This window comes from Tachypleus tridentatus, chromosome 9 (genome assembly GCF_004210375.1).
Source record: "Tachypleus tridentatus isolate NWPU-2018 chromosome 9, ASM421037v1, whole genome shotgun sequence".
In the NCBI taxonomy this organism is placed as follows: Eukaryota; Metazoa; Arthropoda; class Merostomata; order Xiphosura; family Limulidae; genus Tachypleus; species Tachypleus tridentatus.
In genome coordinates this window covers 28,098,995-28,171,083 of record NC_134833.1, presented here as the reverse complement: position 1 = coordinate 28,171,083, position 72,089 = coordinate 28,098,995, and the positions used below count along the sequence as shown (strand labels likewise).

The window sequence follows — 72,089 nt, the reverse complement described above, 5'->3', positions numbered from 1 at the left end:
TTAAGGTCAATCCCACTATTCGTTGGTAAAAGAGTAGCCCAAGAGTTGGCAGTAGGTGGTGATGACTAGCTGCCTTCCCTCTAGTCTTACACTGCTAACTTAGGGACAGCTAGCACAAACAGCCCTCCAGTAGCTTTGTGCGAAATACAAAACAAACAAACAAACAAACAAACAAACAAACAAACAAACAAAACTTTAGTTATGATGTATTGCTATTTACTCACCACTAATAACCAAAAATACTTTAGGTATTTGATTAATATGGGACATACTGTCAAAATTAATTATCTAATGTTATTTATTGGTTTATTTCTTAATTTTACTTTTTTTTTTTACCCACCAAAATGTACATGTATACAAGTAAGACAAATTGCTTATATTTTACCACATATTTTACATTTTATATTTTACAGATAGCCTACTATTGTAGCTATGTACTTAACTTGAAATAATTAAAGCGCTCGGCTCGTAATCTGAGGGTCGCGGGTTCGAATTTTCGTTACACCACAAAAACATGCTCGTCCTTTCAACCATGGGGGCCTTCTAATGTGACGATCAATCCCACTATTTGTTGGTAAAAGAGTAGCCCAAGAGTTGGCGGTGGGTGGTGATGCCTAGCTGGTCTAACACTGCTAAGTCAGGAATAGCTAGAGCAGATAGCTCTCGTGTTGCTTTGCGCGAAATTCGAAAACAAGCAAACTTGAAACAAATAAATAAACCGTTTGCTGCTCTCTGAATTGAGCTCTGAATTCAATGAAACTATACTGTCATAATGGAAGTACCGTACTAAAGAATAAATTAGACCTCTATGTCATGTTTTCTTTATTGAAATTAATTTTGAAGTGAACAAAGAAATTAACAATTAAATGCTTATCTTTGCCATTCTGTGTATCATATTTATCATTCCTCATCTGTATTCTGTTCACTGCAATCTACTATTTCAAACATAGTTGACATAAAATAAAACTAGCTCATAAAGTAATAAATAGAGACAATAAAAACACGAATTCTAACTTAAGTATAAAGTATTAGTAAATGCCACCACTAAAATCATCAGCTTTCCTAATTATCTACGATGAAAATAGAAAAAAGTTAGATAAATACGACAAATAAACGCGTTAGTATAACGTGTTACTCAAAGGTAATACTAGATGGCGCTATATGGAATATCCAGTCAACAAATAAGTATCGCTTACTTGTTTAACACCCGGAATATTAGTGTAAAATTACTGCTGACCAGCCAGGAATTGTATAAGAAGCATGTACATTTATCTTGTGTTTATCAATGTGTAAATTACTTACATATTCCAATTATTTATGTGGTTCTTAATAAATGCCTCGAGTAATTTTACACTGTTTGTATATTAGCTTTTTGTTAACTTTATGCGCAAAGAACTATCTGTACTCTGCCCAACTTGGGAATTGAAACCCGGTCTCTAGCAGTGTAAGTCGCAGACTGCGCCACTGGTGCACTTTGTGTGTTAATATCCTTCACCCAAATTGTCTGTTTCGATTACTATAACTTCTTGTATGATAATTAGAAAATGTCAGACGGTGAACATGGACATTTTGCTTAGAAATTTTAGTCAAGAAGGGAAGGTAAATAAATCCCAGGAAATATGACACATTTCCCTTTAAGTAGATTTTTGGTTTTTAATTAAAAGGCACAAACCCTTAATCAGTTAAATGAGATTATTATTACGTTTCACAAAGCAGGGTGTACAATCGTCGTTTGTTTGTTTTTGAATTTCGCGCAAAGCTACACGAGACCTATCTGCGCTAGCCATCCCTAATTTAGCAGGTTAAGACTAGAGGGATGGCAGCTAGTCATCACCACCCACCGCCAACTCTTGGGCTACTCTTTTACCAACGAATAGTGGGATTCCCAAACCGTTTCGATAAAAATATTCAACCCTCTGCAAACTTGCTTAAAAGATTATTTTATTAAAAAATTAAAAACGAATTACCTCGATAAACATTTGAAAATGTTCTACATTATTTTCGTGTCCAAAAGAGTTTACTTTGCCTTTAATGTTTGTTTGTTATTAATTTCACGCAAAGCTACACGAGGGCTTTCTGCGCTAAGCGTCCCAAATTTAGCATTGAAAGACTAGAGGAAAGGCAGCTAGTCATTACCAACTCTTGGACTACTCTTTTACTAACGAATAGTGGAATAGACCTTCATAATATTACACCCTTCGGCTGAAAAGGCAAGTATATTCCCTGGGACGGGGATTTAAACCCATGACACACAGATTGCAAGTCGAGCGTCCTAATTACTTGGCTATGACTTTGCCATTAAAGATTGTATTTAAACTTAATGTACTTACACAATGAAATATAGGCTATTAACATTAATAACTAAAAAGAGGAATAAAATAATCCGAGAACTTTCGAAATGTAGACTTTCCTTCAGTATTATTTTTAAATTTCGCACAAAGCTACTTGAGGGCTATCTGTGCTAGCCGTCCCTAATTTAGCAGTGTAAGACTAGAGGGAAGGCAGCTAGTCATCACTACCCACCGCCAACTCTTGGGCTACTCTTTTACCAACGAATAATGGGATTGACCGTCACATTATAACGCTTCCATGGCTTTTCGAAAGGGCGAGTATGTTTGGTGCAACGGGGATTCGAAACCGCGACCCTCACATTACGAGCCTTAACCAACTGGTCGTGCCGGGCAAACCCTTTAACAGAAACAATAAATTTGTAGAGGGCATTGTTAGATATAGTTCCTCCCCTTTCTGACGGCTTCATTAGACGACGATTGTAATTGGCCAGGGGGGTTAAGGCGTTCGACTCCCAATCTGAGAATCGCAGGATTGAATCCACGTCAAACCCAATATGCTCTCCGTTTTGGTCATGGGGCGTTATAAGGTTACAGTCAATTACATTTCATTATTCTAAAAGAGTAGCCCAAAAAGTTGGAGGCAGATGGTGATGACTGTCTGCCTTCCCTCTAGTTTTACACTGCTAGCGCAGATAGCACAGATAGACAAATGCTTAACTGTTACCCTTAACTAATATAGTTAATCACCTAGGTTTTTCATACCATATTATCAGACTAACACATTTCTGAAGTTACATGTCTTTCATCGAGTCTACAGAATGCATTTCATTATTTACAAGCAAAAATATCCGAAAATCCTAAATTTTTCACCATAAACAACTGTATTAGAATGTAGTTTTTTTCACTTATAAAAAACCGAGGTAATTGGTTAAAAATCAATTTCAAATTAAGTGAATATCTTTCATGTGGAGTAGAAACGTAACTGGCGCATAGATACGTGATGAGGAAATACCATTGGTTTGTAAAACACGAAAGGTGAAGTGTAACTTGTTCGTAGTTATGTGAAGGTGGAACGCTATTGGTTCGTAGTTATGTGATGATGGAATGCTGTTGGGTCGTAGTTAAGGGAAGGTGGAACGCTACTGGCTTATAGTTATGTAAAGATGAAATGTTACTCGTTTGTAAATACTGTTTCAATAGTTACTGTGTTTTGGATGTTGGTAATATGTAGAGTGTCCCATAAAACAGATTGAATGTTGGTAATGTGATTAGAATGCCACATGAAGCAAAAATAGTGTGGAACTTATGCTCTACAAGCAGGACAACTTCATACTGTAACAGTGCCTGACTTAACTGTATATATATATATATAAATCTATGTATGTGATCGAAATAATAAACACAATGTGGCGCCATCTATTGAATGGCACCACAAACAAAAATTCATAAAAACGTTTGATACTTTGGGTATTCGAGGTTTTGAATGTTGAATTTCGCGCAAAGCTACACGAGGTTATATGTGCTATTCGTCCCTAATTTAGGAAAAGGCGTCCAGTCATCACCATCTACCGCCAACTCTTGGGCTACTCTTTTACTAACGAATAGTGGGATTGACCGTCTCATTATAACACCCACATGGTTGAAAGGGCAAGCATGTTTAGTGTAAGGAGGTCCGAACCTGCAACCATCAGATTATGAGTCGAGCACTCTAACCACCTGGCCATGCGAGGCACTCAGACAATTAGAAAAATAAGATGGCAAAAACTATTATATATATCACAGAAAACAGTTTTAAATAAAAGTTGTCTCCTCACAACAAGAACACAACTTTCACTAGGACTGGACGTAAGAGTTTGGTTTTATCTTTATTGATGTAATTTGTAAATTTAGTAATAAAAAGGGACTTCTTAAAAACTGTTTGTTTGTTTTTTTCAATACGGGGCACAATTTTTAATATATAAAAATATTACAGTTTACATCAGCACAATCCGAACACTTTTCTTGCGCTGTACTTTCCAGGAAAAATGTTTTTTTTAGAAAATATTTATTTTTTCTAAATGACGTGTGAGTGTTACTAATAGTATTTACTAGTGCAAACAGCCTTTCTTAGGGCGGCATTACTGCTAGTAATAATAATAATAATAGAACAGAATAGACACACCAATGTATGGTGTGGGAACAATGTAACGTATGGGAACTAAGCGAGAAAAATATATATGACTGAAGAAAATATCAAACATAAAACATTATTCAAACATTACCCTCGGAAACGCCAAGAATCTATCAACACTTTAACATATTCTCTACTTAAAGTGGTCGACAGATCCACTCGGTAGAGATTACTAATAATAATTTTGAGAGATCTTAATTATTAAGATATTGAGCTAAAAAAAAACAGTTACGTTGAACGCAGCAGATCGTCCAATTTGGCTTTTGTATAAAAAAACACACGCTCACACATGTTTATTTTTATTCAGATATATGAACGAATGAAATATTCCAACACCATTGCGAGAGTCCCCGAGCAGGTTTATTCTTGTTTTAATTGAGTATATCTTTGTTCTAACAAGTGTGCGAAATTCATAAACATATATCAAAAACAGATGATGTATTTCAATAAATATTAAACTTTAACAGTTCGCTGTTTACTAATTTGGAAGCTTTCAGATGTATATCTTTTAGTTAATGTTTTGCGGCTAAGTGTGTTTCTATCTCAAATACGTACAACTGAGAACTTTTAAATATTAGCTCTCCCACCATTCAAAGTTAAGCGTATCTGATGATTTAGGTGCAGTCGCCAGCGTCATTATGCTACCATATTATCTTACTACCTCAGTTAGAGTTATCACTTGTTTATACATACTGTGTAGGTATGTGTCCTAGTGGTTTCACGTGACGATACTGTGGAATGTGGGACTAGTGTTAAGGGTTACCTTGTGAAAGATTTGATTCTTGTATTCAATGCATCAGCAAGGCACGCCCTCTGGTGGCTCACCGGTAAGTCTGAAGACTTATAACGCTAAAAACTGTGTTTCAATACCTGTGGTAGGCATGGCGTAGATAGCCCATTGTGTAACTTTGCGTTTAACAACAATCGAACGAATCTGCAAGTCGAGTTCACGAATACGCACCTGCACGCCACCGCGGTTTCTAACAAAACAGTTTGTGTGTTTAGAGTTAAGCAAAAAGCTTCACAATGGGCTATTTGTGTGCTGCCCACCACGGGTATCAAAGCCAGGTTTTTAGCGATGTAAGTCCACAGACATACCGATGTGCCACTGGGAATTAACAACAAACAACTGTAGCACGTGTTGTAAAAGTTACACCATAATATTATGTTTAATATTATAAATTAGTACAGATATTTCATGCCAGTAATACTATGATTTGGCGCGAACTAGCTGAAATTTATTCCTGGCAAAATGTAAACCTAAATCTATGAATCTAAGGTTTAGAAAAACAGGTTACAATATTTTACAACTGTTTTTTGTTTTATTTATTTACACCAAAATAAGAATAGAGGTTAAATTAGAAGAAGCAACACCAGCATCGTGCTATCAATGTTTCTGTTTGCAGAAGAGAAATGGAGTGGAATTTTCAACTTGAATGGCACATATTGTGCACGTGAGCTAAACGACCAGGTCAGAGACTCCCAGTGTTCAGGTATATCTATCCTGAAATGAAAAGTATTTATTGAAAACTTTATTTGTTTTTTATACTGAAATACAAATACTTCATATCTAACCCCCCCAAAAAAAGCGTGTTAAAAATATATTTCAGGAATATTAACAGTAGCGACAAAAGAACCTATCATTGTGGTTGTAGTTAGTAGGTGGAGTCCTCAGGAGGCCAAAATTGTGTTTGGTAGTCGGTCCTCCAGGGCCTTAACTAGCCCCTGACTTGATTTACACGAATAACGGTTCAATCTAGAAAAAAAAAAAAAAAAAAACAGCAAGAGAAAACAATAAATTCAAATTTGTAGTTAGAACATTACAGTTTAGAGAGAAAAACGGTAGAGTGTTTCACTCTGGAAGCCAAGCATTAATTCACAAAATGAAACTTTTCATTCATTTTCTATGATCAGTTTAAAATATTCAAAGAAAATTGCTTGAATTTAGACTATTACATCATAAGAAACTTTAAGTATAAACTGATTTAGGAGGCTTATTATGAAATGTGTATGTATATATATATATACAAGTAAAGAAAAAGCTTTTTCAAAAAGGAAGTTAATGTATGGGTGACTTAACATGAATGTATAAATTAATGTGTGGGTGACATGAATCCTATATAAACGATGTAAACAAGATAGTAATGATGACATTTACGTCATAATATATAATAACACAGGACATTAACAGACAAAAATAAGCTAATTTTAATTCAGTTTCGGTTGAATGTATGTATTCATATTGCTATATGTTAATTCTTGTCTGTACATAATCTGACACGACCCTAGCATGTACTAGTGTAAATTGTATCCAAATGCAGTAAGTTAAAGATTAAGTTGGAAGGCGTGGATTCTATAAGCATCCCCTTAACGTCGGTCCGGTGCTCCGGGGTACTTGTACTCTAGTGGAAAAATTATTCCAGTTTCAAACCAGTGGTTCCCCTGTGGGATGCATACTTAGATAAATTAACAAAACTGATATGGTGTCAACATATAAAAATGTTTACTTACAGTACTTCAAGTAAATTGTTTATAAAACAGAGGAAACAAGTAATAAAATATTTACTCAAATTAATTATGACGTAGAGATGACAATGGTAAACAGTAAAGAAACAAAGTAGTGATGAAACTGTAAAAAAAAATCTTCACATAAGAAATCAAATATTTCAAAGAATAACTTTTACCCACAACTAAGAGTTGAATTCCTATTAGACGCAGGAATTCAGGTTTGAATAAAAATATTTAAACTGAATAGTGTTATACAGCGTTGCAGTGGCTAATGACCATAAGATTATTAAATTGACTCAGTAGTTGGTGACTACTTATACAAGAATTTATGTTCGGTTTTTATACATCCATTTCTGTCTTGTTTCTGTACGTTTTGGCATTTCCTATATCGTACTTAATTTTTGCATTTTATGTTACTTGTAGGAGTTAAAAGTAGATAAAATAATATAAGTGTTTTAATAAGCCTAACCCTATTTTCATACTTCTTTATGTTGTTTGATCTAAAGAAGACACTGATAGTATCATGAACTTGACGATGACCGAAGAAGGTCGAAACGTTGTTCGCTCTCCTATGTAAAATATTTTCTCAACCCAAACGAACCGTTTTTGCATATATATGATAGTATCATGTTATAGTTGGAACCGATTTCCTCTATAGAAAGGTATGATATTTACAAACATTTTTAGAACTTGTAACTCTGTCATTAGATAAATATTGCTATAAAAGGAAATACTGTTTGGTATTGTGAAATTTTGATGACCTATTGAGGAGATATTTAAAATACCATTTCGAGCCATCCGAGGCATCATAGGTAGCGCCACCGCCATTTTGATATATGAAAAACTTGAAAACAGTTTATATGTTTTTAACCACTCACCATTTAAAAAACGATAACCATTTCTTTCACGTGAATTGATTGATAATAAATTTTCCTAACTATAAATAAAAGTTTTTGATGCGGCAAAACGATAAAATTTAAAGTTATTTTGAAATATGTTCTACTTCTTATTGAAGACCGAAATTAAAGAGAGAAGATATGAAACAGTGTAAACAGAGGTGTAAAACAATGAGACCCCGATAATATAAGTAACGTAGGTTAGGCCTAGCGAAAAGATAAATTTATTTTCAACTTTTCGATAGTTCCATCTGCCGAACTGTTAACGTTCTCAAAGGAAATTGAGGTTCTCTTACTGCAATATCACAGAAAGTCGTTTGCCAAACTTGTTACAACACGATGCTGACCAACTCGTCCACAGCCACGAGGACACACCAAGTCCCACCCTTTTCTTGTCTCTCTCACGAGTTTGTGATGGTCTATAGTAAATCATTTCAAGAACATAGATGTTTGCTGTAGAAGTGACGGAGTGAATGATCTATAACAAGCCACGAAATTATTTCACTCTCATCCAGCTATCCTGATTAGTCCCCCAAGGATGAACGATCGAAACTAGGCCAAAAGTCACTGTAACAGTTATTTTAACCATTGTCTGTTCTCACTAAGAGCCGCTCGTCGAGAGACATTTGTTACCATCATTATTTCACGGAATCTTCCAAGGGTTTAGTTCGTTAGGGGTCACGTGACTTGATGATCATTCCACTATTTCTTTCATCCTTGACGTTTACTGAAATGTAATAAAAAACCGTAACTTTTAGCCTGCGTTAGACGAAAGTTCGACGTTTGTAAAAATTCAAATGTACTTGGAAAGTTTGGTTTATTTTGAATTTCACGCAAAGCTACACGAGAGCTATCTGCGCTAGCTGTCCCTAATTTAGCAACGTCAGGCTAGAGGGGAGCTATTTAGTCGTCACCACCCACCGCAAATTCTTGGGATATTTTTTATCAACAGATAGTGGGATTGACTGTTACATTATAACGCCCCCACGGCTGACAGGGTGAGCATGTTTGGTATGACGGGGATTTGAACCCGCCACTCTCAGATTACTAAAGGAGCGTCACCTATCCACCTGGCTATGCTTGTTGTGTACTTGAAAAGACTAAATAAAATGTAAAATCCACAACTTGGCAACTTCCAAACACAGATTTATAAATATTTATATTTATTTAGACACATGGCGAGTTGGGTTAAGGCGTTGGACTCGTAATCTGAGGGTCGCAGATTCTAATTTTCGTCGCGCCAAACATGCTCGCCCTTTCAGCCGTGGGAGCGTTATAATGTGACGGTTAATCCCACTATTCGTTGGTAAAAGAGTAGCCCAAGAGTTGGCGGTGGGTGGTGATGACTAGCTGCCTTTCCCCTAGTCTTACACTGCTAAATTAGGGACGGCTAGCGCAGATAGTCCTTGAGTAGCTTTGCGCGAAATTCAAAACAAACAAACAAACATTTAGGCAACTTAATTAAAATGCTCGCCATTAACAAGTTGTTGGTTTTATGTTATCAAAAATAAAAGTACTGAGTTCATTTCATGTGTATAAGGTATGTGAAATGAATTAACTTGTTTTCTTAGACTGCGTACATCTTCAAGTCGTGAAAGAGGAGAAACTGTACCTGATTATCTAAATCATCGCTAGAGAACTACTTTCTTGTCACGGTACACGTTCTTAGTCGCGAAACGTTGAAGACAAATAACAAACAAGTGAAAAAAAAACACTTTAATAAATAATAATAATAAGAGTGTTTTAAAATAGATAACACGTGTTTAACCTTTAAGGCAAACATTTAGAGGAAGTATTGAAAATTTGCTGTCATCATAACATTGAGGAAATTAACAGTTTTCTTGTTTCTCTGTGGGTTTGTTTTAGATAATGACTCTGACTATTGATAAATATGTGGAGGTGACTAGTATTGAACGTTTTCAGTAATGTATCGATTATGAGGTTGGAAAATTTGAGCATTTTCTGTAAACATGTCTAGACATTCAGCTTATATTAACTAACTTTTGGGACATCCTGCAAGCCCTGGTGAAAACTGTTTGGCTGAAACATTCATTAGATATCTGTATAACTTTTTCTTTAAAGTTTTTAGCCAATTATTAGCATATTTTTGACAGCGCTTTGAATTACCATCAAGAATAAAGGGTTAAAGGTAGCACAATAAAACTGGTTTAAGCTATTCAGTAAGTTAAAAGACTTGTTGATATGTCTTAATTAATTTAAACAATTTGTTTCTAATGTTTATTGATTTAATTGTTAATAATTTAATTCAATGTTTGAGAAATTATGTTGCTAGTGTTTCCCTCTATGAGACACCTTCTCAGAACAGTAGTTTTCAAACTTTTCTTTTGTTCGCGAACACTTTAAAGTGAGTTAATTTTGGCAATAAGTAGTTCTAGACATTATAGGTTTGTTGCTCTAAAACACAAAACAAACAGTGCATGTTAATGATTCAAAGTTGTATTTTCCAGGTGTGTTTTGAATTAATTTATGGCAATAAGTAGTTCCAGACACTTGCCATATAGGATTGTTGTTATTAACGTATAACAAAGTGTTCTGTTTTGAATTACGATCTGTATCGTTAGCTTACTTTTGATCAAAGATTCGTAATGATTACTTATTGTTCAAACTATGTGATTAATGTGATTACTTATTGTTCAAACTATGTGATTAATGTGATTACTTATTGTTCAAACTATGTGATTAATGTGATTACTTATTGTTCAAACTATGTGATCAATGGACAAATTAAGTTAAGAAACAAAAAGGATAAGCCTGTACGAAGCTCTAGATCTGTGTACAGATAGAAATGGTAATAATTCTAAATCGATGTTGCTTTTCTGTTGTTGCCCATTCTCAAATCAGAAGACCTATAACACTAAAATTCAGGTTTCAATACCAGCGATGGCCGTAACACAGATAGTCCATTTAGTAGCTTTTTGTTTGTTCACTTCCTTCAAAACCTGGTACAAACACCAGAAGGAAGATACAAATTACCAGCATTTTGACCATTCTTGTGTGATCAGAAAGTAGGATTTGACTGTCGTGTACTCGTGTCCCAACGTGCGGAGTGCGTTTTTACATAAACTCTAATTCCTCAGATTCACAGCACGGGCACACTAATACTAACCACGACCGACATCTGGATCGCTCCAGTGCAATCAAAAACTTGCGTATCATGGATACTAAAACTTTAATTAAAATAAAGTACACAACAACGTTTTGACCTTCTCAGGCCGTCTTTAGAGTAACCTGTGTAGATCTGTAACCATACTGGGAATAAATGTTCAGCATATTTACAGAACATGTATTGTAGACATAGTTCACGTAAAAAATATTTGATTTGTTATAAGATCTGTATTCACACTTGCAATTTGTTTTCACACTTTTCATTTCATACAACATATTAAAAGTTTACCAAAGTTTTTAAAAAAGGTCTAACGTTACGTAGGAGAATATTTTTGTTAACCTGAAGATAACTCACGAAAGGTGAAAACGTTGTTCTGTACTTAATTCTGTACTTCTGTATCAATATTAACCGTCTTATGAATACATTTTTACTTCAAGTGAGTTTCTCGTCATCATGAAGAGACAACGTTTTTTCATCATACTGTAGCATTCTTTCTTCTGGTGTACAATTATTATTTTTCTTCTAAAAATATAAAGCTATTTGCCATCACGTTTTATTTACTCGGGTGTGCATAACACATTGATTGACTGATTGGGGTTAAGCACAAAACTACACAATAGGCTATCTGTGCTCTGCTCACCACGGGTATCGAAACCCGGTTTTTAGCAGTGCATAACACATAAAAAATATTTATCTTAATCAAAAGAAATGTAATGACTGATAAACTTCAATATTTATACTCTGAATATAGTTTCCATAAAACGTAATCTTGTCGCCTAATGTTTCTAGATAACATTTTACGAATCACATTTTAGAAGTATTACCGATTAAAGGTAGAAGTGTTATTAATAGCTTTTATTTAAAATAATTCCCCGAAATATTTCACGAATTAAGTATGAAAGATGAGAAATAAGTGGTTATTAATCATACGCATTTTTAGTCCCCTCACGTGAGACTAAATCGCCAGGAGGATGAGCAGGGATAGAGATAAGTGTCCGGAATCACCGTTTTCTCTCCCGCTGGTTTGCTTGGTTTAAAGCAGGGCACGTTTCGAAACAGAATGTTTCCGTCACTCACTGGGAGAAGACGGAACAGTGGTAAAACAAGACCAGTAAAACTCCCCGTGGTCTCTGGAGGAATGCGTGTATAACACTCGTAAGAAATTCATGCCCGTGTCTTCCAACTGTACTGATGAAATGCAACCAGCTCTGGTAATCCCTGTAAAGAGATGACAGGAGGGATTAGGTGGCCTTAGCTAACACTTTTTCCTTTCTATCGGCTAATATAACATGACGTGTTGTGCAGTAGAGGAAAAACTGAGATGGACCGGTGAGGAAGGTCTAGTGAGTGTTGTGGTCAGTAGTAACTTAAGGAGAGGTACCTAATACCTTATTGATTTTGAACGTGGTATTTCAACGGCAGTTTGACACAAGAAGTGGAATTTTAACTTATTTTGAGGTTCAAAAGAATAACTGATTAAGGCAAGATTGGTTTAATTTATAACGTTATACCAATACGTAATCATGTCCAACACCCTTAACATAAATATTTTCATGACATCAGACGATTACGTAATCATGTTCAACATCCTAATTTGTTTATTTTTTTGAATTTCACGCAAAGCTTCACGAAGGCTATCTGTGCTAGTCGTCCCTAAATTAGCAGAGTAAGGTTAGAGGAAAGGCAGCTTCTCACCACCCCTAACTCTTGGGCTACTCTATTACCAATGAATAGTGGGATTGACCGTAACTGGTAACACCCCCACGGCTGAAAGGGCGAACATGTGTGGTGTGACAGGTGTTTATACGCGCGACCCTCAGATTCCAACACCCTAAAACTAAATAGTCTTATTGCTTCTCAGCAATACCTAATGACATTCAACATTCTGTAAGATAAATATTTTCATGACTTCATAGCATTACATAATCGTGTCTCCAACACTCCAAACATGCATATTCTCATTATTTTATGGCATTATGTAAAATATATTTAACATCTTAACTCTAAACCTTTTCTAATGGTAAATGTTTCATGACTTCACAGCAATAATTAATCATATCCAACACCCTAATGGTAAATGTTTTAATGACCTCACAGCAATATCTAATCATGTCCAACACCCTAATGGTAAATGTTTTCATGACTTCACAGCAATACCTAATCATATCTAACACCCTTATGGTAAATGTTTTCATGACCTCACAACAATAATTAATCATATCCAACACCCTAAACATAAATATTTTCAGAACTTTACGTTTCTTTTGTTCTTTTTCTTTCTGTGTTTAGTTGGTTCAGAAACTTACAATACATTCCGAAGTTAGTGTATCAACCTGTAATACAGTCCGAAATCACTATGTTCCCCAAAACCTCTCACTGTTCTTAAAGCTGTTAAAAAACACATTTTCCCTGCAAACGTGAATTAGAGATTTCTATACTTTGCAAACTTAGCATAGAAATTTCTCGTTTCCTATGTTTTTTAATATAAATAAGACATAATATTAAAACACAAGTATTACTGATGCAGACTATAGTTTACATTCAGATCCATCTTACCAAGTATGTAATGGAGTTTATGTCTGAGCATTATGTTATTGTTTCTGTGTTGTTTATATTGTTAGTTATTCGTTATCATCAACTGTGTTGTATATAACCTGGTTTGTTCTTTACTGTCGCATAATGTATATTTTTACCTCAACATGATGCTGTGGGAATTTCGGTCAACCTTCCAATTTTACGCACAAGTAAACTTAGTTATCTACTCTTTATTTCTAATAATGCTACGCATTAAACGTATACCCTGTATTCATAATTAATAGTACGTACACAAGTCTGTGTATTAAATATCTACTTTTTATTCCTAAGTAATGTTATGTACATAGTTTTGTGTACTAAAATTCTATTTCGAGAAAATCTACACGAGGGCTACCTACGCTAGCCGTCCCTAATTTAGTAGTACAAGACTAGAGTGAAGGCAGCTAGCTAGTCATCACCACCCACCGCCAACTCTTGGGCCACTCTTTTATCAACGAATAGTGGGATTGACCGTCACATTATTAACGTCCCTACGGCTGAAATGGCGAGCATGCTTGGTGTAACGGGGATTCGAACCCGCGACCCTCAGATTACGAGTCGAGCACCCTAACTATCTGGTCATGCCGGACATTTCTGAGTGATGTTACGTGCTTAGTTGTGTGTATTTGATATCTGTTTTTTATTCTTTAGTAATGTTACTTAAAATTTGAGTTTATACCTTTCCCCTATGTTTCTTAGAAATATTATGAAGAGCGTTGTGTGAATTTGTTGCATACTGGGCGTAATAGTGAGTAATCGTAAGCACAAATGTTGTACGTATTTAATATACACTCATTATTCTGGAGTATTTTTTCTGGTCCTTCATATCCTATGCACAATTAACTTACTTGACAAACACAAAGTTAAAGATATGGTAAGTGAACTTCGATAGGAAAGGTTGTCCTAGAGCGAGGGTTGCTATAATAACTCCACAATCAACAGCAGTCATTTTTTTAACACACTTATAAAGATATATATCGTCAGCGTGTGTTAAAGCTGATGGTTTTGAGGTGCACTCATTCTTATATTTCTCTCACGTGGCTTATTTCCTTTTAGGGTTAAACAGTTTTGAACAAAGTAGCGCAGATGACCTTTTTTTTTTTTGTTCCATCATGAACTTAGCGGTGACTATAGCTACACGAAAAAACAACAACTCTACAATCATGCTCCGGTAAGTACGATCGATGTTGCCAAATCCATTAGCCGGACACATTTTCAGCGTTTTCCTTCCATCGATTCCCACTGAACTAGAGTCTTATTTAGTGTTGGCATCTGTCCCGTGGAAGTCTTCTTTCCATTTCCCACCACTGATATATTCCAGAACCAAAATGTTTTGAATAACAGAGCATCCTTAAAATGCTATTTACCTCATATTTTTAAAGAGTTATATCTGATGGTTTTGCAAAACTGATTTATCTGTTATGAAGACGGCGTACGTTTAATGATATCGGTTCGTTATCAAGCTAGCCTGTTCAGAAGAATCGTGTAAAAACTTCCTCTGTTAACAAGGTTGTACATGTATGTTTTGTCAATTACTATCGCACGATCCACAGATCTGGATGCATGCTCACTGGATATGTTTTAAACACGTAAACAGCGCTAACAGCCATTATGTTTGTATTGAATATCACGATATTTCACAAAGAATTATTTATTTTTTCACCTCCGCCACACTTACATTGTCACTCGACGTGACCTTTTAACTTGGTAGAAATAGTTCTACATGTTATTTGGATAGAGAGCATGAACAGAAAAGGAAAGTCTGATGCTGATGTTACGTGCTTAAAATCAGACTGTTCATAAGTTCCTGAATCAGTTCCTTGAAGGGCCTGTTTCCAGGGCAACTTTAGTATTTGAGAGAAGGTGATGTATTTTTCTAAGAGCATCCAATACTTAATCGATGGACGTTCGTTCGGTTAATCCCCTATTCTTCAAGGAATGTGTCGACCAGTTTAGCACTGTGAGGCTGGGTGTTATCATCCATTAAGCTGATGTCATTGTCTTTCCACCACCATATAGCAGTAAGGAGGGTCGTAGTATATGTTTTCTATAATGTATGGTATTGATGGTACCACCCCTCAAAATGTGAAGTCCGGCGTTTTCACGAAGTTTATTTCTTCCTACATCATGGCTGAACATGGCCAGGTGGTTAGGGCGCTCGACTCGTAATCTAAGAGTTACGGGTTCGAACCCATCACATGAAACATGTTCGCCCTTTCAGCCATGGGGGCGTTATATGTAACGGCCAATATCACTATTCGTTGATAAAATATTAAGCTCAATAATTGGCGGTGGGTGGTGATGATTAGTTGCCTTATCTCTGGTCTTACACTGCTAAATTAGGGACAGCTAGCGAAGACAGCCCTCATGTAGCTTTGCGGGAAATTCAAAACAAACAATCAATTCTACATGATATACTTTTCTGTATGTTTAGTTTCAGTTTCCCTGCAAACGAGTATACGCCTGGTTTCTGGCTACAGGCTTTTATAAAGTTTACATTGCTTCATATGCTTTTCGGTCCACAAAACGTTTCAGGATACAACTGCTGACAAATTATGTTTCGCACTGCTCTGAACCGAATGCGTGCGCCTCTTTGAACATTTGGTTCACAATCTGACCTTGTAAAATCTGTTTCTGACGGCCATCGTGACTCCAATCGTAGCGACGAACATCCATCTGTTCTTGTAATAAACTTCTTACAATCACGATGAACTTTAATCGACATATAGATATCATCTGCTTATGTAGTTTGGATATTAATTTCCAGTTTCTATTCATCCGATGGTTATCTCCATAAGTGCAAAATCAGATTGTCTGAATACGTAGCCGTGAATCATGACATGTTTAAAGTAATCTAAACTGCGTGAATAACTTCAAGCGTGACAGACACTTAACCACGGGTGATGATAAGTTTATATTTCAGATCACATGACTGATTATCAATTTCTTAGCTTGCATAACACTGCATTGATGTGATTACCATTAACTCGTAACAATGGTTTTATTATCACAAGTTTCAATAACGTTTTTTACTTACTTTGTGTAATATCTATTCTCTAGTGAAGAAATACTATAACATAGTCGTATGTAACAAGAGAGATAAAAAAGCAGTGTTACGTGTAGCACCTATAATATCAGGTCTCATAAAACAATTTTTGTAACACAGTTTCGTAATCTAGAGTTTCTGTAAACGACGTGTCTTACAACACAGTTTCACTGTCATCCCCTAACGTTAAGTTTTAACACGAAACAGGACTCCTTTCTCATAATTTTTGTTAACAACAGATCCCATTTAATTTATTCTTGCAGACTATATTTTAACATCACTGTTCTTCAAGTAATTTTATATCTGTCACTAGGTGTCTACAAAATTTTGTGTACCAATACATATGATTCAATGACTAAAGGTTTTACAACTCTAACATGCCAAATTAAGCATTTTCTTTTGTACAAAATCACGTGCAGTTGAGACTTTGTAACTGGTTTTGTAACCTACTCCATACTCTGTAGCTAGTTTAGAAACCCCCTCGATTCTCTGCAGGTAGATCTGTAACCCACTTGATTCTCTGTAGCTGGTTTTGTTCTAATACGATGAAGAGACTATTTGTTTCTAGAAATCTCAAAATGTTTTGTGTAATTTTGCGATATACATGTCTCGAACAAAGTTCTTCTTTCATTATTGCTTTATATTCTAAAGTTTTACTCATTCCATTATGTTATCGTTGAGACATAAATCGTGAAACAGGATCATTGATTCGCTTACCGGAATCAAAGTGTTACGTTATACAGACTCGGGTCTGTCAAAAAACGAAAACCTTCAACAAATTCATTCAATACTTTGTTTGTTTCTGCATCTTGAAACTTGTCATGTTAATTCATTTTATTTCAAACTAATGTTCCCCCTTTTAATATTCATGGGTTACGTACTCTTTTCAAGACGCTTTGGCCTGGCATGGCCAGGAGGGTTAAGGCGTTCGATTCGTAATCCGAGGGTCGCGGGTTTGAATCCCCGTCGCACCAAACATGCTCGCCCTTTCAGCCGTGGAGACGTTATAATGTTACGGTCAGTCCCACTATTCGTTGGCAAAAAAGAGTAGCCCAAGAGTAGGCGGTGGGTGATGATGACTAGTTGCCTTCCCTCTAGTCTTACACTGCTAAATTAGGAACGGGCAAATAGCCCTTGTGTAGCTTTGCGCGAAATTAAAAAAAAAACAAAACAAAAAAACAGAACGCTTTATTGTTTTCGCGATGAAGTAATATACTAAAGTGTCTGTTCCGTCTTTGTAAAGTCAAATAGTTATTCAGATCAATTTAAATGGCTCCAAAGTGAACTAAAATGAAACGGATCGAACCAGTTATACTCGAATGGAAAAAATAAAATAAAAATTTTCTTTAAACAACGTCATTTATCAAATCTACTGTTGTAATAAAGACAGTAAAGAAAAAAGTTACACAATAAAACAAACTGTTATCACTGCACTTGAAAATCACCCGGAGATTTGTTATTTATAAACCAAGACATCGAAAATATTTGTTTTCCCGCGAGATAGTGAAATTGTTATGGAACACGTGCGCCGACACTCTAGTTGGAAGAGCAGCATGGCCTACTTTAGGAGAGTTTTGTGGCAGCGTGTGCTGACTCCTAAAATCTCCGACCAGGAGACATGCTCGCATTACTCACCTCCATTAAGAACAAAACGATCTTCAGCAAGTATGGGCTTAAATTACAGCACCGTAGATTGGCGTTATTGGCTGGAATCGTTAAGGCTTAACTACTAGTGACTTTCTCTCATCAGTTCCAATTGGACTTTATGGTGATAACATTGTCAAGAAAAGGGTTAGAACTGTCGATTGTAGCGCCACTTCTCTGATTAATACATCTGGATATCTTCATTAGCAAGCCTTCCACCTTGTGAAAGTCTGACCCCTTAGTGATCCTGATTAATGAAAGGGAATGCCATGTTATTTGATGACTTGCTGAGGGGGGGGGGGGATAAACGTGTTCAAGTACTGATCTATTTCTTAAGTTTCCTAATGCTTTAGGTGGTGTACCGGACACAACACAAGTAATAATTTAACTGATATTTCAACTTTTACTTGTTGGTACATCAGAGTTTAATTGGTAACTTGAGCAGATGTTCCAACATAAGTATAATATTAAGATACGTCAATGGTCCACTTTCACAAGTAAAAGGGAGCGCACAAACAAACGAGGGTTTTTCAACTGAGTTAACCCTTCAAGTACCAATAAACTCCGACGCTTTTTATTACACATTTTTTATCTAATTCTTTTACGTAGTAAATTGCTTCTGAATTAATGAATTTGTTAATTACAGCGTTCCTAATAAATATAGCAATCAAACACGTGCACAAGAGCAAACAAAACTGGTAAGCTCAGTTCTTTACACTAAGGTTAATAGAAGACAAACATCTAAACAAACTTGTTACAATTCAAATATGCGGACCTCACTGGGAGCGAATGGTATAAAACGAAGTCGCTTTACGAGGATTAACTGATGGCGCTTATATAAAAGCCAGTGATATAGATTATTTTTAAAATTTCTGTTTTCAACATCCATTGTCCACAAAATCCCATGTACCGTAAAAGATGTCTAATTGTGACATCTGGTGGTTTTCTTTAGAGTAAATTCGTAATTTCTCAACTTCCACGTGACTGGAATTAAATGAGGAAGAAGCAAAACACATATTTATAAAAACGTGTATCAGTTTAAAAGCAGGTAATGAGATAATGTACACTCTTTCTGCCGTAAGCTTTAAATGAAAATGAGAAACAAAAGAAAAGTTCGGGATTCAGAGTTTAACCTTCTTAACTCTAACTTTGCCTCCTTTCCTTATAATAAAAAAAGCCTCTCCCTTCGGGACTCACTAATAATAGAGTGACTGAGCCTAGGGTTTTATAAATCAAAACTTGACACAGAAGAACGGGTAAGAAGAACACAAGAGCTATAAACCTCAGGCTATCATAAATCATGTTGGGCTGGAAGATACTAGAAAAAACGATGATATATTTCGTTTTTGTTTCAGTTATTACATTAAGTTTTCGAAATATTTGAATAAAATTGGACTTAACAATGATAGATTGTGTCTAGCATACTACTTGTAAGCATATTTTAGATGTCCTTCTCTGCCCAGGCGAACGTAACTCATTCTAGCTCTATGATATAGTTGTAGTTGTAAAGTCTTGGTTTTAAATTTCGCGCAAAACTACATGAGGGCTGTCTGTGCTAGCCGTCCATAATTTACAGTGAAAGACAGTAATCACCATCCACCGCCAACTCTTGGACTACTCTTTCGCCAACAAATAGTGGGATTAATCTTCTTATTATAACGCCCGCACGGCTGAAAAGGCAAGCACGGTTAATGTAACGGGGATTCGAACCCACGATCTTTAGATTGCGAGTCGAGCGCCCTCACTACCTATTCATGCCAGGTCCAGTTGTAAAGTTATCATGCAGTCAAAACGACACATTCTACTTTCTGTTCTTTTAACAATAGGTCTTTGAAAATAGTTCCGGTAAAATTACTTGAAATGCTACATTTTTTCTAACTACTGGTCTTTCAGCTGTTGTTACTACATAAAGCACAGTAAGTTTAACATTATGCCCTTGTAAAATTTCTGGTCACCTGAGGGATGTACGGTTTGTTTGGTTTTCAATTTCAACAAAGCTACACGAGAGCTATCTGCGCTAGTTGTCCCAATTCTAGCAGTGTGAAACTAGAGGGAAGACAGCTAGTCATCAACACCCACCGCTAACTCTTGGGCTACTCTTTTACAAAAGAAGACATTATAACGCACCCACGGCTGAAAAGGCGTACATGTTTGGTGTGACGGGGATTCGAACCCGCGACTCTATGATTAGGAGTCGATTACCTTAACCACCTGACCATGCAGGATCTCGTCGAAACAATAAATTTCAAACAGTTTGTGCAATGCTTAAGAACGGTTTTAACTTTCCTAGTATCGAAAAACTTGATAAATTGCTCGAATGAATAATGTATATAAATAACATAACTAATTACCACATTTGTTTTCAACTCTGGAATTTACGCGTGGAAGAGAACACTGTGGATACTTACTGGCTTTAGAATTTGTGCCCGCCTTTATCTCCTAGTAGCAAATACCAAGGAACTCCATAAGTTTTCTTATAAAAATACATTTAGGTCCTCATACTGACTTTGAGTGAAAGCCAGAAAGGAGTATCATAAAGCGTACATACTATGCAGTGATTTTCAAAGTGTGGTCTGAAAGAGTCCTTTAGATGGTTCGTAGAGTAGTCCAAAATGGAAGTCACATCAAAAGCAGCCCCATTCTTCTAATTAATTCTGATAATTTGTGTGTATGTGTGTGGTGACAAGCAAAATTGGGTGGGGTTTTTCCCCTGTCGAAGTAAGTTGCGGAAGATAAAGTTTGAGAACCACCGCTTTAATGAATACCCTTATTGATGTTTATCAAATACATTTCTAATACAATAAAGATGGTGTCTCTGCTTGATGAATACCTTCACTGATGTTTATCAAGTACATTTCTGATACAATGAAGATGTTGTCTCTGTTTGATGAATACCTTCACTGATGTTTATCAAGTACATTTCTGATACAATGAAGATGTTGTCTCTGTTTGATGAATACCTTCACTGATGTTTATCAAGTACATTTCTGATACAATGAAGATGTTGTCTCTGTTTGATGAATACCTTCACTGATGTTTATCAAGTACATTTCTGATACAATAAAGATGTTGTCTCTGCTTGGTAAATACCTTCACTGATGTTTATCAAGTACATTTCTGATACAATAAATGAACATCTTTATTGATGGTTACCAAGACCATTTCTGATGCAGCAATTGTTGTGCCTCAATACTGGTGGTAGCACTGTTCAGTTAGGAGAACATAAGATGCTGAAATAAAGGAAAGCAGTAATCGAAATTATACTTCCAAACTGTCAATTTAAAAGAAAATCTGCTTTATCTTAGATGATATAAAAATGTTTAAAAGGATTAAGAAATGCCGGTTCTCCATGTTATCTAAAATATTAAAAAATGTTTTAAAACTTGTGAAAAATGGAGAAGAAAAATAGCAAATAGTTATTTTCAATACACCTACTAATCATCATAAATCAATGTACTTTTGGAAAACAATCTTAAACATGTAAATCAGCAAGTTACGTGAAGACTATATTCAATATAAAGTTGCGATAAATCTGTGTGTATTGGAACTACATTTTGACATTGTTTGGCGGTGCTCAGGTTGTGTGATGCTACCGAAAACTTATTTTTTTTGAAGGATTTGCATCGGCCCTTTCCAGTGCAAATTCATTCTTACAATTATATGATAAAAATGCGTTTACGTCGGAAATTTGAAATTTTGCAAGACGGAGAATATCTTGATATTCATTGGCATTAGGAGGCAAAGGGATATGGATTAACTTGGAGATCCAGGACCATTCAAATGAGAGACCTGGAAGAAGACATACCTTAATGTTGATAAGAAAAGTATGACATGTTGTAACAGGTGAGAATCTATCAAACACGAAGGTCAGTGGAAAAGTCATCTATGTGTCTCAAACAATAGTGTGCAGCATACTTAAAGTGTGTCTCGTCTCAATTCGAAGCCATTACAGTATGTGATTTTCAAGAAGAGACTCCAGTCATAACTTCCATTCAACTATTGCACATCTCAAGCCACTGGGAAATAAAAGAGATATCCATGTTATTCCATAGTATTGAAGAAATACTGGTCAAATCAGTGATGTAGTGCGTATGGTTGGACGATCAGTCTGTTTAAACAAGTGATAGTACTCTGTCATTCTCGTACATTAAACGGATTAAGGAAAGTTGAAAGAGAAGAGTGATGTGCTTAGGATATGACAGCTTTACAACGGAACCTTTTAGAAATAAAAACACGTTGCTTGGTTACTGTCAAGATCCACTTTCGTCAAAAGAGAGCAAGACCAGTCATGGAGACATGGACCGTAACAACGTAGTGAGATTCCCAAACCGTTTCGATAAAGATATTCAACCCTCTGCAAACTTGCTTAAAAGACTATTTTATTAAAAAATTAAAAACGAATTACCTCGATAAACATTTGAAAATGTTCTACATTATTTTCGTGTCCAAAAGAGTTTACTTTGCCTTTAATGTTTGTTTGTTATTAATTTCACGCAAAGCTAGACGAGGGCTATCTGCGCTAAGCGTCCCAAATTTAGCATTGAAAGACTAGAGGAAAGGCAGCTAGTCATTACCAACTCTTGGACTACTCTTTTACTAACGAATAGTGGAATAGACCGTCATAATATTACACCCTTCGGCTGAAAAGGCAAGTATATTCCCTGGGACGGGGATTTAAACCCGTGATACACAGATTGAAAGTCGAGCGTCCTAATTACTTGGCTATGACTTTGCCATTAAAGATTGTTACTAATTTAATGTACTTACACAATGAAATATAGGCTATTAACATTAATACCTAAAAGAGAAATAAAATAATCCGAGAACTTTCGAATTGTAGACTTTCCTTCGGTAACTAGAGCACTTTCGAAAAGTGTACTTTCCTTCAGTATTATTTTTGAATTTCGTGAAAAGCTACTCGAGAGCTATCAACGCTAGCCGTCCATAATTTAGGAATGTAAGACTAGAGGGAAGGCAGCTAGTCATCACTACCCACCGCCAACTCTTGGGCTACTCTTTTACCAACAAATAGTGGGATTGACCGTAACATTATAACGCCCCCACGGCTGGGAAGGCGAGCATGTTTGTTGCGACCGGGATTCGAACCTATGACCCTCGGATTACGAGTCGAACACCTTAACACGCTTGGCCATGCCGGGCCCTTCCTTCAGTAATCAGAGTACCTTGAAAAGTAGACTTTCCTTCGGTAACTAGAGCACTTCCGAAAAGTGGGCTTTCCTTCAGTAAACAGAGCACTTTCGAAAAGCGGATTTTCCTTCAGTGTATGTATGTTTTTTCTTATAGCAAAGCCACATCGAGCTATCTGCTGAGCCCACCGAGGGGAATCGAACCCCTGATTTAGCGTTGTATCTATGAACCCACGACTCTTAGATTACGAGTCGAACGCCTTAACACGTATCGGCAATGCCAGGCCGAAGACACGGAAAAATCGATTATATTAATTCTAAGAACAGCCTTAGTAATAATAGGGATAATTTCGCTATAAAAATAATAAATTAATTTATCATCTCTTAAAAATAAATTACGTAAACCATTATTCTGTATGAAAATCGCGTTTGAGTAAACTTTGATTTTTATTGATTAAGAAACTCCACCCAAAAAGTTGGCATTTAATATTTTAATAATCCATGATTTGATTATTGCTAGAAAGACTTTTGAAATTATTCTTTATAATAGTGGTAGCGATAAATAAAATAATTATCAATATTTTTACTTAATTAAATAATTGTATATATCATCGATTAATATAGTCTTATAAATGACTTATTACCACTAGTAACATCAAAGACGTCGGAACCAGAGTTGCTATTTGATTAATATAACAACCGTAAATTATATCAATTTTCTAAAGGACATGCCTCCAGATCCTCTAGATTGAGCTGCCTATGGCTCTACAAGTACCTCCATAGTTTGTATTTTGTTTCTCCACCACTTCCCCCTGCTAGTATAGCCGTAAGTCTACGAGTTTACAACGCTAAAATCAGAGCTTCGATTCTCCTCGGTAGACTCAACAGATAGTCTAATGTGGCTTTGCTATAATAAAACACACACTCGATGATGTAAAGAGGGTTAAAATATTACTGTTTTTAATTTTTCTTAAAAGAATTCCTGCTTTTATTATTCATAATTTTGAATGTTTTCATGAATAAAATTATTATATGCGAAAGTGTCGTCATAGAGAGGAATCGAATCCGTGATTTTAGCGTTGTATCTTTGTTTGCAGTTTAAGCGCATAGTTACACAATGGGCTATCTGTGTCGTGCCCATTGTGGTTATAGAAATACCTTGTTATCAATGTCAACTATGTGTGACAAGTTATTACACAAATGATTTTTATGACTTATAATGATGATAATAAAAATTTAAACTATTAGTTATAGTAAAACAAAAGAAGGAGAACAACTGATGAGGGAATCCTCAATAGATACAGCGACCTCCCCCAATTTTTTTCTATTAGCTATATTTATGAGCGCCAGCAATGTGGGACGCGCATTTACCTATTTCGATTTTATTACCCATCAGGATCTCTACTAGCCTACCCTTAAACTAAAATTATTTTAGGATAAATTAGAGTAAATTAATCTACGAAATTTTTGGCGTGATCAAATACACCAATGAAATGGTTTGACCACCTGAGTCCAAAAATAAAAAATGTAATTAGATCTCAAGTCGGTCGGAAGATGACGGATCCACAAGCTAAAGGTTTGTTTGTTTGTTTTTGAATTTCGCACAAAGCTACTTGAGGGCTATCTGTGCTAGCCGTCCCTAATTTAGCAGTGTAAGACTAGAGGGAAGGCAGCTAGTCATCACTACCCACCGCCAACTCTTGGGCTACTCTTTTACCAATGAATGGTGGGATTGACCGTCACATTATAACGCCCCCACGGCTGAAAGGGCGAGCATGTTTGGCGCGTACGGGATGCGAATCCACGACCCTCGGATTACGAGAACACGCCTTAACGTGCTTGGCCATGCCGGGCCCAAGCTAAAGGTTTGTACTTATAAAAACTCAGAGCCGGTCTATGAGCCACTTTGCCGCTGCTTAAAGAAAAAAAAAAGGTTAACAAATACAACGTGTTTTTGTTTTTTAAATAGTCGTGGCGGATGTACAAACTTGTTGCTGTGTATTATACTTTCTCCTAACCTCACAACCACGTGTCATTTCTAAATGTTTTCTCGGCGTCTTTGGTGGCATGTTTACATAAAGCAGAGGTATGAGAAAGCCATGAAAAGCCACCTGTAGCTAACAGCAATTCTAGGTTATCGAAAAATAACAGGCTGAAATTTTTTGTAGTGTTGAACGGGAAAACATGACGATACCGATTGAGGAAATTTCCTATACTTCAAAGTACTAGCTGTGTGAACCCTTCCACATGCGTGTTTGTATATTGTACAGTTTGTTTACACGCTCACCCTCTCTTCACTCGTTCTTTGCCGCACCTAAAACTTCCCGTCCCGCTGTAGATCGGCCGGCAGTCAGTTCTGTTCTGAAAGTATTATTTTTCCCTAAGATCGAAGAGAATCGATGGCCCCAAAGTAGCACGTTCTAACTCCTCGTGACTGATATAAATGCAACTTAGAGTGGTGGACTGAGACGAGACACGCTGGCGTGGCCACTCAAGTCTTGACTCCTGAACTGTGTCCTCGACAGCTCGTGCTATCTGCTAAAAATGTCTCTATACCGCTACGTTTTATCTCTTCTTCTCTTGTTAGGAGCGTCTGAGTTGGCTTCTGGAAAAGGTAAAAAAAAAAAAAACCTGTTCATTAAGGCTGTGTATAGAGTTTGTGTTAGATTTCTGAAACTATCTGGAGACTGCTTCAACTCCGGCATGGGTTAAAGTGTTATTGTTTTTTTCATATATATATTATTATTAGGAACGTTTTTCAGAAATAAACGATCAGCTACAGTTTTCAGATACTGATTTCGATTCAGAGAATAGTTTTAAGATACTTTATTGTATTGCAGATAATGAACAAATAGGATCCAAGTTGTTTATGAAACTTACTATTTATTATTATGTACATGAAGAATTATTTCCATTCTTGTTTAATATCTTTAAATAATAAATTATAGATATGATATTTTTGGATTTGAAACAATACATATTTTTCACAGTAAGTTTTTGCACTCGAAGTCGATTTTTCATTTTTTTCTTTTTTTTTCGTTTTGTTTTAAAGTTAAAACTCGCAGTATACTAGGTGGCGTTTTACATTACTCAAATATCTGGAATAATAGTTTGTTTGTTGGTTTTGAATTTCGCGCAAAGCTACACGAGGGCTACCTGCGCTATCCGTCCATAATTTATCAGTATAAGACTAGAGGGAAGACAGCTAGTCATCACCACCCACCGCTAACTCTTGGGCTACTCTTTTACCAACGAAGAGTGGGATTGACCGTCACTTTATAACGCCCCCACGGCTGAAAGAGCGTGCATGTTTGGTGTGACGGGGATTCGAACCTCGATTCGGGCCGAATAATAGTTATGGTAATTGTTTTTCAGACACACTGTACTACTACAAAAAGCGTAAAAAACAGCATAAACCGACGTTTTTTGATAAAATGAATATTTTACCTTTTACTTTGTCCAAAACGTCAGTTTTTGTGGCTTTTATTATTTTTAACGGTTATGGTATTGACTTTTAAACACAAAACTATTTAATTCTTTTGTCGTGTTAAAAATGACATGCAGCTGTTAGGGCCAGTTGTGAAAAAAAAATACAGTGACATTAGCTGGATAATAGGCTCAAAAGGTGTTTTTTATTTCATAGTGTATTTGTGCAACCACCTATCGCTACTTCACGTGAAAACTACACGAGTACGAGAAGTAAAGAGAAAATAAACGTCACAGGACACATCCGCACGAGCTGGATAAGCCCTGAAATTCTATTACTGATTACATATGCTGTCTCTTTATCTCTTTCACCTACATAGTAAATAAAAACAACAGTTTGTTATTTTGTCATTAATATCACGATAGTACCTAGTTGTGAGGACATCGAGGTCGTGCACTCGGTTGTTTTTTGTTTCTGTTTGGCTTCTTCCATACACTTACACGTAATTGGAAATTATAGCTCGAATCCTAAGTTGAACATCGATAGCATATTGGCTGTGGTCATGATACTGATTCAAATAGCTGAAAATAAGATAATATTTTATCTACAGTGTGTGTTTTGTTTGTTTTTATCACGCCTACAACTCAAGAAGACTAAAGTACAGAATGAGGTTCAGAGTGATGTTAGGAAATAAATTATTTCGAAATATAACAATTACTTATAGAATGGTTTGATACTCAGACAGCGCTCGGCTCGTAGTTTATGAGTTGTGGATTGAAATCCTATCACCGAACATGCTCGACCTTTTTCTGTGGGGACGTTATAATGTGACTATCAACCCCACTATCCGTTGATAAAAGAACAGTCCAAGAATTGACGGTGGGTGGTGATGAATACCTGCTTTCCCTCTGGTCTTTCATTGACGAATCGGGAACCGTTAGAGCAAATAGCCCTCGTGCAGCTTTGCGCAAAATATGACAAACTGATTTATAAAATGTTCTTCAAAAACTCTTCCTGTTGTGTTTCGACAAAATATTAACTCAAAAACTTTGTCTCCAAGACTGGAGTAACATGGGAAATGTTTTAGTAAAGAGCACCGTTAAGACTATATAGGGCTCGGCAAGGCCAGGTGGTTAAGGCACTCGACTCATAATCCGAGGGTCGCGGGTTCGAATCTCCGTCACACCAAACATGCTCGTACTTTCAACTGTGAGGGCATTATAATGTAACGGTCAATCCCACTATTCGTTGGTAAAAGAGTAGCCCAAGAGTTGGCGGTGGGTGGTGATGCCTTCCCTCTGGTTTTAACACTGCTGAATCAGGGACAGCTAGAGCAGATAGCTCTTGTGTTGCTTTGCGCGAAATTCAAAAACAAGCAAACTTGAAACAAACAAATAAAACATTTGCTTCGCTCTCTCAAACAACGCTATTGAACTCTGAATTCAATAAAGCTAGCTTTGCACGAAATTCAAAATAAACCAAACCGAGACTATATACACTGCTGGCCAAAGTCTTAAGGCCAATGAACATAAAGAAAGAATCTGCATTTTGCGTTGTTAGACTTAACCACTTATTTGAGTAGAGCTTCGAAAGATGACAATAAGAAAAGGTAAAATAAAAAACTTTTTAGCATTTAATAGGGAAAATATGAACACTATGAAATTAGCCTAAACACTTGCTGGTCAAAAGTTTAAGACCATACCAAGAAGAAGTCATAAATAGGGTAGGAAATACTCAACAAGAGATCTCAGTAGTGAGTTACACGACCGTCATTGTCATTGCGGATAACTGCAAACATTCGCTTTGGCATGGTCAATGTAAGAGTTTGCAGAAGGCTGACTGGAATGCTATTCCAAGTGGTGTGATGAAGATGGCTTCACGAAGATCATGCACTGTTTGGAATTGACATCCATTTCTACAGACTTCCCTTACCGTCCACCCCCAAACATTTTCGATGGGGTTCAGTTCGGGCGAACACGCTGGATGGTCCAAAAGAATCACGTTATTCGCCGTGAAAAAGCCCTTTGTCCTGCGGGCATTGTGGATTGCAGCGTTGTCCTGCTGAAAGATCCAGTCATTTCCACATAAGCGAGGGCTTTTAGTGAATATGGATGCTTTCTCCAACATGTCAATGTAGCCAGCTGCTGTTTGAAGCCCCTGTATAACCTAAAGCTCCATTGTTCTATGGAAGGAAAAATCACCCCAGATCATGATGGAACCTCCTCCACTGTGTCGTCTAGAAAATGTCTCCGGTGGGATATCCTTATCGTGCCAGTAACGTTGAAAGCCATTTGGACCATCCAGGTTACATTTTTTCTCATCAGAGAACAAAACCTTCTTCCACTTTTCTTCGTCCCATGTTTAGTGCTTCTCAGCAAAGTTTAACCGAGCTGTTTCGTGGTGTGGAAGGAGTCGTGGCCTTTGAAGACGTTTACGGTTTTTAAAGCCTTTCTCTCGTAGATGCCGTCTTATTGTTCATGAACTGCATTCTGCGTCCGTAAGGGCCTTAATTTGGTTCGACGATCGGCTGGTGTCTTGTCAGACAACCCGTCGAATCCTCCTGTTCAATGCTGGTGAAATTTTCTTTGGCCCACCATTTGAAATTCTCTTTCCGTATCTCTCAGGGCCTTTTAAGAAATTTCCAACACCAGTTTTACTACGCCCAATATCACCAGCGATAACACGTTGAGAGAGACCTTGCTTCTGCAGCTCGACAATTCTGCCACGTTCAAATTCTGTCAACTTTTTAGCCTTCGCCATGTTCTGACCCAATGTAACACAGGATATGTCAGTGGGAAATGTTGACAACGCTAAAGCTTGAACACAAATGACTAAATTTCGTTACGTGTTTACCGATTAACGCTTTGTTTCAGTATAGTGTTAAACTACAACGACACCGATTTCTGAGCCACTGCATGTAGAAACACAATCATGATAACAAACAAAAGCACATGCCTTATGTTGTTAAATAATATGTATGTTGTTTTTAATGCAAAGATACGCCCTGTCTACCACGGGGAACCGCAACCCGAATTTTTTTTTAGTATTGTAAATCTGTGAACTTACAACTGGTTCGCTGGGGGACAAATATCAAATGAAAGTGAAAAAAAAAACTTACCTTATTCTTCTCTGCCAACAAAAGAAATATACGTTTTTAGAATTAATAAAAGATAAACAGGAACATTTAGTAACAACTCTAATTTACCCAGTAGAGTGTGTTAGAAAGCACGTTTTACCAATGCTTATTGACAAATTAAGCCATACGTCATTCCTTTCTCTGCTAATTGACTGATGACAGCAATTCAGTAAATTTATCTTGAAATTTCACTTGAAATAACAGGTGAGCAAAAGAAGAACAATTTATAGTTGTGACATTTTCATTCAGAGTCACGTCTTAGTGAGCATTATTTATGCTAAGTGGAAAAGATATTAAAAAATTCGATACAAGTGACTTGTCTAGCGACAATGAATTCACGTTTCTGTTAATAATGCGATACCGAATTTGTTGAACTCTACAGAACTGATAACTGCCAGACCACAAATCACGTGATTTCTAAATCTGTAGAGCTAAAACAGAAACGTATTGTTTCGAATGTTTGTTTGTTTGTTTGTATTTTGAATTTCGTGCAAAGCTACACGAGGGCTATCTGCGCTATCCGCCCCTAATTTAGTAGTGTAAGACTAGAGGGAAGGCAGCTAGTCATCACCACCCACCGCCAACTCTTGGGCAACTCTTTTACCAATGAATAGTGGGATTGACCGTAACATTATAACACCGCCACGGCTGAAAGGGAAAGCATGTTTGGTGTGACGGGGATTCGAACCCGCGACCTTCAGATTACCAGTCGGACGCCTTAACCCACCTGGTCATAACGGGCCTTAATGTGTAGAGCTAAGAGAAGAAACGTATAATACCAATGGTTGAATGTGGTAGTGAAGAGAAAAAGAAATGTACAGCCTGAAACAAAGAAATAAAATTATATTTAAAACATGTGTGGTAGAGAACCTTATTTATTAGTTCTATCCCTAACTAGATAGTTCCAGGTTATATCTTGGATCATAGCAAATATTATATGATCTCACTACGGAGATCTAGGCAGAAAATTACATCATAAGTTTATTGTTTAGTTAACAGAATATCATTTAATGTTATCTGCTTAACTTTACTCTTTAGTTAATAGGACATGTTCTGGTGTTACCTGTTCAAATTTATTCTTCAGTTAACAGGATATGATTTAATGTGACGTATTTAACTTTATTGGTTAGCTAACAGAACATGATTTAGTTTTAGCCGCTTAAATTTATCGTTTCGTTATTAGCATGTGACTTAGTGTTACCTGTTTAACTTTATTGTTTAGTTAACAGGAAATGATCTAGTGTTACCTGTTTAACTTTATTGTTTAGTTAACAGGAAATGATTTAGTGTTACCTGCTTAACAATTTTTTTTAGAAACTAACTTGATTTCCCAACCTAACAAACAAAATATTGACTAACTTTATCTCAGTTGAAGAGTGTAGTTAATAGTTTACGTCACTCAAGTTTCTGTGAGATGGGGTTTAGTTAACAGTTTACATTACTCAGGTTTGGTGAGATGATGATGTAGTTAACAGTTTAGTATTTGCAAGTTCTGTATGTTATGAATGTACTTAATACTTTATACAAATTTGGTAAGTTTCGGATGTATACAATATTTTACAATAACGAAATTTCGCAGGTTAAGGCGTGTAGTTAACTGTTTAATATAATAAAGTCTGATTAGTTGTAACAGAAAAAGTTACAATAGTCAAATTTACGAAATTCGATTGTTTTAAACTGTTAAACTAGGGCAAGTACTTAAAAGTAGTAAAGGTTGGTAAGTTGGAACTAGGAGTTCAAAAATTTACTGTAGACAAGTTTGGTAAACTGGGGCCACGAAGTTTAAGTCACGTTTAACAAGTTAGTATGTGTATTTTAACAGTTTACAATAGTCAGGTGGGATTCTATGTTGGACGGGTAGTTTAACAGCTTGAAATAGTCTCGTTTAATAAGTTGGTTTGTGTATTTTAACAGAGTACAATATTCAGCTATGATACTATATGGAACGGGTAGTTTAACAGCTTGAAATAATCATGTGTAACAAGTTGGTGTGTGTAAATTTTGACAGATTACAATAGTCAAGTTTTAGATAAACATTTAATTTGGTCCAATTTGGAATATATAATGAATTCATTTTATTTACGTATTAACGAGAGTTGTCAGATCTCAAATCATGGCTGGTTTTGAATCTTGACGCTATAGTTTAAGGTGACAAACTTAATTTTGATCTATTTAATATCTTGTGAAAACATAATTATGTTGGGAATCATACCAATATGTTCTTAATCAAAGTCTTATTGCGAAAGGTTCTCACATGGGATGAGACATTTTCTTAAAGCTAATTCTAGCTGCTTGAGTTGTGTAACATGAAGATGTTGTGCATCTTATATAAAGAAATAATATTAAAATATTATTTTATGTAATATCGGCTCTCTCCAACCATAATACCTCCACCCCAGTGACACAGTGGTATGTCTGTGGACTCGCACTGCTATAAGCCGGGTTTCGATATCCGTGATGGGTAAAGCTCAGGTAGTCCATTGTGTAGCTTTGTGGTTAATTCTAAACAAACTTTACCTTGTGGCTTAGCGTTAAGACTGAATGACCCATCGTGTAGATTTCTTCTTAATAAGAAACGAACAAACAAATAAAAACTGTGTGATATTATAGCTTTATGTTGTATCACCAAAAAAGTTAAAAAAAAGTTTGTGGTGATTCAAAATAAGCACCTAAGATACCCCCTATTCTGAAACTTATTTGTCTGTGTTTCCTTTAAGGCAAAGTTATTTGGAATTTTGTTCTCACGAAATATTTTGTTCTCACGAAATATTTTATACGTGTAAAATACTCTGAAAGTTTAAAAGTAAAACCTGCATAGAAATAAGCAACATTGACTTGATAGCAACTAAAGTTTCTATCGCAAACACTCATTATTATCAGTTTTGTTTTAGGCGATTAATAATTTTAATTAAATTAAATTTTTTACGTATGTTTCTGTGCAAGTTAAACAAATGTTTCGATGAAACAGACAGCTGAATGGATAAATCACAAACTCTAATTCTTAAAAATAAAAAACCTGATTAATTAGTTGAATGGAGATTATTACTAATATATAATACTTTAATTATTTAAAATTTTCTTATATTACCACCTGTTAGTACATTCATGAAACTAATCTTACGTAAAGTGGCTTGATAATTTCAATTCACATTACTCAACAAAAGTCAACGAAAATTCACAAACGTCTGATTTTATTGATGTCCTACTATAACGACCTAAGACTGTACATTAATTTGATATATTCTGTAAAATAAAACCTTTTATATTCTAAAACTTAATACAAGAACCATTATATTTTGTATGATATGAAACCATAAATCCATAACTTAGTAAAAAAAAATCTTTATTATTATTCTGTCTATAAAATGCACGTTCGAATCTCCGTCACACCAAACATGCTTGCCCTTTCAGCCGTAGGGGCGTTATAGTGTCACGGTCAAAAAGTAAAAGAGTAGACCAAGTGTTGGCGGTAGGTGGTGATGACTAGCTGCCTTCCCTCTAGTCTTGCACTGCTAAATTAGGGGCGGCGAGCGCAGATAGCCCTTAAGTAACTTTGCGCGAAATTCAAAAATAAAGAAACAAACCGCACAGTTAATCCATTCATACCTTTGGTTTTATTTCTGTAAGTACGTTATTTTCATACGTTTATCTAACTTTTCTTATTTTATGTTGGTGTGTTAGCTTTTCAGGTAAAGGCTGACTCTTATGCGTACGTTTTATTTCCAAAAGTAACTGCTGTGTCATCATTATAAACCTTACTGATAAACAACAGTTACTTTTCATATTTTAGAAAACCAAATGAAATGCGGTACTTTTTAAACATTCAAGTTCGGTTCGGTGTCCTAAAATATATTTCCTTGCAACACATTATGTGTCATCAGCATGCTGTACGTATTCAGAGCTCTTTCAGAATTTTAGAAAATTCTTTAGTACAGTGTTATATTGATTTCTCGCTGCTACGTTTGTAAAAAGGATCGTACACTGGAGTATATTCTTGTGTGGCTACAATGTCTGTGGATTTCTCAAGAAAGCCCCGCATGTATCTCCACAGCCACACGTTTCTGACATTTCTATTCACTGAAGTCCATCCTAGAGGTTTGAACCCCTACCAGGCTAGAAGTCTAGTTAGGCACACCCACCGCGGGCTTTCATAGAGTATAACTTAGTAGCCAAACCAAAATATTTTCCCTCAGCTGGATATTATTCATAATTCCTGAATATTTCGTCACAACTGCTTTTCTCCCACAGTTTACCTCTGCTCTCGGTGAAAAGGATGCTCTATGACCGAGAGAGGTTTCTAGCAATCATTAACAGAGTCTCTTACCGACTGCTTCTCTCATACAGGTGGCTCTTCACCAAGCTTTATTCTCCCCCACCCAACTGTTGGCAAATGAAGTGGAAAAGAATTCTACTGTAACGTCTCCTTACGCTTTCTACTAAGTAGGGCTAGCTGCTGTCAAAAGTTTTGTTAGATCTTTACAATAAGCTTTCTCAAGAGGAAAAGGAGAGCTTGATGGGAGGAAGCCAAGTTGTTGAATGGCATTTGACACAGGGCTCGCTACCCCATCCCCTTTTACAAATCGACCTTGCGAGATTCAAAAGAGTTTTCGAAAGGTCGTTTGTTTCATGGTACTGTGAAAGTGACACGCAGTAAGCAGTTGCACATTAATTAGGTACGAGACAATTATATCACTTAATTAATGTAAAGTTATCAATAACGGGGTGAATGTTGGGTTGTGCAAACTTATTCTCGAGTGAAGAATACTCGGTATTAAAATAAATTTCATTACGAAACTTTAATATAAAAGAACTATCACTTTATAACGAAAATAAACAAACAAAACATGTTCATGTTATGTGAAAGTGGTATAGAATAAATAATTAATCAAGGCAAAAATATAATATTTGGTAGGTTAACAAACGAGTTTATATCAATAGATACTTGTTAATTTCAACACTTGCGATATACACTAACTTTTATGGGTGTGTCAACACTATTGAAAGTAGATGTATTATTTAATATCAACATGTGTAGTATATGGTAGATACTATGGTTGTGTCAACATTTCAGGATTTATGAACAAGCCGGAAAATTTACATCAGGTGCCTGTGACTCGTTGGTGATAAATTTCAACAATAAATAAATAGCAAATAGTCCGCTTATTTCAAAATGATTTATTAAAACAAGTCAAACGTATATATATAAACTGCTGGCCAAAATCTTAAGGCCAATGAATATAAAGAAAAAATATGCATTTTGCGTTGTTAGACTCAACCACATATTTGAGTAGAGCTTCGAAAGATGACAATAAGAAGAGGGAAAATAAAAATAAAAAAACTTCTCAGCCCTAAGTTCGAATCAATCCCATACCACAAGATATACCATCCCCCAGCTCTTTTAGCCGCGAATGTGAATAATAATGACAGTCTCTTAGTGTGGATGTGAACAATGAGGTCCTACTGACTGGCCACATCAAGTGTGGCCATCGTAACTTAATAGTAAGAACGGTGACAAATAGCCTTAATAACTTTGCCATAAATACAAATACGGGTATTTAGGTTAACACATTCAAGGATTTCCCCGAAAAAATAGTTGTTGTTTGTTATTAAGCACAAAGCTACACAACTGGCTATCTGTGTTCTGCCCACCACCAGTTTCTAGCAGGGCAAGTCGCCAGATATACGGCTATGTCACCGGAAGGCATCCCATAAAAGGAAAGTGATCATTATTCTTCCGGTTTGGAAAAACTTAATCGTGAATGGATTACATCTGGTGTGAGTTGTTAAAACCGGGGCAGCACGAAAATATATTTTGTTTATTTAATTAAATTATCTCAACTATTTTTTTCTCACAATGTTCAATTTTTATGTTAATTGTTTAAAACTAGGTTTACTACCAACTACACTTATGTTACAGTGGCATGTTTATTTATTTTGCTAAATTTTAAAAAGTCACTTTTCCATAATAAAACAAATTCTCATTGGAATGAAATTCTTATGTAGTAATTTTTTTTTATTGGTTAAGGGTGTAACAAGACAATCAGAACGACTCGAGCGATCCAAAGTCCCCGATTGACCCGACTGAACAGAAACCAGCCAATGACATGCTTCTACAAGTTTGTAAGCTATGCTGATCCGAATAATCCAGGAGTATTTGAGATCACGTTCCGGTCACTCCACATTGGCCGCCAGGTGAACAATTCTTTATGCAGGAAAGGCTACCTACGGATTGAAGATGACCGCCTCCGAGAAGGGCATGCTGGCTACATCTGCGGACGTATTCGAAAGAGCCGAATTTACTTGGCTCATTCGGAGGTGGTGACACTGATGTTTTACGCGGAGCGTTTTACCCACCACACTTTTTTTAAGGCTCACAGTTCTATGTTGCCAGCCCAGTTCGCTAAAGAAAGACATAAAGAATTGGCAGTTAAAGCCCCGGTAAACAGATACATGGTACATATTGCGATAGGTTATTTTTAAATTGTGACGGACTCTGTGACGTCACGAGTCCTGGATACCCTGGTTTTTATCCACGAAATGTTACTTGTCGATATGAAATTGTTTTCAACACGACTGACACAAGAGTGACAATAGGGGGTCATTATTATGATAAGTTTGATGTTTGGGGAACCAAGGGTTTCCGTGGAAACCGTATACTTAACTATTGTCCGTATGACTTCCTCCGAATCTATGACGGAGAAGAGCAGGATAGTCCTATGATTGGTACTTTCTGTGGGAGGGGCATCCTGCCCCGGATTGTATCTCGCAATCCAAAAATCGTCATGGAGTTTGTATCCTCACCTGCAGGAAGCATGATAAGTGATGGGTTTTATCTATCAGTAGGGAAGGAGCGCCGCCTACCAGGAAGACCGGGGCAAGAGATCATGAATCCATCCTGCCAATGGAAATTTATCAGCACCCAGGTTTCCCAAGGTTACCTATACAGCTTACGTCATTGGTATCCTCCTCGAACTCGCTGCACGTATAGACTCATCGGCCGTCCTGGAGAAAAGCTCTGGGTTCATTTCATTAGTTTCAACGTCCTACGAGGAAGTCAATGTCGGAATGTCTTACGAATCTTTAACTCCTCGTGGCAAAATCGGTCAGCTCTAGTAGGGGAATATTGCGGTAAAAATCGACCAAACGAAACCCTATTGTCCTTGTCTGAAAAACTATTCATTGAATATGAAAGCATGGAAGGGTCATTTGATGGATCACAGTTTGAATATTCTGTGTATTTTATGTTCCTGAATACAACATCTCCAGACTCACGTGTTCCGAACACCTTATGTGATCAGCTGTTTATGAGTGAACAAGCTTCTTCTGGATACTTCCACGTGTTACCAAACCGGCTTGTCTTACGGAACTCCGAAGTCCAGTGTAAAGTCCAGTTCATGGGAAAACCTTCTGAGAGGGTAAGGCTGACTTTGCAAGAAGTAAAGTTCAATCCACTGAGGCAGTGTGTTGGAATAAGAGAGCCTATATGCACCAAGAGCGATTTCGAACTCACAGACCATTTGTCAGTAATTGACTCTGATGGATCTCACCTTGGATGTTTCTGTGCCGATTTGTCTCGTGATTATCAGATGGTCTCTTCAGGTTCTAAACTCTCTGTGGAGCTCAAGTTATATCAGTTACATTATCTGGCACATAGGATGGATAAGTCTTTTGTCTTTACAGGCCATTACCAGTTCTTGCAAGTTGGATGCGGCGAGTTCTCTCATAAAGGAATTCAGGGAGAATTAAACTTTCCTTTAGAATTCAGCAAAACCCAAAAAGATTTCCACTGTCGATGGAAAATTGAAACTTCTCCAGGAAGTTCCGTTATGATAAAACTTCCACATGTGGCTTTGTCAAGTAACTGTAGTCTTACCAGCTTGAAGATGTTCACAGCAGTTGATTTAAGCCTACTTCATGAATTTTGTGGAAATCATACAAATATCGAGCTTTTCCCACCCACGTGGCAAAAAAAGAAAATTACTGGGAGAAACGAAAATGTTGTTATTCTTGAGCTTGTATCTAGTTTTAAATATGTCCAGTTCCAGCTTCTCTGGACAGAACTCTGGCACCATGAAGATCCGGAACACCACTGTGACCATCTGTGTCCAGACAACATCAGCTGCATCTCTAAGTCATTGTTATGTAATGGTGTGATAAATTGTCCCGAAACAAATTTCTACGGAAATCCGTTAGATGAAGCGCCATCTCTTTGCCATCAGAAGAACTATATTATCCAAAGCATTTTGGGTGTGTCAGCTGTCTCTATAATTTTGTTAACTGTCTCTTGTCTGGTTATGTACGTTTGGCATCGAAAAACTCTTACAAATAAAGACACGTTTACTAACTGTAATAACAATTGAAGTTGCACTGTAAAAAACAGTACACTTAATGTATATAACTGTCTAAGATATTTTTTGTTTTGTATATTTTTTTAGTTATTGTTTTGTAATACAGACAGTAGTTTTATTGTTCTAGTGACGTGTAAACTATGTAGTCCTTTCTAAGCTTGTAGCGTTAAGTAAAATAGAAACAATAATACAACGCAACTGTTCAAAACTCTAATGAGCCATGTAGTTGGATATTGGAAATCTTACGAACGTCATTCGTTAATGTATAGCTTTGATTACCATAAATATCATAAAACACCACAAGAAACTGACAGTGGTGTTACAAGCACTGTTCCTATTCTTTAACATAGAAAAAAAAAGTTGGTTGGTTGTTTGCAATTAAGCACAAACCTAAAAAGTGAGCTATCTGTGCTATGCTCATTACAGATGTTAAAACTCAGTTTTTAATGCCTCAGGTTGACAGACTTTCCGTTGTGCAACTGGATGGGCTACTACAAGATAGCCCAAAAACTTCCATGTAAAAACAAATCCCGATAGTTGAATCTTTTTGTTTTTTGTAGTTTCATTCTGGGAGGTTCCACCAGTAGTGAAATCTACGTCAATACACGTTTTAGGTCTCATTTAGACTGTGGTAAATCACCCATAACACTGCAGAAGCAAATTAGATTAATTAACAATAACTATATTGTTATTATATGTTTGTTTAACACAAAAAGGTCAAATATTACTTAACGTTTGTACAGTTTAGTTGTGAGCACTGAACGATAAAGGAACTGGGTTATTTGACGACAGGAATAATTAAAGTTTAGTATCATAAGCAGGGAAGTACGTACAGCACAAATAACAAACTGGCGAGTGTACATTTAACATGGAACAACATTAATTTGAGTTCCAAATGCGTGTCCCTGTAGCGCAGTGGATAGCGCGTTGGACTTCTAATCCAAACGTCGCGGCTTCGATCCCCAGGCAGGAATGATTAAGGAGGTTTATGAGCATCATTTTTGGCCTGGCATGGCCAAGCGTGTTAAGGCGTGCGTCTCGTAATCTGAGGGTCGCGTGTTCGCATCCCAGTCGCGCCAAACATGCTCGCCCTTTCAGCCGTGGGTGCGTTATAATGTGACGGTCAATCCCACTATTCGTTGGTAAAAGAGTAGCCCAAGAGTTGGCGGTGGGTGGTGATGACTAGCTGCCTTCCATCTAGTCTTACACTGCTAAATTAGGGACGCTAGCACAGATAGCCCTTGAGTAGCTTTGTGCGAAATTCAAAAACAAACAATCTCCCAACGTTTTATGTAAGAAACTTCCGATCTACAAAAATCTTCTTTTCTGTAGTTTATAATATCTGATTTGAAAGCTTGTTTGTTTTGTCATTTTTTTCTTATTTTCACACAAACAATTTATGTTGGAATCCGATGGAGTTATAAAAAGTGATGCTTATTTTTGTTTTGTAATATTTTAGATCTGTTTAATATAGATGCTTTATATATATTTTTATTGTCGCAACGTCTGGAACCTTCAGTAATACAGCTTTATGGCTGTGGATTTACAACGCTAAAAACAGGGTTTCAATATCCTTTATGGGCAGAGCATAGAGAGCCAATAGTGTAGCTTTGTGCGTAACTACAAACAGCATCTGGCAATAAGTAAAATATCTTATGTTTTAGTCCATTTATTTAGTTCCCCACTGGTACAGCGGTATGTCTGTGGATTTACAACGCTAAAATCGTGGATTAGATTTCCCTCGATGGACTAGGCACGTAACCTGATATGGCTTTGCTATAAGCAAAACAAACACTAATTTATTTAGTTATATTTATATACCTTCTTCTAAGCCCTGACTTAATTTAACCCAAGTATTTATTTGATTTTTTGATCGCAAATTAACATTTAACTAGGCCCGGCATGGCCAAGCGTGTTAAGGTGTGCAACTCGTAATCTGAGGGTCGCGGGTTCGCATCCCGGTCGCGTTAAACATGCTCGCCCTCCCAGCCGTGGGGGCGTTATAATGTGACGGTCAATCCCACTATTCGTTGGTAAAAGAGTAGCGCAAGAGTTGGCGGTGGGTGGTGATGACTAGCTGCCTTCCCTCTAGTCTTACACTGCTAAATTAGGGACAACTAACACAGATAGCCCTCGAGTAGCTTTGAGCGAAATTCCAAAAACAAAACAAACAATAACATTTAACAACAGTTTCTTTCGAAATTCTTTAAATGTAACTGCTTATGTAAGTATTATGTGCTAAATGTTTACAAGTCGGGGTTGTGTAACACGCGTAACTTTGAAAAATGACTTCAGTTTGTTTGTTTGTTTTGAATTTCGCGCAAAGCTACTCGAGGGCTATCTGCGCTAGCCGTCCCTAATTTAGCAGTGTAAAACTAGAAGGAAGGCAGCTAGTTATCAACACCCACCGCCAACTCTTGGACTACTCTTTTATAAAGAATAGTGAGATTGATCGTTACGTATAACGCCCCCACAGCTGAAAGGGTGAGCATGTTTGGTGCGACGGGAATTCGAACCCGCGCCTCTCGGATTACGAGTCGAGCGCCTTAACCACTTAGCCATGCCGGTCTTGGTTTGATTTTCGGAGCAAATTCACATTGGGCTACTCACTCTGTCCTCCGGGAGGAATCCAACCCTGGATTTCTGCGTTATAATTCCGTAGGCTTACCGCTGTTCAATCAGAATGCTGTAATAGAAAAGTAACTATTTCAACTACCTCATAACTAGTTATGTAAACAAAACTCTATGTTGTATTAATGAAAGTTTTACTTCTGACTCATTTCGTTGGTCAGACAGCTGAGTATGAAAGGACAATAAAGAACATTCTGCCTTTTGGGAAATGCTTTGTTTTTATCGATACCGAAGAGAATTATTGAAAGAATGTGTTGTTATCATTAACTTTAGATATTCACACAAAACTATAAAATTAATTTTGTTTCTTGTTTTTACTCCATTACTCTTGCGATTTTCGAAACCATATTTTTTTCTTTCCGTGTTGTCTGCAATGTAAAATTTAACTGTCTGAGAGACGAAATATTCAGGTAAGATCTAAAAATACTGATCGCCTGGATTTCATAAGAAAGTTTGTTTTATATTCGAGAAAAACACTGGTTTGACGAGTTTGTGGTAAGTTATCTAAAAACATAAAAAACACAACTCCCTCGATCAGCTTGAAGTTATTTAAACTTAGTGCAAAAATCTCACTTAGTATATAGGAGAATTTTAAATCCAAGCACCGAATAAAACTCGTGTACTCACTGTTGGTGTTCTAAATACAAGCACCAAATAAAACTAGTGTACTGACTGTTAGTGTTCTAAATCCAAGCACCAAATAAAACTAGTGTACTCACTGTTAGTGTTCTAAATCCAAGCATCAAATAAAACTCGTGTACTCACTGCTAGTGTTCTAAATCCAAGCACCAAATAAAACTAGTGTACTCACTGTTAGTGTTCTAAATCCAAGCACCAAATAAAACTAGTGTATTCACTGTTAGTGTTCTAAATCCAAGCATCAAATAAAACTCGTGTACTCACTGTTAGTGTTCTAAATCCAAGCATCAAATAAAACTCGTGTACTCACTGTTAGTGTTCTAAATCCAAGCATCAAATAAAACTCGTGTACTCACTCCTAGTGTTCTAAATCCAAGCATCAAATAAAACTCGTGTACTCACTGTTAGTGCTCTAAATCCAAGCACCAAATAAAACTAGTGTACTCACTGTTAGTGTTCTAAATCCAAGCACCAAGACAAAACTCGTGTACTCACTGTTAGTGTTCTAAATCCAAGCATCAAATAAAACGCGTGTACTCACTGTTAGTGTTCTAAATCCAAGCATCAAATAAAACTCGTGTACTCACTGTTAGTGTTCTAAATCCAAGCACCAAATAAAACTAGTGTACTCACTGTTAGTGTTCTAAATCCAAGCACCAAGACAAAACTCGTGTACTCACTGCTAGTGTTCTAAATCCAAGCATCAAATAAAACTCGTGTACTCACTGTTAGTGTTCTAAATCCAAGCACCAAATAAAACTAGTGTACTCACTGTTAGTGTTCTAAATCCAAGCACCAAGGCAAAACTCGTGTACTCACTGTTAGTGTTCTAAATCCAAGCATCAAATAAAACTCGTGTACTCACTGTTAGTGTTCTAAATCCAAGCATCAAATAAAACTCGTGTACTCACTGTTAGTGTTCTAAATCCAAGCATCAAATAAAACTCTTTTACTCACTGTTAGTGTTATAAATCCAAGCATCAAATAAAACTCGTGTACTCACTGTTAGTGTTCTAAATCCAAGCATCAAATAAAACTCGTGTACTCACTGTTAGTGTTCTAAATCCAAGCACCAAATAAAACTAGTGTACTCACTGTTAGTGTTCTAAATCCAAGCACCAAGGCAAAACTCGTGTACTCACTGTTAGTGTTCTAAATCCAAGCATCAAATAAAACTCGTGTACTCACTGTTAGTGTTCTAAATCCAAGCATCAAATAAAACTCGTTTACTCACTGTTAGTGTTCTCGTGTACTCACTGTTAGTGTTCTAAATCCAAGCATCAAATAAAACTAGTGTATTCACTGTTAGTGTTCTAAATCCAAGCATCAAATAAAACTCGTGTACTCACTGTTAGTGTTCTAAATCCAAGCACCAAATAAAACTCGTATACTCACTGTTAGTGTTCTAAATCCAAGCATCAAATAAAACTCGTATACTCACTGTTAGTGTTCTAAATCCAAGCATCAAATAAAACTCGTGTACTCACTGTTAATGTTCTAAATCCAAGCACCAAATAAAACTAGTGTATTCACTGTTAGTGTTCTAAATCCAAGCATCAAATAAAACTCGTGTACTCACTGTTAGTGTTCTAAATCCAAGCACCAAATAAAACTAGTGTATTCACTGTTAGTGTTCTAAATCCAAGCATCAAATAAAACTCTTTTACTCACTGTTAGTGTTATAAATCCAAGCATCAAATAAAACTCGTGTACTCACTGTTAGTGTTCTAAATCCAAGCATCAAATAAAACTCGTGTACTCACTGCTAGTGTTCTAAATCCAAGCATCAAATAAAACTCGTGTACTCACTGTTATTGTTCTAAATCAAAGCACCAAATAAAACTAGTGTACTCACTGTTAGTGTTCTAAATCCAAGCACCAAGACAAAACTCGTGTTCTCACTGTTAGTGTTCTAAATCCAAGCATCAAATAAAACGCGTGTACTCACTGTTAGTGTTCTAAATCCAAGCACCAAATAAAACTCGTATACTCACTGTTAGTGTTCTAAATCCAAGCATCAAATAAAACTCGTGTACTCACTGTTAGTGTTCCAAATCCAAGCATCAAATAAAACTAGTGTATTCACTGTTAGTGTTCTAAATCCAAGCATCAAATAAAACTAGTGTATTCACTGTTAGTGTTCTAAATCCAAGCACCAAATAAAACTCGTATACTCACTGTTAGTGTTCTAAATCCAAGCATCAAATAAAACTCGTGTACTCACTGTTAGTGTCTAAATCCAAGCATCAAATAAAACTAGTGTATTCACTGTTAGTGTTCTAAATCCAAGCATCAAATAAAACTCGTGTACTCACTGTTAGTGTTCTAAATCCAAGCATCAAATGAGATTCGCTCAATTACCTGTATTGTTTGAAATATGAGTACTAAATGAAATTCGCTCGACTACACGTGTTGTTTGAAATTCGTTCAATTATGGGTATTGTTTGAAATTCTAGTGATAAATAAATTTCGCTCAGCTATCGGTATTGTCCTATATGGAACTTGCTCAGCTTTGGATGTTGTTTGAAATTCAAGTACTTAAGGAAATCCGATAAGTTATGGATGTTGTCCTAAATACAATGAAACTCGCTGGGTTAGGTTCTCCCCTCTAAATTCGGGTACTAAATGAAACCCTCTTAGCTATGCTTATTTTTTTGAAATCCCAGTAATAAATTAAACCCGCTCATTATGGGTATTATCTTAATCCTAAACCCAAGAATTAAATGAAACCCGCTCAGCTATGAACATTGTTCTAAATCCGGGTACTAAATAAATTTTCTTCAACCCCATAGAAAAATTTCTCAAAATGATAGTAATCGGATAAGGAAGAACCTGGGATCGAGGAAATGCAACAACATATTATTATTGTTTTTAGTTTTAAGAAACTAGGTTTAGCGAAAGTGACTAATCTGTTTACGGTAACAATGAATCATGATCACAATGGCTACCTTATAACTGCCAAAATATTTTAAAAACTAATGATAAATAATAAAGACGATACCCAACTGATAACTCAGTGTTTTTCAGTAACTATAGGCCCTTCCTGTGTGAAGAAATAATACCATTAGTAAAATTTATCATATCTGGAATTTCTCCAAGTTCAAATGCTCAGTGGGTACGAGGCTATAGTTCCTCTGGCGATAAACAAAAATGTTTAAATATAGTTGCAAATTTATAGTCAAAATACAAAGAAACTGGCCTATAATCACAGAGTCGTTTTATATACTCTCAGATATTCCTATGTGAAAATAAAAAAAGTAATAATTTAATTCAAAAGTTATTGTCAGGTCCTATTAATTAAAATATCTTATAATATAACCTATAATGCTGCCATTGAATTCTGATGAATCAGCTGGTAGCTTGAAGCTAATAACGTTAAAAGTCAGGGGTTAATATCTGCCTGATTATTGTTTAGAGCTGCATTTTTGCATGTTAATACCAATATTTAACAAACTGAGTCAGTAGAACATAAGAACCTTTAGAACCTTTTTATCTTTCACTGTTAGGGCTCTCTCAGGACACCCTCAATTTTTTTTCTTTCATCATCTTCTGTGTGGGTCAGGAACCTAAGTGTAACAAACATTCCACGTGTTTTTGTTAAAAACTTTGTGAGCTAATGAATATTAAATGAGCATAAATATTATTACGGATTACTACACATTAATATTCCTTGCCTAAAATGAATATTCTTAAAGTGAAATTATTTTTAAACACATGAGCAAGAAATGAAAAAGCCTAAGTCTCTAACTATTGGGCCCGGCATGATCAGGTGGGTTAAGGCGTTCGACTCCTAATCTGAGAGTCGCGGGTTTGAATCCCCGTTGCACCAAACATGCTTGCCCTTTCAGCCGTGGGGGAATTATAATGTTACAGTCAATCCCACTATTCGTTGGTGAAAGAGTAACACAAGAGTTGGCGGTGGGTGGTGATGACAAGCTGCCTTCCCTCTAGACTTACACCGCTAAAATAGGAACGGCGAGGGCTATCTGCGTTATGCCAGTACTTAATACATGTCGCGTCATCTAGTAGTCAATGTTTGAAACATAATAAAGGTCTATATAAACTTGCAAGTAAATGGCGGCTGGCGGCTGCATTTATTAAATGTGACTTAATATAGCAATACGTAACCTTTGTAAAAAGTCATTAAGTTCCATACTGATGAAAGATGAACATGGAATGAAAGAGATTCAAAACTAATAAAATCCGATCTAACTGATACCTTATCATTAATCCATTACTTCATTGACTATAGAAAGAATAATAAAATAGTGGATATTGAATAACTTACGGAACAAGAACCTTTTCAGAAGGGTGAAATGTCTCTAGATTACATCAATACAATGCTCTGGTACACGTGCCTCTTTTAACTATTAAAAATAAACCAGTAGGTGGTACGACACAAATATTAAATGCTGATGTACACCTCGAGAAGCCAAACTCTTAAAAAAAGGCTTAGCTTTGTCTTTAGAACTTTCTTATTAAAAGTACATTTGTATTATAGCAGCCTTGTAAATGGGAACCACGGGTTCGTTAGTAGTATGAATATTATTCCAGTTGTACGCGCGCATGTGCATTTCAAGTTATTATACTTTATGTACATGATAAAACCTCAACAAATCTCAATTATGTAAAAATAAAGCTTTATTCGTTATTTTCACTTATCACAAAAATTAACTTTGTGAACCTGACGATGACCGAAGAAGGTCGAAACGTTTTTCGCTCTTCTATGTAAAATATTTTCTCAACCCAAACGAGCCGTTTTTGCATATATATTTCTCTACAAGTGGGTTTTCTCGACATCACTGGAAAACATGAACCAATTAAAAAACTAAAACAATAGGCTAGATTCAGTATTATTACGTTCTTAAAACTTATGTTTATAGTGTACACAATTAGAACTAAAAGCCACGATTTTCTACTGCCTAATGATTATAAGGTAAGCTAGAATATCTCATAAACAATATCGTTATTCATGAGAGTCCGCAGGGGGTGAGTGAGGCAAGAGGGGGCATTTGCCCACTCCGTGAAAAATAAAAACAATTATTTCTTTATTCATTCAGAAGAGGTATACGGACTTTGTATTCAATTCACAATTTCATACCTTCGGAAAACTTTGCCCTTCACGGAATATTTTCTGCTGACACCGATAATGCTATCTTCATGTTATCTCCGGTAACTCAAAGACAGGTCTAATGGTTTATAACGTTAAAATTCAGGTTTTGATTCCTCGGTGAGCGGAGCACAAATAGTTCATTGAGTAGCTTTACGCTCAATTAAAAGCAAATAAATCATGCATTAAATTATTTTCAATTTCATGCGATTTAATCTTTTAACTGCTTGTTCATTATCAGTCTTTGCTCAAAATAGACAAGGTATTTCACAGTTTCAGATTCTTCGAAAACATTTATTTCTTCTGAGAAATGAAGATCATACTAATCTTAAATATTTACTGAAAATAAGCGTTAAACGTCGACATTTTGTGAGAGCGCATAACGCGTCCTCTCACGAACATCTGTGGAAATACCTTTACAAAATTTTGAATAATTTTAGACTTTACTATTATGGTGTTAAAATACGCTGATTTTCGACAGATAATTAAAAGCATCCTCAATACAGTAGATTACAAAAATTCTCTACAGATGATAAAACGTACATGGACTTCAAATGAGAAACGAATAAACAAAACCTTTATTCACTAATACTGCAGGGTGTTCGGAAAGTCACTGTGCACTTATATATTTATTAAGAGACATGTTTCAATATAGAATGCAGGAGGTAAATATGAATGACAATTATAAACAATGTTGAAAGTGATCCCCGTTGTCATCAATACAGGCTTGGATCCTTCTTATTGTGTTTCTAAACACTGCTATCAGTTGCTGGCTTGAAATAGATTGAATAAATGCTGTTATCGCTGCTTTCAAACTGCACAGTGACTTTCCGAACACCCTGTACAGTAATTAACTGCAGTTCAGATAACACTCACTAGAATCTTAGTATGATTTCTCTGGTTTTAGGAACCTAAGGAAAGCATATCTACACTAAACGAACATAACAATAACATTACTTATGATACCGATAAGTGTTTGCTGCAGCATCTCACAATCCTTAGATTACCTACATCAGCAATCATGTCCATCATAGATATTTAAGAAAGATAATCTCCAACTAATAGCAACTCATACGACTCAACCTGAGAACCTTTAAAATCCGCTTATCATTCACTGTTGGGATTCTCTTAAGACACCTTCGTGTTTTGTTTCTTCCTTTATAGATTTTTTTGGGCCAAAGTTTCATATACAATTTGCAATATTCATCAGTATAAGTGTTTAGTGTTTTTATTTGATATATTCATCAGTGTTTAGTGTTTTTATTTGATATATTCATCAATGTTTAGTGTTTTTATTTGATATATTCATCAGTGTTTAGTGTTTTTATTTGATATATTCATCAGTGTTTAGTGTTTTTATTTGATATATTCATCAGTGTTTAGTGTTTTTATTCATAATTTTGCCCCTTTTTCTTTTCGAAGTCACTTAAGGATAAATAGGTAAATTTCACGTAGGACCAAATTTATGAGAAACCAAAGGTTCTCCAAAGACCATAGATATTTATACAAAACACAAAAGAAATTATAGCCAAAAAATAACAGTATAATAAAATTTAGCAAGGAAAAATAATTCTACTTTAGTCTAGATGAATGTCCGTGTTCGATATTTATTAAGAAAGATTTCGGTTCCTGATTAATTGAAAGTAAGTTTTTTAAAAACGCTGTGGTGAATAGACGTGAACAATAAAATTTTCATAAGTAATAATGTCGCATAAATTATGAAAACTGTTGTTGTTGTTGATTTTGAATTAAGCACAAAGCTACACAATGGGTTATCTGTGCTTTGCCCACCACAGGTATCGAAATACGGGTTTTAGCGTTGTAAGTCCGCAGAAGTACCGCTGAGCCACTAGGGGCGTTATGAAAACTATAGTGAGATATAAATTTACAAAATATTAATAATTTCGAAACATTAATAATATTTCTTTTTCTTTTATGATTTTGTTTTTAGAGAGACAGGTTACTTTAGACAGTAGGAGTTGGAAGTTTACCCAATAAATGTTAAAAGTAAAGATAAAAATCGATTGAAATACTCTTATTTTTATCACTAAATTAATGACATTACGAATTTAAAACAGGAGACTTGACATTACCATGTCTGAATATAGAAATTGTCTCAATGATTTTGTACACTCAAAAAAAAATGCATAAAACGCTTACCCCTAACCAGGCAACCCTTGGGTCTTTCTGCCTTTGAGAAAAGCCCGACATGGCCAGGTAGTTAGAGCGCTTGACTCATAATATGATGATCGTCGCTTCTAATCACCGTCCCGCCAGACATTAATGCCCATTCAGCCGTGCGGACGTAATAATGTGACGGTCAATCCCACTATTCGTTGGTAAAAGAATAGCCCAAGAGTTGGCGATGAGTGGTGATGACTAGCTGCCTTTCCTTTAGTCTTTCACTGCTAAATTAGAGATGGCTAGTGCAAATGTCCATCGTATAGGTTTGCGCGAAATTCAAAGCTAGCCTTTGGGAAAATACGCAAGAAAATTTCTATTTAATGGTAACTATATCTTTTATTGGACTGCAAAAAATGTTATATTTTCTCACTATTTATTTATTACAAATAATGCCAATAATTTGATATAGATGATCAGGTGTGAAAAAAGAACAAAGAAGAAAATAAACAAAATTGCTGCGAATATGTAATTGTGATTGAAGGGGAGGGACGCCACCGGAAGCCTCACCCCACAGACTTTCAATCCTTTACTATTCCTTTGTTTTTGGTATTCTCAATTAGTTTTTGATATTGAATGTATACGACTTTAAATACGAACACACAAATATATTTAGGCTTCTTGAATTGGTAAGTTGTGTATGTGCGTGTATATTGTTTGTAACATGTTGTATCGTTGGATGGGTTTCCTTTGTATTATTTGGTAAAATTATGTCGAGTCTATTCCCTGTAAAGAAAACGGATTGATATTTTTCAATAGGTGAGTAGAGTTTTTCACAGACTAAGTTGACCCGTAGGTTTAACTTCTAGTACAACGGTTCAAATAATATTTAAGATAATTTCCGAAACTAACGTACACTTAAGTTATTTATAAACTTGTTTGCAAAATTTCATAAACAGACGCATGAATCTTCATTGTGCAACTGGCATTGAACTCATTGTTTCACTGATTTTAGTTTTTGTATCGTAATCGATTTCCCATTACTAAAAAATCTTATGTATCTCAACGTCATCATTATTACGTGGCCCATCATGGCCAGATGGGTTAAGGCGTTCGACTCGTAATCTGAGAATCACGGGTTCGCATCCCCGTCGCGCAAAACATGCTCGCCCTTTCAGCCGTGGGGGCGTTATAAAGTTACTGTCAATCCCACTATTCGTTGGTAAAAGAGTAGCCCAAAAGTTGGCGGTGGGTAGTGATGACTAGCTGCATTCCCTCTAGTCTTACACTGCTAAATTAGGGACGGCTAGCGCAGATAACCTTCGAGTAGCTTTGCGCGAAATTAAAAAAAACAAACATTACTAAGTAATGACAAACTCTAAAACCAACAATATATTATGAGTAAGTTACTGGTTGAATGTGTTTTTATATATTTATATATATAAATTATATATTTAATATAATTTACCATAATTTTCAAGCCTCAAACCGGAACAGTTTTCAATTTTTATTGTAGGTACCGACACTGGTATAATAAAGAAGTGCTTTCATGACCTAACTTTCCTTAGGCTTTAATGTTGCCATAAAAACAAAAAACAACAGCAGAAATATTGATAGTTTATATCTCTAACATTTATTTAAATTCAGCAAGGTAAAAAACATCAAAATTTAATTAATTTTTTACTGAACACTTTTTTGTGACCATTCATATTTTTCACTTGAATGAACTTTCTTCAAAATATCTTTAGTTTTTATTTTTTTTAAAGAACTCACTGCAACTGAAGTCAATATTGAATTTACAATGCAACAGCCTTTTTACTGTTGATTCATTCATTAGACCTCTTCCTTGAGACCAAATGCTATTGATCACTGAAAACACTCTTTCAGTAGAGACAGAAGTGCCTGGCAAACAAAAATGTACTCCATAACTTGCCTGAGATTAGGCACAGAAATATTTTGATCTTTGAAGTGGTTGAAAAGTTCTATCCATTTTTCTTCACAACCTGTGCATTTTCCTTTCCACTCGTCACATTTTGAAGACCAGAATGATTTAACAAGAACAACTTCATCAAAATTAATTGCAGAATTTCCAAGCGTTTCATTAATTTTTTCAGCAACTGCTTCTAGATCAGGCCACAAGAAGACACTATTTTTATCCAAACAAAGTATTCCCCGCCACCAAAACTGTTTTCCCAGAGCTTAATATAAGACAGACAACAATAATAAAAACTGGTAAATTCCTTCCTAATCAAGTCTACCTGGCATCCTCTCTCTTCCTCTAGCGCATTGAGTTTTGTTTTTTTTTGCACCAAGACAAATAAAGTTATTATCTCGTCTTTCTTTCAGGATGGTTTTTGACTTACGTTTTGCAACAATATCGTTTACAGGTGCTTTTTGTTTCTCTCCATCACTTTGTTGAACAAGCGATAGATACATTTTTTCACATTTACTCTCAAAAAATCTTTTTATCAACAATAGGAATTGTTCTCGTGAACAAAAATATGACTTACATCCTTCATAAACCTGGAGAATTCTCTGAACAGCTGGTAATAAAGACAGAAATCGTGTATTTCCGTATTGGAGAACCTTCTTGTACTCAATTTCTACAAGCTCACAGAATTATTTTAGGTGTGTAACATGCACAGTGTAAATATAGGAATACTTGTAAATTTTGACCACCAAGCTTTCCACTTCAGTAGGAAGGACGTCAACTGCAGTTTGAAGACAGTTATGTACAATATGAGCACCTCAACCAACACTCACAATATTTCTGCCAAGTTCCTTCTTCAATCGACTATATACATTGTTTTTAACTTTCTTATTACACCTCCAAAATTTGTATTGCAGTTATTATCACAATAATCAACAATTTTTTTAATAAATCGTTTTTTTTAAGTAGACACCAAGTAATTTGTCAAAATTTCTAACGTTACTCCAGGAACGAATTGAAAGTCTAACAGTTTTACTTTCACTTCTTTCCCTGGCAAACAATATCGCGCCATGGCAGGTATAATTTTGGCATCTTTTCGGTTTGAAGCATTTGCTATAAATGAAACAAATTGGACCTCCATTAAATTTCTCTTTAATTCTTCTGCTGCTAAAGGAACAATTGCATTCAAAATAATAGCCTCATTATTCGTTCTGGCAGAACTGAACTTTGCTATCAGTTTGCAAAAGCAATCAGCTGTTGTGCACGTCTTCAATGCAGATTTTATGGACAGTACTGTTACAAGCAAAGGTTGCTTCTTTAGTAACTATTAACAAGTTACTCTCTTCAGGCATCAATTCTTGAACTTTGAGAAGCTACTGAAAGACTAGCTGCATGTTTAGCACTTTTTAAATGTTTTTTTATGTCTGAGCGGCCACCATGTGAAACAGAGAACTCAGATGAACACTGCAAACATTTGACTCTGTCCTTCTTGCCACAAATATTTTTCAAGAATGGATATTCTTTTTGTAATTCACTGTTGAATGTGTACTTTCTTTTACCAGCTTTGGATATTATGATTTGGATTAATTTCTAAGATAAAAGAACGAAAATATTTCAGCATGTACCATATGATTAATATAATAAATACTGTAATAAATAAAGCAATCACAAACACTTGCTCAAAGAAAGCTTTGCTTGTGCAGCTGCCGTTACTCGCGTACCTCCAATAGCAGCCCACCGATGAATTATTATACTTGTACAGGTACCGTATCAGTCGTCTGTGAATTTCGTTTGAAAATTTGCATGCTACAGCCCTACGGCTCCCTCTACCCATCAACTAATAAAGTGAAAACTTAAAAAAATATTTTTTGTCAACACCAAGTCAGGACTCTATGTAGATTTTAACATTTTCCGTATATCCTTTGTGGAGTTTATGCCTTTTCATCAAAGACCGGGACATTCCAAGACAATTCAGTGTCAACCAGGACAAATTAATAAACCGGACGGGACATCGGGACAGACCCCTCAAATCGGGACGTATGGTAAGTTACATTTCTCTTTAAAGTTAGTTTCATTAATAATACTGGTATTTAAAATATTTTATATCATGATGCCCCCTGAAATGACTCAGCGAAAAGTATAAAGCCTTAAGACACTAAAAATACATCATGTTTATTATTAATGTACCTTATACTTATGGAAATTATTTTGCAGTATTGTTTGTTTATTGTTAAATACAAATCTACAAAATGCGGTATCTATATTGTGCCCACTGCAGGTATCGATGCCCGATTTCTAGTGGTAGACGATTTTGGTAATATCGCTGAGCTATAGAAGGAGTATTGCAATATTAACTGAATATATCAGCCTCAACCTTCGATAAAATGGTTACACCTCTTGAAGTATTATTGAGATTACAACTACAATTACCATTAATAATAAATCTACAAAGCACAGTTAATGGTTTCAATACATTTTATTCATTAGAGGCTCCAGTTTTCTTGTGTACTGTTTATGACATTATACATTACTTGTTATCGTGTTGAATGCAGTTAGTTTAATTAAATTATAACTGTTTGCTTATTTCTGTTGTGTTTTGTTAACACATTTTTATTGGGTGTTACTTGTAACTTCTGGAAAATTATTGAAAAGTCGCAATGTTATTATCGGATAATTATATGTATAGTATTTTCTATATACTTTTTTACACTTATAACTGCTCGAAATACAAATGTCAAGACAGAAAAAAAAATCAATTTATGGTATTTTGTAATGCAATGATACTTTGTAATATCAAATCTATATTTTTAGCTTATCTTGGCCAAACATTTGTTTAGTAGCAGAATCGTAGATTCAAGTTCAAACCAGTTTCAATTTTCACTTTTTTAGAAAAAAAGCTTCCACTTAACTAAACTAACTGTGTAACGATATATTTTTACACCAGGTGGCAATGCTTTAGCAGCATTATATAGCAACGTTCTGCGTATATTGTTCTCTTTGTGGTATAGACTAGAGATGGTAAGTGTGTGTCATATATTTTACATCTTCAAACATCCGTTCCATTTAAAATGCTTAAAGTTTTTGGGGTGAAAAATTATGTTGAAAGGTAGTTTAATTTGAACTGAAGAGTTATTTTCGTTTGGTTTACTTTAAATATGGTGTTTTCTGTATGAAACGTAAGTTTGGTGATTAAGCGTAGGGTGTTGGTGTGGTTGTGCCACGTGTATGGAAAATACTGTATATACTTTTAACGGACTGTATATATGTTTTCTAAGTAATGTAAGTTTTTCCTATGTAAATTATAACTGAGTAGTTGACTACGTTGTCAGCATAGATAATTAAAATTACTTTTTTTTTGTGGGTAATCTAGTTCAAAGGGCTACTATGATTCAAGCTACAAATTTTGATTAATTAAAGTAAGTCTTAATGTGTAAAATGCACTGGCATTAAATTAATTTTTAAATAACATTAATCAGATTTAAAGTTCTACCAATAATCAACTAGCTGATGTACAAGCATGTGGGAAAATAACACTTGAAACATGGAAATAGTTGTCTTTAGTGGGGGGGATTGTAGGGTTTTTATACTTCTCTATGTGTGTGTATATGTACATTTTTGTTGACTAAATAGACCAAGATTTATATGGTCTTAATTTGGGAATTTTGTTAAATGAAATCTTGTTATATTCAGAAATTTTGAATACGATGTTTGAATAGTGTCTTGCTACTAGTTATTGGTGAATATTCAGTATTGGAACAATTATAAAAGACTTGTTATGATGAAACCATTGTTGGTTTTTTTAGTCACATCGTAAATTTTCTGCACCCCGCCATGGGTCGGTGGGTTTTACCCCCAAAAAAAGGAGCAAGAGGCATAGGGGAAAGGTGAAAGCTTTTCCAAAAGATGATCCAAGCAAACCTGTTCATTTAACAGGGTTTATTGGGTACAAAGCTGGAATGACCCATATTGTTAGAGAGGTGGACAGACCAGGCTCAAGTAAGTTTGATATAGACTGGTTAAACATATATAAGGGAAAATAATTTTGTTAAATGGTACAATGCTGGATTTTCATAATACTTTTAATTATATTGAGTTTTGATAGTGTTATAAGGTTGTGGACTGAAACGACTGTTTTCTTTGTTCAGTGTTGTCAGTGCTTTGTGTAAAACAATGGTATCTCTGAATATAACTGGATTTTTGTTTTATTTTATAAGAGGTGAACAAGAAGGAAGTTGTAGAGGCTGTGACTATTATTGAAACCCCACCAATGGTAGTGGTTGGCGTAGTTGGTTACATAGAAACTCCCAAGGGTCTTCGAACCTTCAAGACAGTGTGGGCTGAGCACCTGAGTGAGGACTGCAAGCGTCGGTTCTACAAAAATTGGTAAAAGTTCATTTTAACTTAAAGTTTGGAACTTGTTATTATAATTATGAAGCATAGGATTTAATTTGGAAGTTTTTATTTGGGGTCATATTTTGAAGTTGCTTACTTCTATTATTGTGAGTTTAAGTTACTGTTTATAGACTTTGTAAAACAACTTCTAATTAATGGTACAAAGGCTCCGCTAAGAAGTGAAGAATCTCTTCTAATTGAGCCTTCTGTTGGATCCACTGTCTCCGCTCACGTTCATAAAGTTCTCTCCAGAGGGCTCCTGGTCGTGAAGAGACAAACTGGTTCTCTAACTGCTTGGTTTCAATTTAAAGGTACAAATCCAAGAAAAAGGCCTTTACAAAGTACTCTCGCAAATGGCAGGATGAGTTGGGGAAGAAAGAAATTGAAAATGATTTGAAGAAGATGAAGAAGTATTGTAAAGTAATCCGTGTGATTGCCCATACTCAGGTTTGTGTTTTAACATCATTAATGTGGCTACTCTTCAAAACATTACATTATTTTTAAGTTTCACCCCATTTATTTTCTTGTATTTTTAATTTATATTTATCCTTCAAAAGTCATTTCTTGCCCAACTAATTTGAAACTTGATTGGATTATATCTTAGTCTAACATGCCTGGTAACTTTTCCATTTAGGCTTGTTCTAGCATTTTATACAGGTCACAGGTTAAATAAACCTCTCAGAAATCGCAGATACATTTTCATACAACCAACACTGTGATATAAATTGGATTTTTAATCTTTGTATTGGAGGGATAGAGGATCAGAACTTGTTTTAGACTTTCTGGTCAGTTATTTGGTTGAAGTTTGACCAGTTTGTGGTATTTTGTGTTAAGATTACTATATAGCTCCTATCATATTACCAGATAGAAATGTATTTATCTATTTCACTAATGATATGACATAACTGATTTTTGACAATTATGCTGCTAATTTAGTGTGGTGTGGTACCAAGTTACCTTTAAGTTCAAAACAAGGATAGTTAAGATTATTTGGTCATGTTATGATTATATGTTGGACATGTTATCTACAAGTATTGGCTTGTTTAAAATTTTACCTCTTAGTGTTTACTTGTGTATAAATGGGTTATTTAATTTGAAAAGTTTGATCACTTGGTATAATTCATTGGGTTCTTGGAAATTAGTTCTAGGAAGTATTCAACCCATGCAGATATTTTATATAAAGGATATTAAATTGTGAAGTTTGTACATCTAATAATTATCCCTTTCCAGCATGTTTAGGTTAGACATTGCAATAGCTTTGGCAAAATGCTTTAGGCAGTTAAAACTTTCAACAAATAATTATATTAAATGTGTTGGTGCATTCTGATGAGATTTCTCTAACTTCTAATTATAACACCAATCAATCATTTTGTTTAGTGACTTAATGAAGGATATTTGTGGTACTGTGATTTACCTTTTTTGTGCTCTGTCTTCACATGAATTTAGATGAAGCTGTTACGGAAGCGCCAGAAGAAGGCCCATTTGATGGAGATTCAGTTAAATGGTGGTACTATTCCCCAGAAGATTAAGTGGGCTAGAGAGCACCTAGAAAAACAGGTTCCCATCAGCCAAGTGTTTTCTCAAGATGAAATGATTGATGTGATTGGTGTTACCAAGGGCAAAGGGTTCAAAGGTCAGTTTGCTTTTAACATCTCTATCATCTTGGTAGTTCTAATTTTCATTTTAGAAAGCATATTTGTGAAATTTGACACATCAATAAATATTAGTTTTTTGTACACAAGTCTTTCTGTTTGTTCCAATCTTCCTGTTTTCACATGCAAGATAATTAGTCAGAGCTTTAAGTTTCTTAAAGAAAAACTTGTTTTTGTAAATAAATCTGAATGGGTTCAGTTGTTGAATTGAACTTTGTGTAACATAAGGAAATGAGTATAAATGCCTTTCTAGTTCTATAACAACTACAGATTATAAAACTAGCAAGTTTTGTGCTTAAGTTTCATACTGCATAAATGCCACTTGTAATATTAGAAGTATGAATGTTATTGTAATCAATGTGACATGTCTGGACTGTTTGTGTACCAAAACTTAAGTTCATTGGTACCATGGAATTCCTTTAATTTAATTAATTTGTACTTGAGAATGACAATTGCAGACTAAATATTAGCTTCAGCAGCTTGGTTTGTCTCAAGTCATCAAACTTGATGACATGGCCTTTGTACTGCAACTTGTCTAGGAAAAGTTAAACCAGTTACAGGCTTAGCCTATAAATTTGGCCCATGTGTAAATTTGGTGCTATTACAATATTTTTTTGAAGTTGGTCATTACATAACTTTTATAACTTAACATGTTTATTTTTGTAATTATTTCCCACTGTTCACAGCTATTTTATAATGAAGCTTAAGAAACATGTTAATGATACTGATAAGCCTAACACTTGTTAATTATGTACTTTCAGTTACTAGTTCCTCACATGACGAACCACTTGGGTAGTGCTTAACCATGCTTCTAGAGGCAGATGGTATGTTTTTTTTGTTGGTTGCAGTTTTGTTTAAAATGTGCACTGGTGAAACTGCAATAACTGGTAACTTTAGTTCCATTAATTTTGATCCTTGGTTATGGTTCAGAACAGTTTTCATGTGGGAATAAGTGAACGTGAACAATTACAAAAATTATCCTTTTGTCACCCGTGCGTGGTGACCCATGAAGGGGAGGAGAGGATCCTGGTGGTTGAGGGGTCCAACCCTAACACACCACTTTGGCCTCGAATTCCTGTAGACGGGCGGCCTTTGGGTGGCCCCCTTGGGTCAATCGGCTGGTCTACTTGGGCTAGAGTCAACCAAGTACCAGTATTGGAAGTTCCCAACGGGTGTTTTGGACATTGTGCCTGATGCTGGTATTTGGGTATAGTGCTCACGAAACCCTGGCATTGCTGCATTGTCCTTGCATGACTTTGTAGTGGGTATCGATTTCTTCTTTTCCTATGGGTCTTCCCCTTGTAGGGCTCCATGGTGGGTGGGGTCAGTGGGTACTGAAATGTTTTCTTTTTCACAGGGTACGGCCATAGATTCCAAACCCTCTCTGATGTTAGAGATTTACACTGCCAACAAGTACCCTCGGCCACTCAAAGATTTAAATTGCAGTCATGTCATGGTTCCCTGACATGTTTCTCGTTGTGGTGGCAAGAACCACGATGCCTATGAGTGTGACATGGACCCACATTATATCAACTGCAATGGTTCTCACCTTTCTTACTTTTATTCTTGCCCAAAATGGTCGGAGGAAAAAGAGGTGCAGCGTATGAAAAGACACAACATTAGTTATCCTGAGGCTCGGAAATTGCTGTCCACAACTCCATCTCGAACATGTGCTGCTGCACTTCATTCCACAACTACAGTGGGAGTGCAGACAGATCTCTCTGTGCCTCCAAGAGAATCGATTTCAAAACAAATGTAAAGCCTTTTAACTTCCATGGTTAAATAAGGATGTTGAATCGACTCCTACACCCATCTCTGTTCCTCCCATGCCTTCCAACAAACCTCAAGATCCATGTCCTTCAGTTTCAAATACAGGCATTTCTTCTGATACATCTTTTTCTCCCACTACAAGAGACAAAACAATTATTCGTTTGCGTCCTAAGTCACTGGATTCCCCTTCCAATAACAAAAACCTGCCCACCCGACCCAGAGCGGGATCCATGGAGGTTGATAGACCTCCTCCGACTAAAGACAGTAAAGAAAAAAAACGTGGTCGTAAACTGAAGGGTTCTCCAGCCACTTCACCTACCCGTTCTTAAAAATGGCCACCTTGATACAATGGAACTGTCGAGGTTTAAGTTCTAATCTGGATGATATCAAAACGCTGATTGCTTCCTACCATCCTGTTTGTCTTTCCTTACAAGAAACATTTCTCAAAATTGCTGATACAGTCACCATTTGGCAGTTTTCTTTGACAGGTTGTGTGATGGTTGAGTACATGGAGAGGTGGCACTGTTGGTTGATCAACATGTGCCCACCCTGTCTTTGTCACTCAACACACCCTTGGAGGCTGTAGCCATCAGTGTTTTCTTGGGTTACACCATCACTGTTTGTTCTCTGTACCTGTCCCCTGGAGAGACATGATCAATCAGATCTTGATGCTCTCGTTGAACAGTTGCCATCTCCATTTCTAATCCTAGGGGATTTTAATGGACATCATCCCTCTGGGAAGTGCTATTATTGATTGGAGGGGCCGATCTGTAGAGCGGATGCTCTTTGATCACAATCTTTCTTTTCAATACTGGTTCTTCCACTTACTATCATGCACCTAGTCAGTCCTTTACTGCTATTGATCTCTCGGTTTGCTCTCCTTCATTATTCTCCCATTTTTCATGGAGGGTTGACAGTAATCCACTAGGCAGTGATCATTTTCCGATCCTTTTGAGAGAGACTGGCCGTGGTCAATGCCACCTTATCCGCGTGCCCCGGTGGAAGCTGGATCAGGCAGACGGTCCACTTTCACTGCTCTCGCAGAACTTGATCCTGCCATCGTAGATCAGCCATCAATAGACGACTGTGTAGTAGCGGTAACTGACTGTATTGCACATGCAGCTGCTCAGTGTATTCCTAAAACCTTGACACGTTTTCCACGATATCCTCGTCTGTGGTGGAATCCTGCTTGCTACTTAGCATGGAAGGCTCGAAAGCGGGCCTGGGATACTTTTCGTGTAGATATATTCCAAACTTTCAAACCAGGTTGCTTTCCAACGGGCCCATGCACATGCTAGGTGGGTAAGATGTCAAAGCCAGAAGGAATCTTGGATTAAGTTCACAACCAGCATATCTTCTACCACCAGTTCCAAGATCATATGGGACAGGATTGGAAAGGTTAATGGGCACTACAATTCTGTCCCCCTCTCGATCTTACTCTCTGATGTTCAGAATATCGCTAACACTCTAGGTGAAAGCTTTTGCTGGGTATCTACCACTTCTGCTTGTTCCTCCACCTTTCTGGCCATCAAGACTCGGGCAGAGCGATCACCTCTTTCCTTTCAAACTGACTGTTTCTTTGACTATAATTGTTCCTTTACCCTGGTGGAACTGAAAATGGCCCTTCATCGGTCTGCCAGTACACTGTTGGACCTGATGATATTCATTATGACATGCTGCACCATCTATCTCTTGCTTCTCTTGATGTCCTTCTGATTGTCTTCAACTGGATCTGGCAGGAGAATGTTTGTTTTTCCTGATGCCTGGTGCCAGGCTATTATTTTAACTTTCTCTAACCAAGGGAAAGATCACAAGATTCCTTAAAACTACCGTTCAATTGCTTTGACATTTTTACTGAATGTCTGGTGCAGATAGCCTCTCTTCTCTGTGCCATAAAACACTAAATCAATCAATCAATACTTCCTAAAGTGTTAATGGATGTTGCTAATTTACCTTGTTATGTTAAAAGTGACTTGTGTAGTTTTAAAATGTTTTATCTTTCTCAATATATCCATTATCTGTATTTTGTAGGTGTAACCAGTCGTTGGCACACCAAGAAGTTGCCTCGAAAGACTCACAAAGGTCTTCGTAAAGTAGCCTGTATTGGTGCTTGGCATCCCAGTCGTGTACAGTTTACTGTAGCTCGTGCTGGTCAGAAAGGCTACCACCACAGAACAGAGATCAACAAAAAAATATATCGTATTGGAGCAGGTATTCATAAAAAGGACAACAAGGTGATAAAGAATAATGCATCAACAGAGTATGACTTGACAGAAAAGTCCATCACTCCCATGGTTAGTAACATTTGTAACATTGGAATTATCTATCATGGTATTGTTTTAATGATGATTTAGAAAATTTGATATCTAGTGAAAGAGAAACTAGGGCGAACTGAAGACACGAGTTTTTACACTTTGTATGTTGTTGGTTATTTGTCACTTTCTCATTGTCTTGTGCTTGTCCACAGGGAGGATTCCCCCATTATGGGGAGGTCAACTGTGACTTCATTATGCTGAAGGGCTGTGTTATGGGGCCTAAGAAACGTGTCATTACCTTGAGGAAGGTAAGCTGTTAGTGCCTTGGATATATTTTGCCATTTCCTCAGTGAAATTTTGTCAGTTTGTTTTTTATTTTGAAGATTTGTAGTTTAATCTTTAGAATTTCAATATCTCAACTAGTTTTTGACTATAAATATTTAATGTTGAATAGTTAAGTACTTGAGCTGATGTATGTTGTGGTTGTCGTGTGCATATGATTGTCTGTGATGAACAAATTGAGCCAGTGAGTGAATAATTATGTGCTTGTTCAATGATAGGGCTGAGACTAACTTTGTATACTTGTGAAGTTTTATCTTTGTAGTAGAATTTATTAACATGTACATTTTCTTCTGAATTTTCAGTCATTGTTGACACAGACTAAGAGATCCGCATTAGAAAAGATTACACTCAAATTTATTGACACATCTTCTAAGTTTGGACATGGTCGCTTCCAGACACCAGCAGAGAAACTTGCTTTTATGGTAAGTTTTAGTGATTAAGTGCTAGCCTTGAATAATATTTGTCTAGAAAACAATGAACGTTTATTTGTTGGGGATAATTTGATTGTAACAGTAAGAAAATTTGGGATTTGTGGATAATTTCCTGAAGAAGTGGATGAAAATGTTTTCTCTAACTACAGCTTTCAATTTGTGAAATTTAATTTCAAAAAGTTGAAGTGTTAGTTTTAACCAAATGTGTAGTTAAGTATACTGCATGTTCCATCAGTTGTTAGTAGTAATACGGGATATGTTGCAGGTTCCATCAGTTGTTAGTAGTAATACGAGATATGTGATGATGAGCGTAATGTATATCTGATGCTTTTGAAGATACCGCTGCCTTCCTTCTGATTATCCAAATTTCAGTGTTCAGTATGTGAAGTAATAAAAATGACTTTAACCAGTGTTTGTCTTTACAGGGTCCTCTGAAGAAACAAAAGCTGAAGGAGGATGGTACAGCTTAAGGGCTTTTCTGGAAACCTGTGAACTTCTAATCTTGAATAAAGAATGAATAAACAAGAAAAGATGTATTTTTATTCACCTTTGTTTAATCTGAAGTTTTCACAAATTTGCTTAAATATATAAATTAACAAAACCTAGTCAACTACGAATGGATAGCTGTATAATTTGTTAATGTCAATTTTAACAACTTAATGGGAATATTTTATTGACTTATCAATATACAATAGTAAGAATTCAATAGAAATCTAATAAGGTGGTTTTAGGTGAATTAAGCGGGATCGGTGGTCTGGTATGTTTTTTTTATGGACGCTGTAACGTTTTCAATGCTTGTAAAACCTTTTATAATCTGGATTGTTTTGTGAACAAACATTTCAAAGAATGGTTTAAACGAAAATGTTAACTGCTACAGTGTAACTGTATGCCTCGAAATTTGCAGTTACGAGACACTTTATAATCTGAATTAGATATTGGAATAAAAACTTTCGAACCGTTCAAACTCGGAGAATTAACATATTAGTAATTTTATGGCGACACTACTTTATCTTCCTCTATGAAAAGTAAGTTTCTACGTTGTATTTGGCCAAACAAGAATATCCCTAGCAAGCACTGGTCACAAGAACATCTAATTCGTTCATTGTTGAGTCTATAACAGATAATATCCATTTCCAGATTAGATAAAATTTGAAGTATGCAAAACTTTTATATCAAACTTTGAGAAAATTGCTCAAATCATAGTGTGACCCATCAATAGATAGCCATTATGCTGCTGTTTATCTAGAACACTGAATTGACAAGATTTAAAGCAACTATTACAACATACAAGTGTACTAGCGACTTATCGCCAAACGTTTCAAGGCGGTTGAAAGCAAAGTCAAAATTAGGTAGAATTCGGTCAGGAAATGTTTTGGTTAATGGTATAATTCCGTGCGCGATGGTAGCCATTATTTCAAGCTGGAATTTAAAATGCTGTATAAGTGATGACCTTAAAGCTGAAAAAAAAAACATTACAGGAAGTAAGCGTTCTTTTTAATGAATACACTTCGATAAAATTCCGTATCTGTTCCTTCCAGTATAGTTCGTGAGATTATTTTTAACATTCACCTTTTCTTGTTAAATCATGTTCTAGACGGGATGAAACATCAAGGCACGTTGGCCATTTAAAAAAAATCCGTGATCATGTGTTGTAGTTAGCAAAACGAAAGTAACACCTAACCCGTTCACGTACACATGTGGACTGTTCACCAGATGTTGATTTGAACACTTAGTCTGAATTAGTTAGGTAGGAATTTAGACAGACTGTGTCTGATATTGTTAGAAAGTATAGTTCCCATAAATTCTAAGTTCCGCCACTGGTAAGTTCGTTATTGCTCAGGGTTGCTTTGTTAATGTTCCTGTTACATTTGCTTAATATCGCACAAGGTTTCAGAACCTACTCTAGTAGTTAAGGATGTATTGTTATTGAAAAATGATAGGGTTCGGGGAAAATCCGTTACCGAACCCAAAATGGTAAGTGATCACTGTTTTGATCTAAGGATCATGTTAAGGAAACGTTTCTTTCATGTGCTACAACAAGAGCTCGGGCTAAGAATTCAAGCCAAAAAACGAAATGATTCAGAAGACTTTGAGATTCGTGAAAAATTTTCTTCGTGATAATTCTTCAGTTTCATTTTTTCGGTTGCACTCGCTGATCTAATAAAAGGAAAAAAGATATACGACTGTAGAAAATACTTTAAAGCCGGAAATATTGAAATTTTGCAGCATTATCTTGGATATTTTTTTATAGAAGGCCCTCTATAGGTCAAAACATGGACGGAAAACTATCTTTCACCTACCTTATCGATCAACAAGTAAAATTAGAACCTGAATAAGGCGAAAAAATGTTTTTGAATAAATATTAATTTCTTATTTAATTAGTAATTTCTTTTAAGTATTAATAAATCATCGGCCATTTTGTTACAGTAAGTATGGGTTAAATATATTCTGTTTTTTTTCTACCGCCATTATTCCGGAGGTCGCTATTCGAAAGAACGAGTGAATACTTTTGGTCGTATTTGCTGAAGGAAAAAGAGAAACCATGGGTAATGGATAAAAGTGAAAATCCGCGCTGTTTCAAAAGTTTAAGGAAGAATTAACTTCCTGTGGAATAGAAAGTGAATAATAAAGCGTGGATGACAAGTGTTATATTCGAGGAATTTTTTAACAAATTAAAAGAAAGGAACAAAAAAAATAAGAATATTTTTTTTTTACAAAATAATGCAACTTATCACCCAAAAGTTAAACTATTAAAATGTTTTGTTTAGTCTTTCTACCTTTGTGTACAACATCAGTTCTACAGCCACAAGATAATAGAATTACACACTGTATAAAATTGAAGTACAGAACACTGATGCTTCAGCATATCATTACAAACATGGGCAACTGTAAGAGAGCATCTAAAAGGACCATGAAAATTGACATTTGGATGCAATTGCATTTTTAAGTCATTCAATCAAATGCGTAACAGATGAATTCTTAATAAAGTGCTTTCGAAAGTGTGGATTTATTTTTTATAATGGCGAAAATTGTGGAGAAGTTGTTTGTTATGACGACTGTAGTGAAATCTAAACTGATTCAGAAGAATTATGTAGATGATTCTGTAAACGTTGACGAGAATGTTTTAACAAACTGATTTAAAATCAATAATAGAATCACAAGATGGTAACAGTGTGAGAGGTTTAGAAAATGAACAAAATGGAAAAGATAGTGAGGAAATAGAAAATCCTACTTCATCACAAGTGTTAAGTTATATTAACACTATCAAATTGTGTGCAAAAACGAAGGGGAAAAATTAACTTCATGAAAAGACGTAGAATTGGCGTTCTCTTTTGACCGCAAGAGAAAGCCTATTAAAAAAACGAAACAGTTAAAACTGGACACTTTATTCAAATAAATTTAAGATTTTGTGTACTTATGTATATTTTGAATGTCTGTTTTTTGTCCTTCTTCTAATAAATATAGCATAAACAGTATAATAACTTTATTCACAAACATCTTACCTTGAGTAAACAAAGTATAACGTTGCGCTTAAAAATTATACTGTAACAAATTTTTACTTGTTCCTGGGCAGAAAGTGTTATTTCCCAATTACCTATGGCTAAAGTAAATGAAAAAAAGCCTTATTTTTCTCTTCAAACTTTGCTTTTGTGACCTGGGAGCGTATAACGAAAACATGATGGGAGACTATTTGGGGGCTGATACGTGAAAGTGGTTTACATTACAGTCGCAAATCTCCAAAAACTACTCACTTCTAAATATTTTTGTATAACTTTAGTTTAAATACATGTACATTTTATTCATATATTGTTTTATTCAGACCTTATGTAAATGAAAATGTGTAAATTTGCCCGTTTTTACATAGAAGATAGTTAACTTCTAAATTTCATTATCCAGGTCACAAAAGCAAAGTTTGAAAAGAATAATGGTCATTTTGTGTACTTTTACGACATACGCAATTAAAAAATAACACATACTTTCCAGGAATAAAATTTGTGTTTCATAGTGTTATATATAATTAAGGAAATGCATGTTCACTGTCTAAGCCGGAAATTTTATTCGGTCTCATGCGATTCCGCTTTACACAGGTTTTATTGTATTTAAAATATTAGTTTGAACTGTGTTTAATACAATCAATCTGACTTTTATGGTTGGTGAAGATCTTAAGTTACTCAATACAACAATGAAAAATTCTGATTCTAATGATAGCAAAATATAACGTGATAACCCACACTATGGAGCAAAACGTTATAGCCCTAATATTCGAAATTTCTTTACTGTAAAAGTTGATTTTGTTGTATCTTTGAATTGATCTGATTTTAGACCCTGCACTCAAATGATTAATCTGTTACCGCCAAAGACAAGATAGCTCGAGGCTGTGGTGCATCATCAAAATGGCTGTCAAATCTCGCTATTCAATTAGTAATGGCTGTGAGTACTTTGGGCTACATGTCTTCTCTGTGCTCTATCACTTCTAAACTTGTGATGGCTCGGGTAGCTTTGCCTGAAATTCGACAAGCAACTGTAATGATTCATTTACAGCTCATGGAAGAAGTACAGTTTGCGCCTGACGCTTCTGATCCTCGTGACCGAAACTTTAAGCATACAAACCGTTTATATAGTTGGTCAGAGGTAGTAAATGTAATAAAAATGATCGTCTTAATGATACGAAGTAATAATAATAGTAAATGTTGGTTCGTACGATAACCTGCTATGTTATAGGTGTGTTTTAGTTGTCTTACTTATTACAAAGAACCTGCTCTTTCTCATGTGAGGGTGTTTTTAAACAGCATTGAATTTTTTGTTTGTTTGTTTATAGCAATGTTTCTAAAACCAAAATATCAGAGCTGTAGGTAATATATGTATTTAAAAAAAAAAACGTGTTGATAGACGTTATTGTGATTGTTTGGTTTGTGTAGAGTACTTTTATAACATGTAATACGGGAAAAAGTTGGAAGTGAAAGTAATTGTATTTTCAGACGATGAAAATAAAACTTCCTGATTTGACCCGGACGTGACTCGAACACGCAGCCTTCTGATCTGGAGTCAGACGCGCTACCATTGCGCCACCGGATCACATGAAACACGTTCTTTTAAATTTTATTTGTAGTTTAATCCTAAAGGTTAGATTTGTTTTTTTCTACTTTTATTAGATATTTATGTCAAATATGATTATTTGTTTACCTTTTACTCATGTATAGCTTAGCTCTTTACTGTTTCTTTATAATGGAATACTTAAATCTATTAAGATATATAATCCAATAGCAGTTTACTTTCTGCGGAGAATACGGTAGTCCCAAGATTTCATAATGACGAGAAACCCACTTTTTGCATATAAATATTCTCAAGACGGCTGGTATTGGTATTAGAACTTTAATTAAAGTAATGTACAGAACAACGTTCGACCTTATTAGGTCATCTTCAGGTTAACAAAGAAAGTTTGGAGTACTTTATTTTAATTAAAGTTCTGATACCCTTACCAACAGTCTTGAGAATACAGTTCCAAAATTTGTTTTAATATCGATAGGTGGCAGCACATAAGTCACGGATTTCATCTCTAGGAGACTAACTTCTGAGAGGTGCACATGAAACGTTTTTTCTTGAAAACGAAGTTTCACATTTCTATACTGCTGGCTCGTGTTTTTTCAAAGTACTGGTATTTTTTTTTCTCAGATTATAGATTAAGAATTGCAACATAAAAGAAATGTTTACATTCTTTTAGAGTAATTTCGACGAACCTCGTGAAAGTTCACAATGGTTCGCAGCTTAGTTACTTAGTGTCAACGTCAGTAAAACTTTCTTTTTTTATCAAACTACGAATTAAAATTTAATTTACTTCGACAAACTTTTAAACAAACTTCACATTTCTATGTTTGTATATGCCAAATAATTGTTCAACCAAAGTAATGTACATCAAAGTATACGATTTTGTAGTACGCAACTCTAACTTATATTATTTGATGGGATTACTTCTTTCTATGCTTTTCTTTTATAGATTCCTTCATGGATCAGTGTTACGTTTGCAGAATTATAAAGCTCAAACTCGGTGTTTTATTTCCTCCAATAGACAGAGGACAGATAGACTATTCGCAGTTTTGCGACAGAAAAAACGTATACTCAGTATGTCAAAACTGTTTTAACATTTTCTGAATTTCCAAATTTTTTCTCGCTGTCCGTATACAGATAAGCTCAGAGTTGCACAATTGGCTATCTGAGCTCTGCCCAGCATGAGTATCGAAACCGGTTTGTAGTGTTAAAAGTCTATAGACCTACCATTATGCTACTGGAAGACTTTTCTGTCTGTTATTTTAAAAAGTTTGTCGAGAAAATGCATGAAAGTAAAATACGGAAATGCTCTTAAACTTTAACAGTAAGGTTATACATATTTTTTCTAGAAATATCCAAGGCAAAACGACTTCTGTGTATGACATTTGAGAACTTTCTCAGTGCAAAGTACAAAAGAATCTACTGAAACATAGACACTTTAAATGTTATTTCCATAACCTTTCAAAGAGACTGAAACTGAACCAGAACTATTGAGAATATAAAAAATATGTTAAAATTATTTTCAACTAATATAAACTTCACATTATTTCCATAATAAATTGATGTATTTCTACATTTCATTCTATCCATAAATTGGTATAGTTTTTTTACTCCTTTTCTTTAAAAATATAAAAATCTAAATTTCCAATACCCATCTCCTCTTCTTTGCACAACATTCCTTTAGTTCACCATATTAAATTTCTTCGAGTATCACAATCATCTTTACTCTGTCAAGTTACATTTTACCTAGAAACACCTTTTCTTCGTTAGTTTTATTTTTCCGATTGTAACAGCATAACTTTCTGAAGTTTTATTACATTTATCTCACTGATACAACATAATATTACACTTCCTCCTTTCACACGTCTAGTTACAAGACATAAGTTTGAATTTTCTAGTAAAACGGTGCAACTCTGTTTCTTCACTTCTCCCAGCATCACAGCTTAACCTTTCTTTGCTATGTTCTATTTTATCTAATAATACAACCATGATACATTTTCCCAATAATACTGCAAACCCTTGTTCCATTTCTCCTGTAACACAACAAATCCTTATTCCACTCTATTCCATTTCTCCCAGTAATGTGGCAGCTCCTTACCCCACCATGTACCATTTCTTCAAATAACACTGTAAATCCTTGCTTCACCATATTCTATTTCTCCCAGTAACACAGTAAATCCTTGCTATACTGTGTTCCATCTCTCAAAATAACACTGTAAATCTTTGCTCCATCATGTTCCATTTCGTCCAGCAACACAACAGATTTCTCCATTCCTAACCATTTTTCAAAATACAAGAACACAACCAACTATGCACGACCACAATCTACTTTTTAAAACCAGAAGCAGCACAAATTCATTCTGTCATTTTTTTCAGTTCTTACAGTAAGACGATGCAAAAGTTTCAGTTAATACACCAACAAGTCTGTTGACAAACTGAGCATCAGGCCATACACCAACAAGCCTGTTGACAAACTGAGCATCAGGCCATACACCAACAAGCCTGTTGACAAACTGAGCATCAGGCCACAGAAGATGTTCTGTTCTTTACTTTGTTTATGGAAGGCACATTAGTGATTGAGTACATTATGTACTTAATTTTTTTAAACATCTCTCCTACGATAATACATCTAAACATGAGAAATATTTTGAAAATTACGAAACATTAGAAATAAATCGAATATTGGAATATTGACTTCTAATGTTTTGTAAAGTTTTCGACCTTGAACTCGTAACGTTTATAGCATTATATTGTATTTATAAATAGCGTTTCAGAGTATTTTCTAATCGTTCAGTCTAACAAGTAAATTCTGTTACTGAACGAAAGACTTATTGAGTAATGTCTTCTGGGGAATAAAATATTTATCTGAAATACTAAGCTTACAAGTCTTTGATTTTAAGTCCGAAGCGGACTAACTTGTCAGAGAAACAAAAATGTTTTAATGATTAGTATTGTTCACACTATGATCTACAGTTGCTAACTTGTTATAGAAACAAAAATGTTTTAATGATTAGTATTGTTCACACTATGATCTACAGTTGCTAACTTGTCATAGAAACAAAAATGTTTTAATGATTAGTATTGTTCACACTGTGATCTACAGTTGCTAACTTGTCACAGAAACAAAAATGTTTTAATGATTAGTATTGTTCACACTGTGATCTACAGTTGCTAACTTGTTATAGAAACAAAAATGTTTTAATGATTAGTATTGTTCACACTATGATCTACAGTTGCTAACTTGTTATAGAAACAAAAATGTTTTAATGATTAGTATTGTTCACACTATGATCTACAGTTGCTAACTTGTCATAGAAACAAAAATGTTTTAATGATTAGTATTGTTCACACTGTGATCTACAGTTGCTAACTTGTCACAGAAACAAAAATGTTTTAATGATTAGTATTGTTCACACTGTGATCTACAGTTGCTAACTTGTTATAGAAACAAAAATGTTTTAATGATTAGTATTGTTCACACTATGATCTACAGTTGCTAACTTGTCACAGAAACAAAAATGTTTTAATGATTAGTATTGTTCACACTGTGATCTACAGTTGCTAACTTGTCACAGAAACAAAAATGTTTTAATGATTAGTATTGTTCACACTATGATCTACAGTTGCTAACTTGTTATAGAAACAAAAATGTTTTAATGATTAGTATTGTTTACACTATGATCTACAGTTGCTAACTTGTCACAGAAACAAAATGTTTTAATGATTAGTATTGTTCACACTATGATCTACAGTTGCTAACTTGTTATAGAAACAAAAATGTTTTAATGATTAGTATTGTTTACACTATGATCTACAGTTGCTAACTTGTCACAGAAACAAAAATGTTTTAATGATTAGTATTGTTCACACTGTGATCTACAGTTGCTAACTTGTCACAGAAACAAAAATGTTTTAATGATTAGTATTGTTTACACTATGATCTACAGTTGCTAACTTGTCACAGAAACAAAAATGTTTTAATGATTAGTATTGTTTACACTATGATCTACAGTTGCTAACTTGTCACAGAAACAAAAATGTTTTAATGATTAGTATTGTTCACACTGTGATCTACAGTTGCTAACTTGTCACAGAAACAAAAATGTTTTAATGATTAGTATTGTTTACACTATGATCTACAGTTGCTAACTTGTCACAGAAACAAAAATGTTTTAATGATTAGTATTGTTTACACTATGATCTACAGTTGCTAACTTGTCACAGAAACAAAAATGTTTTAATGATTAGTATTGTTCACACTATGATCTACAGTTGCTAACTTGTCATAGAAACAAAAATGTTTTAATTATTAGTATTGTTCACACTATGAACTACAGTTGCTAACTTGTCACAGAAACAAAAATGTTTTAATGATTAGTATTGTTCACACTATGATCTACAGTTGCTAACTTGTCATAGAAACAAAAATGTTTTAATGATTAGTATTGTTTACACTATGATCTACAGTTGCTAACTTGTCACAGAAACAAAAATGTTTTAATGATTAGTATTGTTCACACTGTGATCTACAGTTGCTAACTTGTCACAGAAACAAAAATGTTTTAATGATTAGTATTGTTTACACTATGATCTACAGTTGCTAACTTGTCACAGAAACAAAAATGTTTTAATGATTAGTATTGTTTACACTATGATCTACAGTTGCTAACTTGTCACAGAAACAAAAAAAAATGTTTTAATGATTAGTATTGTTTACACTATGATCTACAGTTGCTAACTTGTCACAGAAACAAAAATGTTTTAATGATTAGTATTGTTCACACTATGATCTACAGTTGCTAACTTGTCACAGAAACAAAAATGTTTTAATGATTAGTATTGTTCACACTGTGATCTACAGTTGCTAACTTGTCACAGAAACAAAAATGTTTTAATGATTAGTATTGTTTACACTATGATCTACAGTTGCTAACTTGTCACAGAAACAAAAATGTTTTAATGATTAGTATTGTTCACACTGTGATCTACAGTTGCTTACTTGTCATAGAAACAAAAATGTTTTAATTATTAGTATTGTTCACACTGTGATCTACAATTGCTAACTTGTCATAGAACGATACGTATTGCACGAACTACATCAAAAGTTACTTTCCTGGAACCAAAATTTAAGACGCGGCTGAGTCTAAGGTTAAAAAAAGGGTCAGGTTATAGGTTGATTTATTGTTACTAGTATTTGTAAGTGTCGTTATATGGGTTAGGATATATAGTCTGTTGCGATCATAAAGACTCAACTAGTATGATTATCCATCCATCACTCTGCTAGATTTTGTCAACTATGAGAAGAAAAACAGAGAAATGACAGAATAAGAAAAACGACAAATAAGATAGATGCAGTAAGCTTCATTCTAAGAACTAAGTGGAAATGGGCTGCGTATTTAGGAAGATATTTCGATAATAGGTAGACATTAATAACGATGGTTCGGTTTGGTTTGAAT

The 72,089-nt window shown here is 35.5% G+C and overlaps 3 protein-coding genes and 1 non-coding gene across 4 annotated transcripts; 3 read left to right on the top strand and 1 right to left on the bottom strand.

The window, feature by feature from the left end:
• Positions 1-25,494: 25,494 nt before the first annotated feature.
• On the top strand, positions 25,495-36,446 carry LOC143227328 (uncharacterized). Its single transcript, XM_076458783.1, has 2 exons — positions 25,495-26,017; positions 35,992-36,446. Exons 1-2 carry the CDS (start codon positions 25,948-25,950, stop codon positions 36,444-36,446), a joined length of 525 nt encoding a protein of 174 aa, XP_076314898.1. The 5' UTR covers positions 25,495-25,947.
• Positions 36,447-36,540: 94 nt separating this feature from the next.
• LOC143224929 (dorsal-ventral patterning protein tolloid-like) lies at positions 36,541-41,173 on the top strand. The gene has a single exon (XM_076453423.1). The coding sequence runs from the start codon at positions 36,683-36,685 to the stop codon at positions 38,324-38,326; it is 1,644 nt and encodes a 547-aa protein (XP_076309538.1). The 5' UTR covers positions 36,541-36,682; the 3' UTR covers positions 38,327-41,173.
• A 12,510-nt stretch (positions 41,174-53,683) lies between these two features.
• RpL3 (ribosomal protein L3) lies at positions 53,684-62,117 on the top strand. The gene is made up of 9 exons (XM_076453424.1): positions 53,684-53,763; positions 54,549-54,741; positions 54,960-55,128; positions 55,449-55,584; positions 56,584-56,770; positions 60,591-60,853; positions 61,027-61,122; positions 61,459-61,578; positions 62,013-62,117. The coding sequence occupies exons 1-9, from the start codon at positions 53,761-53,763 to the stop codon at positions 62,055-62,057; spliced, it is 1,212 nt and encodes a 403-aa protein (XP_076309539.1). The 5' UTR covers positions 53,684-53,760; the 3' UTR covers positions 62,058-62,117.
• A 4,474-nt stretch (positions 62,118-66,591) lies between these two features.
• On the bottom strand, positions 66,592-66,663 carry TRNAW-CCA (transfer RNA tryptophan (anticodon CCA)). The gene has a single exon. It is a non-coding gene; the product is annotated as a tRNA-Trp (tRNA).
• Positions 66,664-72,089: the final 5,426 nt, after the last annotated feature.

Bases quoted from the DNA above. Each gene is read 5' to 3' on its own strand.
- LOC143227328 (XM_076458783.1), top strand. From the start codon at position 25,948: ATGTCTCTATACCGCTACGTTTTATCTCTTCTTCTCTTGTTAGGAGCG. The intron at 26,018-35,991 runs GTAAAAAAAAAA...TTATTGGTTAAG, and splicing joins TGAGTTGGCTTCTGGAAAAG to GGTGTAACAAGACAATCAGA.
- LOC143224929 (XM_076453423.1), top strand. From the start codon at position 36,683: ATGATTGGTACTTTCTGTGGGAGGGGCATCCTGCCCCGGATTGTATCT.
- RpL3 (XM_076453424.1), top strand. The intron at 55,585-56,583 runs GTTTGTGTTTTA...ACATGAATTTAG, and splicing joins GTGTGATTGCCCATACTCAG to ATGAAGCTGTTACGGAAGCG. The intron at 61,579-62,012 runs GTAAGTTTTAGT...TTGTCTTTACAG, and splicing joins CAGAGAAACTTGCTTTTATG to GGTCCTCTGAAGAAACAAAA.